This window comes from Furipterus horrens, unplaced genomic scaffold (genome assembly GCF_987537825.1).
Source record: "Furipterus horrens unplaced genomic scaffold, mFurHor1.1.pri manual_scaffold_10, whole genome shotgun sequence".
Taxonomy (NCBI): Eukaryota; Metazoa; Chordata; class Mammalia; order Chiroptera; family Furipteridae; genus Furipterus; species Furipterus horrens.
In genome coordinates this window covers 78,918,734-78,988,708 of record NW_028327180.1, presented here as the reverse complement: position 1 = coordinate 78,988,708, position 69,975 = coordinate 78,918,734, and the positions used below count along the sequence as shown (strand labels likewise).

General features: G+C 48.5%; 2 protein-coding genes and 1 long non-coding RNA gene across 5 annotated transcripts; 1 reads left to right on the top strand and 2 right to left on the bottom strand.

Annotated features, from left to right (window-relative positions):
• Positions 1-3,050: 3,050 nt before the first annotated feature.
• LOC150000800 (uncharacterized) lies at positions 3,051-4,464 on the bottom strand. Its single transcript, XR_016513548.1, has 3 exons — positions 4,429-4,464; positions 3,270-3,401; positions 3,051-3,181 (listed from the first exon to the last, which is right to left on the bottom strand). It is a non-coding gene; the product is annotated as an uncharacterized LOC150000800 (long non-coding RNA).
• A 6,272-nt stretch (positions 4,465-10,736) lies between these two features.
• On the top strand, positions 10,737-39,775 carry TCF7 (transcription factor 7). 3 transcript variants are annotated; one of them, XM_090288326.1, is made up of 11 exons: positions 10,737-11,116; positions 11,268-11,334; positions 11,846-11,970; positions 30,670-30,781; positions 31,549-31,636; positions 33,014-33,106; positions 34,336-34,455; positions 34,943-35,105; positions 35,215-35,322; positions 35,826-35,874; positions 38,180-39,775. In XM_090288326.1, the coding sequence occupies exons 1-11, from the start codon at positions 10,865-10,867 to the stop codon at positions 38,257-38,259; spliced, it is 1,257 nt and encodes a 418-aa protein (XP_090144452.1). In that variant the 5' UTR covers positions 10,737-10,864; the 3' UTR covers positions 38,260-39,775. The 3 variants fall into 3 exon arrangements, with proteins under 3 accessions (XP_090144452.1, XP_090144453.1, XP_090144454.1); XM_090288327.1 differs by having other exon boundaries at positions 38,157-38,247; XM_090288328.1 differs by lacking the exon at positions 33,014-33,106.
• Positions 39,776-45,984: 6,209 nt separating this feature from the next.
• SKP1 (S-phase kinase associated protein 1) lies at positions 45,985-62,072 on the bottom strand. The gene is made up of 6 exons (XM_090288325.1): positions 61,932-62,072; positions 58,956-59,052; positions 52,189-52,262; positions 48,552-48,695; positions 46,956-47,096; positions 45,985-46,276 (listed from the first exon to the last, which is right to left on the bottom strand). Exons 2-6 carry the CDS (start codon positions 59,050-59,052, stop codon positions 46,241-46,243), a joined length of 492 nt encoding a protein of 163 aa, XP_090144451.1. The 5' UTR covers positions 61,932-62,072; the 3' UTR covers positions 45,985-46,240.
• Between the last annotated feature and the right edge of the window lie 7,903 nt (positions 62,073-69,975).

The window sequence follows — 69,975 nt, the reverse complement described above, 5'->3', positions numbered from 1 at the left end:
CCTGATTCACCTCCCACCCGCTTCATCTGTAGCCAATGTTAGTTCTTTCAGAACAACTCTTAAACAAAAAATAAAGGTTAACTTCCACCGGCTGCAAATCTTTTTAAAAGAAAGGGTTTATTAAGTCATGGCTAGCGAAAAAGGAAGACTAGTCTTAAGGCACAGAGTCTAAACCACCAGCAGCATGTCTAGGTAGGAAAAGCAACATGTCCATCATCCTGGAGTTTTTTATTCACCGAGAAAGGGGAGAAAGATGTAAGCTCTTCTAAAAGGATTTACATTAGCTGTAGACAGGGGGGACTGGAGAAGGTGAAACAGGGCTGGTCCTGGGACAGGTGCAGAGAGGGTTCGACAGGAAGAGGTGTGTTGTCCCCTGTGAATTAGCTGTGTCCCCTGTGGATTAGCTGTGGGCCTGCAGTTTGGGAAGTTCATGTGCAAATAAGAAGCAGAGGCTCCTGGGGCTCAATGGCACCCGGCTATTCTCTCCTTTGAATAATCTCGGAAATAGCCACCTGGAAGTTAATCCTAAATTCCAACAGATACACAGGAATGTGAGCAGTCTTTTGTCAGAGCTGGTCCACGGCAATTAACAGGCTAACTCTTCTGTCTCTTTCTCTCACTCGCTGGCATCCGTATTTTTAACCTAAAATACCTCCGAATATTTTCCTTGCAAAACTTACATCTTTCTTCCTCCTATTTGATATATGAAAGAGCCCTTCCATGCCAGGACGGTGGCCACATTGACTTTTCCATCCATCCCTGCTGCTGAAGGTTTAGACTTCATGTTCTGGGCTTGGTCTTTTTTCTTGCTACTGGTTGCACCTGATAAACCCTTTCTTTTAAAGAGGCATTCAGCCCTGGCCAGGCAGCTCAGTTGGTTAGAGCATCGTCCTGATACACCAAGGTTGCAAGATCTATCCCCAGTCAGGACACATGTAAGAATCAATGAATAAATGCATAAATAAGTAGAACAACAAATCAATGTTTCCCCTCTTTCTCCCTCTCTCTCTCTTTCTCTTTCTCAGATTAATAAAAAAAAAATTTTTTTTTTCATTGTTTTAAAGACTTTGAGCCATGGAAGTTCCGTTCTCTGTTAAACACCGCCCTCTGAGAGCCTGCACAACCTCACGTCTGCCATCCTGGGCACGTAATTACATGAGGTCCTTGTCCATATGGTGTAAGTCTTTAATTTCCCCCACGCTCACACAGTTGCTGGGCTCTGATGCCAGCAATGAGCAAGGCAGGCCCAGCCCTCCCTGCTCAGGCATCACAGCTCAGTTCCCCGACTAGCCTGAGAACTGGTGCTGGGGCGCCTTTGGGACTTTCTGTGAGTGCAAAGGAAAGGCCAAGATAACATTTCCCACGCTGTGGTGCAGTCTGCTGTGGGTCTGTCTCATGTACAAGTTTCAGCAAGAAAAGGGGTTTTAAGTGCTTTCCCCTGCAGATCAGACTCTCATCCTCTAACACAGAATGTTAGAGCTCAGCCTGACAAACATGAGTAGTTCAGCATCAGCCAGGTCCCACCCTTACTATTTTATGGGGGGCAGGAGCTTGGGGCTTGTGTCCCTCCCCAGTTTGGGGTCCTGGGTGTAGGGCTGGGCTGGAGACAGGGAGCACCTCCCAGGCAGAAGTAAGAATTTAAGTTAACCTCGGAGACCTGGTGGTTCTCAGCTCTACAGACCTGTCCTTTCAGAAACCAGTCATCAAGCACTAGCACCCCAGCCAAGATGGAAGGACCAGGACCGGCCCAGCACTGTCCCACAGCCAGGAATCCATTACAGTAGCCAGTCGCTGTGGCCCAGCCTGCTGCAACCAAGAAACCCCCACCCAGATCAGAGGGGCTGTGAATTTCAGAAAGGAAATTTTTGGCCACAGACCTAGTCCCACAATGAATCAGGATGAGCAGAGGCCCCATCCTCCAGCTTCTCAGTCTCTGCCATGTTTCCCAGGGCACTGCAGGCCCCCCAAACTGAGATGATTTGCTTGGCACAAAGGGAGCTTGATGTGCAGGGCTAGAGGCACCAAAGCTCCCATTTAGAGAAGCTGCCAGTTCAAAGGTGTTCACTACCGCCCCTAGCCACGCCACCTGCAGAGCTAGGTCCACCCTGGGGGTCCCTAGGACCTGTTGAGGGCAGGGCCAGGGGCAATGAGAGAGGTAGGGGGAAGTCACCTTTGAACCTGCCCCCAACCCACCTCCTGTTTCAGCATCTTCCAAAACCATGGGCTGAGAGGAGAAAGAAGAGATGAGAGGGAGAGGACAGAAGTTCTAAACTTATACAAACAAAAGACAAAGCTTGACCAGAAGGGGAAACCCCTTAAGGTATCAGTAATAACAGAGCTGTTAATAAAAAGTAAAAAGAGCAAAGCTGACAAGGAAAACTGCAGTCATCAGTGAGGCCACCAGTGACCCAAAGGTGCAGAGAAGCACTTTCACCCCTGCAGGATGCAGGCTGGCTCCCAGTCCTGGGGCAGCTGGGGGCCTGAGAAGGGGGTAACCCCAACCAGCCCCTCGTACTCAGTCTCCAGGAACCAGAGTGCTGTTCCCCCTAAAGAGGCGGAGCTCCCATGCCCCATCTTTGGGACAGTGACTTGCCCCCCACCCCCTCCCCGCACAGATCTCCTGAGGGTGTGGACCTGTCTGTCTATCCTGGCTCCCAAGAGGCTAGAGAGAACTTGCTTCCTCAATAAATGACCCTCAGCATTCCTGAGCACCCCTCCCCCCATTAGAAGCCTTGGTGGATATGACTCTGTCCCCTGACCATTTCTGAGGAGCACTTCTGGGCTGAAGGAGGCCATGGGAAGCCTCTGACAACTAGGGGTTCCTTCTGTCCCCCGACTGTCCTCACACAAGGAAGGGGGAGATATCTCCAGGGGATGCAGAGCTAGAGTTAATTTGGTGCCCAGACTTTGAGACCAGACTTTGAGCTATGTGACCTTGGGCCAGTCACTTACTCTCTCTGAGCAGTTTTCTCATCTGTAAGATGGGGTTAAAAGACCTACCTCTCAGGGCTGGTGGGAGGATCAGATGAGATAACAGATGGGAAGGAATTTTGTAAACAGTAAAGCACAGTGCAAGTGTCTGGAGACATTCTTGGGTCCAACACGTATTTATTTAACATCCACTTTCTGCCAGGCCCTGGCTCAGTCCAGGGGACACAGTCAAGAGGAAGACAGAAGGCTCCTGCTGGGACAGAAGAGGACATGAAAGTGAGGAGGACACCCTAGGCCCACAGCTCCCCCCCCCCCCCAACACACACATACACACCCACCCAGAGAGATTGTGTCCCTTGTCTCTGGAGGCTGTCTGGGGTGGTCCAGTTCCTCAGTAGTGTCACCATCAAGCAAACACAGCAGCCCAGGACTGGGGTTGCTTCCAGGGCCCCACAATGAAGATCACTCATCTGGAGGAAGCAGGACTGCAATTTGTAATCGAAATCACCTACCGACATTTCCACAAATTAGTCAGAGGAATTTCTCCCAGGGAGTCAAGGAGAGGGGGCTTCCAGCTTGAGAAAGTGGGGGTGGGGAGAGAGAATGGGGCTTCTCTGAGTCCCCCTTGCCCGCTGATCTGCTGTAGCCCTGCTCCTGTGGGCACTTGACCTCCCAGAGCTGCCGCAAACTCCTGAGGTGGCAGCACTGAGTGGTCAAGAGAGAGCCCAGGTCTAGGAGCCAGACCAGCCAGGGTTTAACCCTTAGCTCTGCCTCTAGCCCGCTGTGTGACCTTGGGCAAGGAACTTGACTTTCTCGGATTCATTTCCCTAATACTAGTATCTTCAACTTCATTAGGCTTTTGTGAAGACTAAACAAGGTGATTGATGTAAAGCCCCTTGCGCATTACTAGACTAGGCATAGATGAGCTCCTCAATTAATTTTTGTCTACTTAATATTTACATGGCACTTACTGTGGGCCACAAACTATTCCAAGTACTTTACAAACACAAACTCGTTTAAGCCTTACAAAAACCCATTGATAGGTATTATTATCATTCCATCTTACAGATGAGAGAACTGAGGCCCAGAGAGAGTAAGTGACTTGCCCAAAGTCACAGAGCTACCTAGTGGCAGAGCCAAAATGGAAACCCAGGCTCTTTCCTCTCCTGCTTTTTCCCATCGTTCTCTTTCCAGCCCCTGGTTATAGAACCTGAACCAAGTGAGAGAAGGCTGATTTAAGAACGAGCCCCCTCCCACAGCCAAGCTCTGTCTGCCCCAACCCCAGCAGGCCTGAGCAGGTGCCTGGGCATAGAATGGGCTAGGGCCCCAAGCTGCTGGCCTTTGCACTAAGCTTCTTCCCCAAAAGGTGATCTTGTTAGTGAACCACCCCCCACCCCCACCCCGGCTGCCAGATCGGCCTGTTACATCAACCCTCCCCTTGAGCTTCCAGCTTCAATTTGGAGCCAGAGACATCCAAGCCTTTGCCTTCAAACTCACCTCACAGCCTGTCCTTGCTCAGACGCCTGCAGACGCCTGGACCAAGTGAGGGGCAGAGCCACACAGGAAGTACAAGTGACTGCCCACAGCCTTGGAGAAACATTGAGACAGAAACCCCGTCAGTGGCTTCCTTCCCTTGGGAGCCCCAGGCCTCTGCTGTCGCACCTCTGGTGAGGGAGAGCGGCCTGGGCGGGCCACGGGTGGCCAGCTCTGACTGGCAGACGTGCTTCCTCAAGCTGAGCTCTCTCCGTGGTGTCATTTCCTCCCATTAGTCCTGTCTCTGCCCTCAGGCCCCGCAGGCCAGCCGGCTCCCTCAGGCTGGCAGACATCTGGAGGTGGCCATCACTTAGCAGGAGTCCCCGCTTAGCCTGAATGCTTGGTGGCCTCAGCCAAGTCTCAGAAGGCAGGATTCCTGGAGCCTTCCCCCTCCACGCCCCCCATGCCTGCTCTCCACCTCACGACTAGCAGGGCTGCAGGATTGTAGGCACAGCCTCTGCCAAGCACTTCTAAGGGCCTGGTCCCAAGCACAGCCATGCTGACTGGGGACAGTAATAATTGACACCGGTCACCACTTAGCAAGCGCCTACTCTGCACTAGACACCACGCTAAGTACGTTACCAGCAGGGACTCATCCTGTCTTCCCGGCTCTTTGAGACAAATATTCTTTTTGCCTTCACTTAACAGATGAGGAACTGAAGGCTCCAAGAAGGAGGCGTCTCGCCTAAGGTCCCACCCATAATGAGTACATGGAGAAGCCCCAGTTCACACGAAGACTGTGAGGTTCCAGGCCAGCTCTTGACCATCAGACGACAAAGATAGCAGTCAAAGGACAGGAGACTCACAGGAAACAGAGACTGAATTGCTCATGATGTTGAGTGGTTCCAATTCTAAAGGCCATGAGAGTCTGGAAGAAGAGAGATCTCGGCAGATGGGAGAAGGTGGAAAGGCTTCCTGGGTGAGGCAGAGACCACAGATGAGCCTTGATGAAGCAAGGCATCTCAGACACTGCAGTATTCCCAGCCAACACACCCATGGGAGTAGCCCCCCAGGAAAGTTGAGGAACAGAGTTGGGTTGAACCATTACCTCAGCGCTCCATCCCATGGGCAGCAGGCATTTATTAAGCACCATAGTATGAATGGTCCATGTTAGTACTCAGCAAGGGCACAGATAAAGTTTCTATCGTCCCAAGAAGCTGGGAGTCCAGCAACGCAGGAATGAAGCCTCACAAGAGCTGTGATGACCAGTTTGGAAAGTAACTCTTGCTACGTTTCTCCATACTGAGGACACAAACCAATATATTCTGGGATAAAGAGCACCCTTTCCTACCTCCCGAAACCAGGGGCACTAGTGTTCCCCCAAGGACTTGCAGAGGAGCCATGCTCTTTGGAAAGTAACATGCAGAAAAATAGTTTTATGGTCAAATGAGTTTGGGAGACACTTGACTGAAGGAAGCTAGATGGGATTTCTCTAGGGCAGGACTTCTCAGAGTCTTTGCTGGCTGTGAACATGCGGACAGACAGTGACTACAGCATCTGGCTCAGGTCCTCTTGGGAACCAGGACACAGGCCTCCCACTACCAAGTTCCCGCGGGACCAGTGTGCACTGGTGGCACAGTGCTTGGCATATACCAGCCATCCCTGGCTTGCCTTTGCTGCTGATACCTTGGTGCCTTTGACTCCAGACCCTTTCCTGTGGAAACCTAGGGCTGTTTATTTCTCTAGGTGAGTAAATCCCAGCCCCATTTATTGCACTATGGGAAATTGTCATAACAAGCCCTCTGAAGCTGGGGGCCAGCTTTTTGTAATCTCACTACTGCCACCCCTCAAGCCAATTTGGCCAAACTTCCTTGGGGTTTCATCAGGAATAGCTAACATCTAGCTGTATCACTAAATTTTTATTTTAAGAGCAATTCTTGGCTATTACACAAAATTGGGGGTGGGGTAGTATGTAGGGTGGGTGTAGGGGAGAGAACTCACTAAAGATTATAAAGAGGACCCCAAACCCTTCTTGCTTCATTTTAAGGCAGCTGCCAAGTCTAAACCCAGAGCAGTGGCATCGTAGCAATTGTGTCTTTGTCATTCTCAGGTCAAAACCACCCACATTCACACATACAGGGACACACACACACAGACATGCAGTGAAACTACACAGAGTCTCCAGAGAGCAAACTGTGTTTCTAGTAACAGACCACAGCTTGCCTCCAGGACGTGTGACCAGGCTTTGCCCTGAGAGGGAAGGCTTCACCACGGGAAGTGTTCCTGCCCCAGCCGGCAGCCCGGCCTCCAGGCAGCACTTGGCAAGCACCAGCAGGATGCCAGGCTGGCTGGTGGGCAGGACAAGACGCCACTCTGAACCTCTCCCTGCTGTAATTTACCAAATCCATCTGGGGCTCCTTTGAGCCATTTTCTGGAAAGGCTACATTTCAAGGGTCTCCCTGTTAGAAAAGGTCAGAGTTCATGCGGGCCTTTCATGTTAAAGGAACTTGAAAGAAAAGAAAGGAAATGTATATTTTCAGCTTTAGCTGTGATTAAGTGGGCTCAGGCCATGAGAACACTTAGATGATTTACATGACGTTACATGAAGAGCCAATTAGCCTAACAACTTCCGAAAAATTTCTAGCTCAAGAGCACCCATTTATTAGAGCACTTGGAATGTGCCAGGCATTGTGCTAAGTTATTTCCTAGGATACATGATTCATCTCAAGCTCGCTCCCACAGTGAGAGGCAGCTTCAGGCGTGACACCCATCTTACCCATAAGGAAGCAGAGCCTCAGAGAGGGACAGTGATTTGTCTGGAGGCCCTCCGCTAGTAAATGTTAGGGCAGGGGGGCAATCTCAGGTCTGCCTAAGTCCAAAGCCAAAACTCTTGTTCCAACCCTCAGCGCTGCAGAGCCCTTTGTCCTACATCCGGCATCTGAGGTCAGCACAGGTCACCTGGTTTATTTGCATGAAGATGAAGCCTTATTAAACCTCCAGATCTGACCTGGCCTTAACAAGTCCATGAGACTCTGGGGCCTCCCTGCAGCTGGCCCTGGCCCCAAAACTCCCCTGGTCACATCCAGTGGGCAGCCATAGCAGATCTTACTCACCTCCCCATGGAAGAACCCCAGAGCCTATTGTCTCATGGAATCTGAGTCAGTGCCCAGAGCAGGCAGCCTAGGGTGGGCCCAGGGGACAGATGGTACAGATTGACGTGACTCTGACTCAAGGGAGATGCTCTGGACCCTCTTACCTAGCAAAGGGCTTGAGCCACCCTATCCAGACTAGCCAGGAAGATTCCCCAGTCCTCCTGGTGGCCCCTTCACACAGCATGAGTCACCCAGAAAGTAGGAACTCTATTAGGGACAGCTCACTCATCAGTATTTGTCTGCCAAGACCACAAAGTAGATAAGGACCCTGCTGAAATTGTAGAGGTCATAATGGAACACTAGTTAGGGTTCAAAAGTCAGGGTGTTGGCTCAGGAGTCAGACTGCCTTGGTTTTGAATTCCGGAAACCTCTCCTCCAAGCTGTGAGACCTCGGGTGACTTATTCAACCTCTCTGAGCTTTAGTTTCCTCATTCATAAATGGGCAGAGTAGTCCCGATGTCATAGGATTGGTATGGTGGTTAAGATAATGTGTATGAAGCTCTTGACGTGATGCCTGGTACATAGCAATCACTCAGTAATACGAAGTCAGTATGTGGATGAGGACAGCAGGATCAGTGCTAATCAGACAAGGGGCTGAACCAGGACCCCCACCTGCCTCGTGGGGACAAGGCCAGCCTCGTTTTCCTATCTCTCCAAGCCCTACATAACCTTCCAGGTCCAGATGAAGTCTGCCTCCTCCAGGAAGCCAGCCTGATCACTCCAACTCCATTGATTTCACTGTATCTGAGCTCCTTCTGCCCATGGTTCATATAAACTAATCCAGAAACAAACTTGGCTCTAATACTTTCTCAGCTTTTCCAGCAGCCAATGCCTCCTCCTACAGTGGCCTCCTCTGACCCTCTCCTCCCCACAGCCTAAGCTCTGGGTTAGGTACTCAGGCTTTCAGGCTGATTTCAGTGTGGCTGTGGATGTCTGGAACTCAGCCTGTCTCTCCCTCCCTTACTCTTCCTCACACACCTATTCTTTCTACCCACCTGCTCCCTCCTTGGTTCCACCCAGCAGGGCAAGGGGTTGGAGCCATGATGCCATAAGAACAGTGGTTCCCAGACTTTGGGACTTCAGAGTCTTATAAAATGTCCAAAGAAATTTAGGGGTGGAAGAGTGAACAGAGAGCTGTCAAGTTTTTCTTTTGCTAAATAAGGACATTAAAAAACAAATCAATTCTCACTGATCATTACAATAAAGAAAGGCTGTTTTCACACCAATAAAGCAGAAAGGTCATAATCTCTGATTAAAGGCTAATACTTTAAGCTGAAAAAAATTATCCCTCTTGAGAAAAACAAACTCACTGTTGCCCTGACTTCTCTTGTTTCTCCATGGACTGGAGAAAACTTCAGATTCCACTGGCCTGTGTCCCCCGGGACCTCAGGGGTCTGGGGAACTTTGTACTGGAAGAGGCTCCTGCTAAGCTGGGGTCACCTGAAAAACGCAGGAAGACCCCCAAAGCCTTTGGGTTAGGCAGATCCGTATTCCCCTCAGCTACAGCAGAGGAGGCTCATCCCAAAGTCAGACCATACAACTTCAGGGGTTGAGGTGGGGGGAGGCCATGGGCCCCTCCTCCAGCACACTCCCCTGGGACTGTACCACGTCTGGCTAGAGCCTCTTCCCCGACTCTAGAGGGGATGAGGTGAGACTTGGCAGCTAGCTCACACCAAGAAAGTTGACTGGGGGTACTTAATGGGCAAGGTCTTCCCCCCATCTCCATCACCATAGTGAGCACTAGTGCCCACCCCCCATGCCCACCCCTCCTCCGGCCCCCCGGAAGCGAGGGAAAGAGGGCACTCCAGCCCTGAGGTGGGGGTGGGGGCAGGACAGAGGCGTCCCGCTGGGCGGGCGCAGATAGGATCTGAACTCGGAGAAGACGGCCGGGCCTCTTTGATCCCCAGCCAGGCAGGCTGGGCCAGGACCCGGAGGGGCGGCGCGGCTCTCTTCCGGCCCGACTTTGCACCGCAGCCAGGGGTCCTGTGAGACTAGTGTCCGAGAAGCGTCCAAGACACCCTCCCTTTCCCAAATACGTTCTGCCCCAGTTGCTCCCGGGAGAAATGGGAACGTCTACACTGAATTCAGAACAGGAACATGCCGGGGGCTGCGGTTCACTGCACCGTGATCCAAAGGGGCCTGGACGCAGTGCTGACCTGATGCCAAGCGTGCGGTAGAGACCTGCGTGGACTTGACCCTGGGTGCCTTGTAGATGCGATGGGAACTGGTGGTTCCTGCGCTCCTCCCGGCCTATTATAGACTCTGCAGCCTGGATCCTGCGAAGGCCCGCGTGTGCCAGGCTCGGAGTCAATGAGCTCCACCGGAATGCGACTTCCCGAGTTAAGTTGCTTCGTACGACCCAACCCTCATTGGAATCTCGTGGCCCACGTGGTTGCCCAAAGCGTGGCACCACCGGGACTCAGGCTCTAGGCGTGGAAATGAGTTGGGACAGTCGTGGGAGGGAAAGAGTGTGACTGGAGATCCCTATGGTGGGGGGGAGGGCGGGGTCCTTCCTTCTCCTCTCTAGGCTGGGTTCGTGCCTCGGAGCCACCACAGGGTTGAGAGGCCGTGACAATTGTGATGTATGAACCCCACGTGCAACAGGCGCTCAATAAATGTGGGGCGGATATATGCATACGTTAGCGTTGTCAGTCAGTGAGCGACCTGATTGGCCTAAGTTTGGAGAATGAGGCTTTGAGGAGGCCTAATCCTGCCGGCCCAGGGTTGGTCTCCGAGCAGCCCCAAGCTCGAGGAAATCCCCAGTTTCAAGCCCAGAACGTCCTGCGCGGGGGGTACAGACGCAGTTCACACCTTGGATCCTGTTCCAAGACACCCAAAGAATCTAGGGTACATCTAGGCGCGGGGCGGGAATCGCTAGATGAGGAAGCAGGGTCGGAGTCCTTTAAAGTCCCAGCATTTTAGGAGATGGGTGGTGATTTTCAGGGTCTTCCAACGCCTGACTCGAGTTACAACAGAGAGCGAGCCCTTTAAGACTATATCCACTGGGCGCGTCCCCACCGCTCCCCGGAGAGGGGGGCGGGGCGGAGCGACTTGGCTCCGCCCACCATCCCGGCCCGCCCCCGGCGTCCCCGCCCCGCCCCCCGCACTCCGCCGGCGGCGCCTTTGATGTTCGGACCCGCCAGCTCCCGTAGCCGCTGAGCCCGGAGCCCGCGCCCAGCGCCCAGCTCCCGCATCCCGCCCAGGCCGAGTCCGCCCGCCGCACTCCGGGCTCGGAGGTCCGGACTCCGGGCTCGCCGCCTCCGTGCCCCTCACTCCTGCGCCCCGAGTCCCACCGGGCAGAGCGCACCATGCCGCAGCTGGACTCGGGCGGGGGCGGCGCGGGCGGCGGCGACGACCTCGGCGCGCCCGACGAGCTGCTGGCCTTCCAAGACGAGGGCGAGGAGCAGGACGACAAGAGCCGCGACAGCGCCGCGGGCCCTGAGCGCGACCTGGCTGAGCTGAAGTCGTCGCTGGTCAATGAGTCCGAGGGCGCGGCGGGCGGCGCGGGGGTCCCGGGGGCTGGCGCCGGGGCCCGTGGCGAGGCCGAGGTCGGGGCCGAGGTGAGCGTCGACCAGTGCCCCGCTCCTTCCCGAGGGCCGCGGCCCCTCCCTTCCGCGGCTCTCGGGGTCCCCATCCCTTAGAGCCCCGGCTGTCCCTGGCCCCGAGTCCCCAGCTTTTCTTGCGCCCCTTACGGCCCCTCTGTCCCCTCAGGCGCTCGGGCGGGAACACACTTCGCAGAGACTTTTTCCCGACAAACTTCCAGAATCTCTGGAGAACGGTGAGTTTCTGCATTGCCTGGCTCTCCTCCACCCGTTAAGGCCCAGGCCTTCATGGGAGGGAGGGAGCCGAAGGGGTGCCTCCCCCCAGCTGCAGCTCCAGGAGGCGGTAAAACCCAGGGGGGTGGGGGGAGTGGGGGCGGGTTTCCCGGGCGCCTCCGGGCTCGAGTCACTTCCGGTGCCCTGACCTTTATAGGAGTAAACAGACCCCCGCCATCTCCGCCTCCCCTCCTGCCCAGGTGACTGACAAATCCCCTGTGTTGGGGAGAAAGCGTTGGCCAAGTTGCCTCGGTCTGCTAACGGGGTGGGAGTCAGGTAGGGGTCGCCTAGAGGAGGCCCGGACTTGGGGTTCTTCATCAAAACTTGGCATTGCGGGCACCCTCATTCCATTCTTTTTCAAGTCACGATCTGGAAGGGGACCCCTTGGCAAGTCTTATTTTTCTCTAGAGAGCAGACAGCCTTCAGCCAGAGCCGCCCGGGCTGTCGAGTCTGACCCCGCTGTGGTTTTTCCAGGCCTGAAGGCCCCGGAGTGCGCCAGCGGCATGTACAAAGACACCGTCTACTCCGCCTTCAATCTGCTCATGCACTACCCGCCCCCCTCGGGAGCAGGACAGCACCCCCAGCCGCAACCCCCACTGGTAAGTGGCTTGAACAGCCCAGCCCGGTGCCAGCTATCTTCTTGACCAGGTAGGTGAGGCAGGGCAAGAAGTAACTTTTGCTTACAACAGATAGATACGTGAGAACTCTGTTCTGGTCTGTTTTCCCATTCATGCCCAGTAGGATCTGAACCAGCAGAGAACCTTGCTGAAGTAAGGAGGGACAGCCCTGGGCACCCCACTTCCCACTAGCTGTTGGCTTTTGTCTTCCCAGCTTGCTCTCAGCAGGTGTAGGCCCTGTTATCCTGGCGCTAGGTGATGCTGGGGTGGAGTGTACTAGGGAGAACTTTTGAGCTGAGACCCACTCCCTGGCTCCCAAGGGTGGTGTACATAGTGTGGTCTGAGCTGTGACCTTTGTAGTTAGCCTTCTCCCTAAAGCCTGAAGCCCCAACCAGGCCTTGGTGCTTAGAGGAACCCGCAGAAACGCTGCTTGGCTTCACATCTCCTGGTTGTGGATGTTCTACTTGCTCTGTCTTTATTGGCATGAGCACACCCTTGCCAGGGAAAGACCCTGAACACCATGTGTGGAAAGTGGGTTTTTAATGAAGCTGGCTTGGTCTCAAACGCACCACAAAGGGTTTGCCGAGGTGTTCAGTAGTGTTGGTAAGGGGCCTGTTTAATGAATTTGTAAACTCAGTATGTTTAAGGAAGAACCCAGTGCTTTGAAAAGATTTAATGATCATTACAAACCATGCTTTTCTGCCCATTGGAGCAGATGACCTCACATGTGAAGAGCCTGTTCTGAGGGCTTTGGAGCAGTTAAGCTGTACTTTAAAAAAAATTCAGATTAGTGTTTCAGTTGTCCGGTAGCCCAGGCTGGGGTGAGGTTAGCACTCCTAGAGTACATGAAAGGTTTGGGGGTCTCTGGTGGATGCCCGTTGGGTGCAAATGTAGGCCCAGTGTAGGTGGGGCCCGTGAGTGGGAGGCTCCCATGGCTAGTGGCAGAGGTCACCTGAGGGAGGAGGGTGACTGCCTGGCTGTTTCTGATCTGGAATAGGAGGGTTGGTTCAGAGAGCTGTTTCATGCTGAAGGTAGTGGGAGGTGAGAAGACTGGTTGAGGCCTCTCCAGAAACTCAGGGTGGAAAACCTTGTAGACAGCTGACTCAGGACATGAGTTCCTTGCCCTTTGGACCCCCATTTTCTCACCTCTAGGAGGAGCATGTGGGATGAGTGTTCTGTCGGTCTTTGTGTTCTGGGGTGGCTCTACCTAGATGTTTGCTTCCTTTCAAGTCTAGCAGGGTGCGGGCCTGCACACTGGCCTTGCCACCCGATTTAGCAGCTCTCCTGAGAGATCTCCACCTCCCAACAGCAGATGCTTAACAAAGACACTTTTGGGGCCCCCTTCGATTTGGGCCAAGTTGACATAACCTAGCACTACCAAACCACTGGCAGGTGAGTTGCTTGCTTCTTTGGTCAGGAACTGGAGTCACTGTGGTAACAATGACTAGACCAAAGGCCTATGCCAAGCATGGGCCTATCAAGGCAGGCTCCCCTCCTGCTTCTGGTGATTGCACAGTGGTTTAAAAGCGGTGTTTCTGATTTCCTTTCATGGCCTGGGCAAGTCGTGGCTGGGTGTGTGGAGAGGGAGGGCCTCATTCTCTCTAGGGGCGTGGTGATGACCATTTGGTGTCCTTTAGTTCACTTTGGTCAAAGAGTAGGTGGATGCATGACCAGCTCCGGCACTAAGGATGAGGGGCCTGCAGTGCAGAGGGTCAGGCATAATACCACTCCCTTGGCCTGGATCATTCCTTTCTTTCAACTTAAGGGTCTTTCTCAAGGCACAGCAGATGCATCTCTCTGTGTCACACCCTCTCGTAGAAGGGCAGGTCCCCTGGTTCTCCTCCCCACTTAGCTACAGCCTTCTGTTGCCAGGCTTCTGGGAACACAGAAGGAGGGCACGCTCTGGCGCTGAATTTCGGTGCCCTGGTGCCAGCTGTTCCAGAGGGTGGGGACAAGGACAGAGGCAAGGGCCTTAGTAGGGGTGACATCGGGTGAGAAAGATATATGTGAATGTAGTGGAGTTTCTTTTAAGAAAGCTTGATTAGTAATAAGCAAATAGCAAATAAGAGTAGTTGCTTGCATTACTAGAGTTATATAGACATTTAAAATATGGTTGGGTTTTAAAAAGCAAATTTAATTGATCCTGTGTTTTAGGAGCACATTTATCATTGTGACTCAAGGTTCATGTGTCTAGAATCAAAAAGATTCTCTTAAAGTGGGAAAAACCGCCTTGGGAGGTTTTCTTCAAAGCGGAGCTTTCTTGAGCTCCCTCCACCACACAGGTGAAGGCTGCCTGGCCCCTGCCCATGGGCGTTAGACCGAGCCCCCCAGCCCTCTCTGAGAGAATCCAAGTGGTTAGCCTTGTGCTGAGAAGCTCAAGACCAGTCCCTTGAGTGCCTAGACAGTGGGGAAACCCCTGCCAGGCACCTCCACTGCCCATGCATGGGTGGATTGTCCATGTAGCTGCCACACTGCATAACCTTGAAACAGGCAGGTTCAAGCCTCACCAGGAGCAACTGCCACAGGGCAAAGAGAAATTTTTTTCCAAAAAAGTTCTGTTTTATTTTGGTATTTGGCTTCTTGTAAACTCTGTTAGGGGAAGGGGAATTAGGGCAAAGTTGACTTCATGGCTGATGTTTGTCAGGCATCTCCTGTGGGCCTGCAGACAGTTACTGGCCTAGAGCAGTAGCCACTCCTCATTTTGGTTTTGTTTTCCCTGCTCTGAGAGCTGAGGGTGGGGGTAGAGGGGCGTGAGTTGGTCCTGGACTGGACTTTGAGGGGCTTCTGGGATGATAAGTAAGGCATCATTCCTTAGGGAAACTCAGACTCTTGAATGGTGGGACTGATTGATGGTCTGGTGCAAATCTTCATCTCAAAAAGAGCAGGAGGCCACACTGCTCTCCTGGCCCCTTCCATGGGGTCCACTTGGAACCTGTGGCCTGGAAGGCTGCTGGGCCTTTTGTCATTTTTTTTTTAATCTTTAATTTTTTTTTAGTTAAATTTTTTTTTTTTTTTTCACCCAAGAATATGTTTCTATTGACTTTTTAGAGCAAGAGGAAGAGGAGAGAGAGAGAAACATTGATTGCTTGCCTCCTGTATGCACTGGGACCAGAGATGGAACCCACAACCTAGGTATGTGCCCTGGCCGGGAATCGAACCCACAACCTTTTAGTTACAGGACGATGCTCTAACCAACTGAGCCACCTGGCCAGGGCGAGCCTTTCACCGTTTACATGAAATGTCCAGAATAGGCAAATCCATAGAGACAGACAGTAAATGAGGGGTTGTCGGGGCCTGGGAGAAGAGGGAGTGACTAATGGGGTTTCTTTTTGTGGTGATGCATATGTTCTGGAGTTAGTGGAGAAGGTTGTACAACCTTTGACTATACTAAAAGCCACTGAATTGTATACATGATAATGAAGAATTTTATGATATGTGAATTATATCTCAATACAGGGGAAAAAATGAGGCTTTTGGCTCTTGTTGGGACTTGGAGCACTTTGCCTGTGTCTGAGATCCACAGCCTTGCTGGGACCCGGGCGTTCCCCGAGCAGGGGTGGGTGGGGCGGGGGGCAGCAGGCATCAGCTCCAGGGCGGAGGAGCCCAGTTGAGGCAGTGGGCTCCTGCTAGGGCTCCCGGCCATCCGGTTCACATTCCCTGACTCCAGGGTCTGGGGTTCAGGTGAGGGCTGTGCAGACAAGCCCTGGGGGAGCAGGAGGTGAGGGCGTGAACAAGACTAAGCAGAGGAAGGAAGTGCTGCTGACACATGGCCAGCCTCTTCAGCGGAGCTGTGCAGAGATGCACCCACCCAGCCCTCCGCACCCCTCAGGAGAGCTCGGGCCTTGTTAGGGAGGGTTGGTGACGGTTGGTAACCAGCTCTGGATGGAGTGAAGCCTGTTAGAAGGGAGGCTGGATCCGGGCTGAGCACTAGATGGACCAGAACCAGTGCCTGCCTCTAGGAGCGCCTGGCCGAGGACTCCCTCCTGGCATTCTGGCAGAGGCATGCTGTCACAAAGGCCCAGCGGGGGGCATCCTGGGCAGAGCTGGCTTAGGAGGAGGGTCTGCTGAGCAGCCTCCCAAAAAGGCAGTTGTCTGACTGGTGGAGAAAGGGGCCTGGTAGGCATCTGGTCTCCCCTCCAGACACCCCAGACTTTCCAATTCTCCACTTCAGTGTCCACCCTCAAGCCCAAGCATCACCATCCTGCATAAAGGGGTGGCAGCAACAGCCTCCTCCAGGGTCCCTCTGTCCCTACCCCCACCCTAACACCTACTCTAACCCCTATTCCAGGCTCCACACCGTGCCTATAGGGTCCTTTAGAAACACAATCAGATGCCATCTCTCACCTGATTAAACCCTGCAGCGGCTTCCCATTGCTCCTGGGGTGAAGTCCACACCACTCATGCAACCTGTGTGCCCAGCACCTACTGACCACCCCCCCTTGTTGGCACTGGACCCTTCTCTCCCCAAACAACAGCCCCCTCAGCGTCTTGTTTTACAACCAACAAGACTTTCCCACCTCAGGACCATTGCACTTGTCCCCTCAGCTTGGAATTCTTTCCCTGCTCTTAACATAGCCGCCACCTTCTCATTCCTCATTCAGGGCGTAATTCAAATGTCACCTCAGAGAGACCTCCTCTGACCATCAGCTGGTACCCTCCGTCATGGCCCTGGGCCGTGGCCACCTTGCCCACCCTCATGGCTCCTCAGGCCAAGGCGGCTGGCCCTGCCTTATGAGGCACTTGCCATGCTTGGATCAAAAATAGCCCAGGTGTCAGAAGTGTCCCACTTAGTGTCATTGGCACAGTGGCAGTGGTGAGCCCCCCTGCCAGCACTTGGAGTGAAGACAGGAGGCAGAAGTGCCAGGGAGGTGCCCAGGAAAGTGCCCAGGAAAGTGCTGGGCTTGGGACGGTGGCGTTTGCCCATGACTGATGCTTTCTCCCCTTCTGTCCTGGCTCCTCTAGGACCATCGGGACTCAGTGCTGGGCCCCCTGGTCAGCCCATGTGGACTCCCATCTGGAGGGCTGTGTCTCCACCGTGGCCGCAAGGGCTTGGGGATCTGAACCCTAGGGGCCAGCCCTAAGGTGGGGACACCAGTTCTCAGACCCCTTCTCACTGCCCTGCCTTCCCCAGGGGTTCTTGGATGTGCTATTCCTGGGGCCACTCAGTTTATCCTGAGAATCCTCTCCCACCACCCCAAAGGTTTATCTGACATAGGCCCCCCCTTCCCCAGCCAGATAGAACCCTTGTACACAGGATGAAAGGGGCTTACGCTGTTTGTAAGGAAAAAAGAAAGGGAGAAGATCCACATGGTCCTTAGACTCTGAGCCATCCTCAGATCTTTCCTCACCTGGCTGGCCTTGCACGCAACTACCATGTCTCACCCTAACACTTCCCTTGGTGTGGGGTGCATGCTTGCAGACCCCCAGAAAGTGCCTGTTGCTGCTTCCTGGTTTATCTCTCACGTTGAGTCTCACACGGCCTCCAGGGTGCTCACAGGCTGCCTTCTCTAGTAATTTGTCGCTCTGCACAAATTAGTCCTTAATTGCCATTTTGTTTATTTACCTGGAGCACAGTGTTCAAGGAAAATCAGGGATCAAGAGGGAGGAAGAATCAGCATTTGCTTCCTTGTCATCCCAGTTCACTTCGGGGGTCCTGCAGGGCCTGAGCATGAATGGCTAACGTGGACTCTTCCCTCTTGTCACTCATTGAGTAGGTTTGTGGTGGGCAATGGGATTTAGAAGCTATTTTGACTTGCATTCTTTCCTGTGGTATTGGCTGTGGTATTTGGAAAGTCTGCAGCCTCCCCCCAGCTGCTCCCAAGGTCAGACTTCACTCAGAGTGCCCCCTTGATGCCTTTCAGGGCGAGGAAGACCCATCCTGCAGACCCTTGCCCTGCCCCGTCTTCAGGGCCTGCAGTTTTAGGGCTGCCCTCTAGCTCAGCAAGGGGAAGGGCTGACAGAGAGCCCTGGGTTCATTGCCAGGACCCAGGCATTCTTCCTGTAGCCCTGCTGTGGTTGCCCCAAGCCAGTTTTCACAACCAGCAAATGGGGGCATCCATACCTGCTCTGCCCATCTCCCCAGCTGCCCAGAGACTCAGGTGTGAGTGGGCTTAAAGGGAGGTCTCGATGGCTACCTCTCAGAGGCTGCAGGTAGCCATGCCCTCCTGGGTCTCCTGAGATCCCCACCCCGTTTCCTTGCAAGAGAAGGTTTAGCAGAGCTGTAAGGATGGGCTCTAGGGGCACTGGCTTTGAGTCAGAACTGCTGAGGCGAGGCTGGATCAGGGCAGGCACAACCACATGGAGGAGCAAGGGGAGCTTCCTTAGGAAGCTGCGGTCTCGAAGACATACAGTCACACTCCCTCATACCTTGTGACTGGCTGCTTCCTGCCACTGTGTACAAACAAGACTCCGTTGGAGGAAACAGGTGCTTTATCAGGTCATAGGGGCCCCCCTCCCCCAACAGTACAGTGTCCGGATTCTCCAGTAACAACCCTCGTTCTGCAGGTGGGGACAATGAGACCAGGTTAGGGAAGGGACTAGCCCGAGGAGTGGAAGGGGAAGGCATGGAGTCTGGAAGATCTCCCCCCTCAAATACATCTGCCACCTCTTGGCTGAGTGACCCTGGGTAAGTTACTTAACCCCTCTTGATCTTAGTTTCCTCATCTACAATCGAGGATAATGAGGGTTTTACCTCCATGGGTTACTGTGGAATGGATTGAGAGTGTGTGTGTGTGGGGGGGGGTCCCTAGCACATAGTAGGTGCTTCATGAGTGGAAACCAGTGTGTTAATGTCCCTGAAGCTGAGATTGGACTGGAGCGGTGATGCTCTCCCTCAGCTCGGCTCCCCTGGGGCAGTACAAGGAGGACAGCTATTCTGCCCGCCGGGTCCCCGGGCCCTCAGCTGGTCGATGATATGGTGCCCACTGGATCTGGAATCCTAGCCCAGACCCTTGTTGGCATTTACTGAGCATCTCCCACTTGTATACTTGGCCTCAGCTCAGCGTTGAGAAGGCAGCTGCCTTTGCACTCCCAGAGCTCCGTCCTGGCAAAGCTGCCTGGGGGCTCAGATTCAGTTCTGAGGTTCTACCTGAGTTGGATAAAGGGCACTGACGAGGGATAGAGGCCAGTGGGGGCAGCCAGGACAGGTTCCAGCTGGCCAGGAACCTGCACAGTAGAGTGTGAGAGAGTGCTACTCTAGGTGGGGGAACAGCTTGAGCAGAGGGGCAAGGCAGAAACCAGTACGTTCTTGGTCATTGGAAGGGCGACCCAAAGCCCAGATCCGAGAGGGCCACATGGTGAAGCTGGAGAAGAAGGTCCAACCCAGATGGCCGAGCATGTGGCCTTGACACCCAGGCAGTGCTGGTTCCAGAGCTCATGATCTGAGTCGCATGTGGAGGGTGAGGTAGGCAGAGCTTGCATCTGGCACAGGATGGCCACTGGTGGGTGCACGGGTGTGAACGCAGTGTGAGCAGGGCCTGGGGAGAGGGTGGGCTTCGGGGCAACCCGAGCTGGTTGGCACATGCACAGCAAGAGTACCCCAGAAGTGAAAGTTTCCATTTTTTGTGTCATTGTGTCTGACTCAGTTTCTCTAGGATCATGAGTCCAGGATTTTGGCCCCCTGCTTACCAAGGAGAACTGAACCACAGAGGCCAGATCCTACTTACTGGTGATTTAGCCTGCGTGTTGAGAGCGCCTCTCTGCAGCATTGTCTCTAGCAGGCTCTGAGGTCCCAGGAGTCTGGGAAGGGTGGGGGTCTCTGAGAACCCAGGACATTGTTGCTCCTTCCTTTGGACCTGGGTGCCACCTCTGTTCCTTAAAAGCTGTGGCCAACATCGGCCTTTGCGTGCATGAAATCTCAGCTGCAGCGGATGGGTTTGTCCTGGTCAGAGGATTTGGCCCCTTCTGGTCCTGCTTTGGAACGTGGGTCTCTCCTTGTGGGTCCCCTAGTGGGGGAAGAGACTATCCCTTGCTGGTTAGGGGCCCTGGCCTGGGGTGGGGCTGAGACGGGTGTGAGTGTGGCCCTCTGGGGAGGCTGCCTCTGTAGCCTGTCCGACCCCTGGAGACTGCCTGCCTGGGCCCAGAGGACACTGGTGACACAGCCGGCACACCATGGCCCATGTGCACAGCCACAGCTCCCCAGACATCAGAGGAAGTAGATGCGCCGCCAAATAAGCTCCCCCTGACCCCTCACTTTCCCATCAAAACAACCAACTCCTGTCTCCAAGGACGAGAGAGCTGTCTGGGCCCCACTATCTGCTTCCAGATGACTGCAGGCGTGGACAGGAAGGCTGTGGCTCCAGGGGGCAGTGGGCTTTGGGGTTTGCATAGTTAGGGCTGCAGGGGTGGGCTCACATAGCCTGGGGTGGCAGTAGAAAGCCCCATTGCTGGTGAGCCAGCGACCTGTGATGGGGAAGGAAGGAAGCCGAGGGACCAAGGCCACCTCCTCCTGGCTGTATGACCTCGAGCAAATCTGTTAACCTCTATAGGCCTGTTCCCTCCTCTAAAATGGGGTTGGGGTCCCTGACCCTGGAGGATTTCTGAGGTTCAGAGAAGTATTGGCTGGAGGGGCCCGCTGCTTGGTCAGGCCTCAGGTGGGGCTTGCTAGGCATTGCAAGGACTGCTCCAGGGCCAGCCTCCCACCAGACAAGAAGGGATCGTGGGGAGATGGACAGGTGACGGGAGCCTAGGCTAAGGGTATTCTGACTAACTCTGACCTGGCTCTGGTGGCAGGAGGCCCAGCCTCCTGGTCTGCTGTGCCGCCATCTGAAACGCATTACCGATGCTTTGTAAACTCCACATCATTTGGCCACATGAAAGCCTGGGATCTAAAAATAGCCACTCCCAGAAGACACCCCGCATTGGGGAGGCTCAGCTGACCTCTGCACGAACACCCACCACCAGGCCACCTCCTGTGCCAGGGAGCCCCAATGGGTGGGACCACACCCACCCGTGCTCCCAGTGTGGGCAGCCACTGCCTGGGACCACTTGATCTGGGCACCGATCTCCAGCTGGTCAAAGCCTCAGGCCCCAAGGCCTCACCCAGGGCAGCATGTCTGGAGGAGCCAGGAGAAAGCAGGGGAGGGTGTGTTGGTGGCCTCGAGACCCTTCCCCAGCGCCGTACATGTCTGGAATGTCTGTGGGGAAGCTCATGGGGAAGCCATTGGAACCATCCTACAGGTGAGGATGGGGTCCTGTGGAGGCGAGCACAGAAAGGGGGCCTTAACTGTCAGATGGCAGACAGGAGGGCCCCTGGCTGAGGTGCTCTGTGAGGAGGGTGGGGGCCTGCCCAGCACCCCAGGGTGTCAGTGGAAAGCCTGCTCCAGCAGGAGGGAGGGCGGCTGTGGGTCTCTGGGCTGCTAGGCTTGACTCTTTGCCCTGCTTTCTGTGGGTTCCCTTTCCCTATGGTCCCCATGACCAACTGCAAACCACTCTTTTCCCTAAAAATAAACATGCTTATGGGATTGGGGAAAGCTTTGTAGCTATCAAAGGAAATAATAGGGTGTTTTAAGAAAATTACATTGCGTTTTAAATAACCAGCATGAAAGTCATTAAGTTTGAAGTTTCATTCAAATCAGATGGTTCTGTGGCTGGCCCAGCGGCCAGGCGGGCAGAGGGTGGGTGGGCCCTCCGGGATGCTGGGAGGCAGCCTGTGAGAGCTCTGCAGCAGCAGCAGTGAGCTCTCTCTGGTGGGTATAGCCGGGGGTCCAGGCAGCGTGGCCACTGAGTGTGTGCCAGGCTGTGGCCACCACCCCAGAGCTTGCTGGCAGGATTTGAATCAGCATGCAGCCCGGGAGCCACCCAGCTGTGGTGGGCAACCCCATGGGTGGAGCTGGGGGTGACCACAGTCCACAGGGTGTGGGGACAGATGAAGCTGAGATTGCTGAGGCCACAAGGATTGATGGCCATGTCGAGTTGGAGGTTTCAGGGATAGTGGTTTGGATCAAAAAAGGGCCAGAGAGGACCTACAGGGCGAGGGCCACATTTGTCCTCATCACTGATGGAACCTCAGTGCCCTGCACAAGGCAGGACACACAGTAGGTGCTCAGTAAACAGTTGTTGAAAGAATAACAGCAGCAATACAGTAATGCCAGGCCTGTGCCAGGAGCTTTTAATCCCCACATCAGGACCTTTACAAGAAGCCAAGAAAGTAAATACTACCATTGCTCTCATTTTGCAGACAGGGAAACTGAGGCTCAGAGAAGTTGAGAACGTGCTCGTACCCAGCAGTCAGGACTCGGGCTCACATCTGTGTTATCTCAGAGCCTGTGCTCCACACTGCCCTGCCCTTTTGCTCTTGACTATATGGAGATGGGGGCATTGCAGGCTGAGAAGCCGAGCGTTTCCCCTGCTCCTGTTGGGTTCGTGAGCTGGGTCCGGCTGGATTCCTCTGGCCCCAAGGAAGGATTTGGCCTTCACTGCCCCTGCTGCGTGTGACCTCCTCACTCCGGGCCTGGGTCCGGGCTGGAGCCTTCCCTTGCTGGATGCCTGGCAAGGTCAGGGCTCCTGGGGCCAAAAGGGCTGTGTGTCTTAGTTGGAGGCAGGAGCCCAGGGATTCCAAACTAAATGTCCCCTGGAAAAGTGTTTATAGATGACACTGAAGATTGAATCAGGTCTGTTGCATGATGCAAGGACAGGTCATGGTCCTGGCTTAGCTTGGAGCTCACTGCTGGACATCTCTGGGCCCAGGTGCCCTCCTCTGTGTGGTCCAGGGTGGGGCTAGAGGGTTTCCTAGACTGAGACACAGAGAATTGTTGGGCTGAGGAAGCTGAGGGTGTCCCTGAGTGCACCCCCACCCCCAGAGGGAAAGCTGTTTGGGAACCAGGGCCAACTACCAGCCCTGCTGCGGCATTTAGAGAGCAGTTTCTTTTTTATTGCTGCCGCCTCTGCCTCCCGCCCCCTGCTCTGGTCACTGAAGGCCAGTCAGGAGCTCAGCAGTCTGGCTCAATAGCAATCAGGCCACAGTCCAAAGGAAATTGAAGGCCAGCAGCCCTGGCCTGGCACTAAGGATGGCTTTCCTGAAAAGCCTCGCTCCAGGGACACACTTGCCTTTGTCATTATGATCACAATCCTGACATCAGTCCAACGGGGTATGGACATGCTACCTGAGACCTGGAGGGACTTGTACCTTGTAAGTGCTGGAAGAGGGATTTGTACCCAGGAATCTGCCTCTGTATTCACTGCCCTTAACCACCATGCTTCCTTGCCTCTTACACAATGTATCTCTCCATTCATTTTGAAAAAATGGGTTTTATAGGTACAGCTGGGTCCCCCTGGTACCCTGTTTCATTCCTCCCCACTCCTCACTCCCAGGAATTTGGCATTTCACCCTGTCCCCTGTATTTTTATACTGTAAACCTAGGTGTATATCTGCAAGCTGTTGGGTGTGGTTTCGGGACCCCTAACTCAGCCTCGTTAGGGAGCTCCACTGCGAGAGGGCCCCATGGCAGCCTTGCCCCCTTCCCCACTTACACTGGGCATGAGGGGCCTGGGAGGAAGCACTCTAGGGCCTGAAGCCTCTGGCAGATCCTCCCACACCTTGCTTTCTTTCCCTTTGGATAAACTAAACTCAATCCAGGCAGAGCCGCATGGGTCTTAACTGGCAATAGCTGCAAGTGTCAGACCTGAGTGAGCATCCTGATTGTGGCCCCAGGGCAGAGTTGTCCTCCTGGGGCTGGTACAGGCCTGGCAGCTCTGACACCCCCGTCTTGTCTTTGCTCCTCAGAAGCTGGCTGGAGTGAATCCGGGGCTGGGGATGAGATCTCCAAGTCTCTTTCCCCACCCTTGAGCCATTGCAGACCGTCAGCTCTCACTCCTAGGCAGCAGTTCCCTCTGGACGAGTCCTGCAGAAAGCCACCCCAGGTGCTGGTGGCTATCCCACTCCTCGCGTGTAGAGGGGACAGCACAGGCTACACCCTGTGGGAGGGAACCTCTCGTTTCCTTTAGTCATTTATGACAGAACCAAAAACATCTCAAGGACATGGTGAAGGCCCCCTTCACATAGGTGGGGGTCAGAGCCATGCTGCCAGACTTTGTTCCAAGAAAGGGCCTTGGCAAGGTGTTGCTGGCAAGATTGGTGGTCCCAGCCCCCTTGTGGGCTGGAGACTCATCGTGGGGGCAGGGGGACTCTGGGAGCCACTGGCTCCTTGGTCCCCATGGTGGCACACCACCAGCCAGCCTGGGAGGTCTGTTGCCGGGTGATAAAGATCTTTGGCCAGGAACCCCAAAGGGCTGGGTTCAAATCTGCATCTGTCACTGCTCGCTGGGACCTTGGGCAAGCCGTTTATCTCTCCAGACTTCTCCATGCTCATCTGCAAAGTGGTGGGGAAGACTGGTGGGATTCTGGTGGGGGGGCGGAACTCTGCAGGGTGCTCGGCACAAGGTGGGCTCTCAGTAGTGGGGGCCGCCATCTCTAAGTCTGCACCCCTGCTGGTTTCCTCCTGCCTTTTCCACAAAGCCTTATGGCTTTGCTCCAGGGGAACAAAACCTCTGAACTCCTCAAATGCCTCCTTCCCCGAGCCTCGCTTGCCCTACTGCCAAAGCCAGGCCAAGCTCTGAGGTCGTGGCCTGCCTCAGCCCGCGAGGGGCTCTGGCACAGCTGGGCACTGGGTGAGCGACTGCCTGGGGGTGAGGGGGCGGTTGCCTAGCCATGGGGCTGCTGCAGTCCCCAGACTGTGTGTCGGTAGCATCAACCAGCAGCTCTGCTGCAGCAGCTCCCGGAAGCTTGTATTTTCCTCTAAAAACATCCTGTCCTGAGGGGCGTTCACCTCAAAGAGGAGGAAGGAAAACAAACGAATGCATAGAAACCACGGGAGGCCGTGGGGCAGGCCACTCAGTGCAGTGAGGTTCAGCTTGCTCAGGGGTGCCTCGGGCTGGGCTGGGTCTAGAGCAGAGCAGGCCTGTGGTTTGCCAGGGCTGCATGCAGGGACTCCGGTCCTCATCTCTGGTGTGGCAGGGCCCGTTATCTGATGTCGAGGCCAGGCAGCTGGTCGACTGGCCACACGCACCTGGCAGGGCTCTGCAGCCATGGCAACAGTCCTATGCTGGAAGGCAGGACCAAAGCCTCCTGGTCCACCAGGGTGTGGCCCTGCCAACCCCCAGCCCTCCAGCTCAGCCACGGCTTCGAGTTCTGGGTGGGCGTCTGGCACAAGGTGTCCAGCACGCTGTGGGCGGGGAGCTTTTGGGTCCATCCTCTGGAGAGCGCCGTGTCCTGGGCAGCAGGGCTCAGCGTGGTGGTTGGGAATAAAAGGGCATGAGCCCAGCTCTGGGTATGTCTGCAGGGGTAGGGTCTGCAGGAGCCCACAAATTGAGGCCCACTTGATATGCAAGCGAGTCTCCTCTGGAAGATTTGGGGGGGTCTGCTTCCTTCTGAGAAGTTCACTCTTACTGTCCCAGGCCTGCGGGAGCCTCCCACTCAGCAGCTGGCCAGCCTCCTTAGCACCTAAGCACCAGTGGTGCTGAATGATGGGCCCCAGCTCCAGACACTGAGGTCCGAGGGAGCTGTGGGGCTGGGGGGTCCTGGGGCTGGAGAGGATCCTGGAGGAACTGACTGAGGCCAAAGTAGATGCTCAGGGCCAGGGTGTGGATGGAGCCTGGCTCCTGGCAATGTGGGGAAGAGAAGTGAGAACGGGAGGGGGCCTTCTGAGCAGGATCGCCATGTGGGGTGACAGGGGTTCTGGGCCAAGGAACTGAAACCCAGCCAGCACTGTGCTCCCCTCCAAGCCACGTGTCCTGGCATGGGCCAGGGTGCCTGTCCAGAGGAAGGGGTACTTCTAACAAGCACAGAGGTACCATTTGAACTAGTGGCAGCCTGGCTTTGTCTGGTCATTCTGACTCCAGGAGGTACTGCAGGCAGGCAGGAGACAGGTTAGGAGGCGGCACAGTGTCTTAGGTGCTGGGCAGGATGTCCCTGGCTCTGAGCAGTGGCCTGAGCAACTTGCTGCTGTGACCTTGTGCACAGCCCCAGCCAGGGTGCCCTGTCCAGTGCTGCCACATTCTCACTGAACACTGGCTCAGACTGGGCAGGCCCAACCCACCCACATTGCCAGAGACCCAGCTTTCATGTATGTAACAAACACTGCAGGGCACAATCTCAGACCTCGGGGAAGGCATGAAGACATGGGAACACACATCCACGCCGGGCTGGGGCTACGGCTGGCGGGCCTTCGCAGGGGACTTCTGCTCCTACGGGGAGGGTAGCAAAGGCTTCTAGGAAGAAGTCTCGTTTATGATGTGGCCTGAAAGGTGGAAGGGAACTGGCTGAGCCAAGTGGGGGAGTTCTCCAGCAGAGGGGACAGCATGGCCCTTGGCCAACAGCCCTCAGTGGCTGGTGCACAGTGAGAGGAGGGGTGGGGTGGGAGTGACTGTCTGGCTTCCCTGAGAGCCCACAAAGGGTCCCCTTGCACTGATCTGATGGGGAGCTACTGGCTGTAGGCAACTTGCTCAACCACATGTGACATTTCTAATACTGTTTCACTGCTGTGCCTTGGTGGAGAGAACAGTAATTATCAATAGCCCATCTCTGTCTGGTCAGGCCCTGCCCCAGAAGGAACAGAGGCTCAAGGTGTGGATCTGCTTCTCCTTCTGGGGGCTCGCCCCCTAGCTGCAGAACAGGCACTGGGAACCCCCAGGAGCCCACAGCTGAGAGACTGAAGTCAGCCACAGGCAGACGAGCGGGTGAGGCATGCAGCGGCTCTCTGGCACCGGGGATGCTGGAGGCCTTCGTTCAACAGGCCTTAGTGACTGTGCTCAGAACCTGGACGGGCAGAGATGACCAGCAAGTTGATTCTGCTCTCCAGGACCTCCAGGCTGACCCCTGCACCAGGTGGGCATCCCTGCCTGCTAGGCTAATGGAACCCAGCCCAGGTCACGGTCCTTAGACGGAGGTCAGCATGAGGAGGCAGCCTGGCAAAGAGCAGGAGGCAATGTGAAAAGCTGGGAGAGGAGGGAGGAAGGGGTTGGGAAGGCACTGAGAGAGGAGAGCTGGGCCCCTGGCAGGAGAACAGGCCTGAGTGGCTGGACATGGCTAGGGTGTGGCTGTGTGTAGTGAGCAGGACAGAGGTGGGCTGGGGCCCTGGGGCCATGCCCTGAAATCGCCAGGAGGCAGGCAGGCAGGTGCGGTGTGGCCAGAACACCAGTAACGGGGGTCCCAGAACCTGCTGGAACATTTTTACTGTCAGGGAAGTGCTGGCTCTGGTAGCTCGGACCAGCCAGCCTGGAGAAGGGAGAAAAGTGGCTTTAGGACTGGGACTCCCTCCCCTGCTCCCCCTTGTCTTGTCATAACTACAGAGCCTTTGTAGTACAGTGGGTGGAAGCCCAGCTCTGCCACTGACTGGCTGTGTCTCCTTTAGCAAGGTATAGATCCTCTCTGTGTCTGACTTTCCTCATCTATCAAATGGGAATAATAATTGCACCTATATCATAGATTTGCTTTAGGAGTATGAGTTAGACTCTGTAAGGTGCCCAGAGCTATGCCTAGCAACAGTGGTAAACACTGAGCTCTCATTAACAGTTGCTGTTCCCCCTGCCTGGCACATAGTAGGAGCACAGTAAATACATACTGATTGAATGTGTCTGCTGATAACGACCAAATGAGAGTCCTTGTGTGTGTATTGGGGGGAGGTGGGGCAGGGGATGGTGGCTGGGTGGGTGCTTCTCTGGGCACAGTCCCCTGCCACAGGGAGGCCTTCTTGGGAGGGCCTGGTCAGGCCCCACATGCTCCCCCAACCCCAGTCTTGAGACCAGAGGAAGCAGCAACTTTCTTCTCTGGGAAAGTGTTATGGGGCTCAGGCGTTTGGGGGTTTTCAGAGTCAACTGTCAGAGGCGAGGGAGTTTCTCCGCTGGCGGTGGCAAGGGCTCTGGGCGCTGTGAGCAGGCCGCTGCGGTCTGCCGGGAAAATGCCGACTGTTTATTTTTCACCTGAGCCTGCAGGAAGTTGGGGGGTGTCTAAGGAGGGGAAGGGGGGCAGCCCAGCCAGGCCCAAGCTCAACTTCAGAGCAGACCTACCTCCGGAGTCCCTCACTTCCACCTCCTCCTGCCCAACCCCGCCCTCAGGCCCCTGCCTGGCTGCAGCCTGTTCAAGCAGAGGAGGCATGCCAGGGCACCACGGCAGGAGTTTCCAGCCGTGGCTAACGGAGATATCCTGAAGGCATGAGGACCACCTCTGGGACAGCAGACTCTTGAGTTCGGCCTGGGGAAGAGCAGTAAAAGCAGTGCAGCAGCAGGACGAGTCTGAGTCCTGGACCCACCGTGGATCGAAGGGGGTGGGAGAGAGGTTCTGGGGGGTGCTGCAGGCAAAGGCAAAGATCAGGGGTCCATGGACTGTTGTTGAGTCTTCCATCCATTTATACATCCCACCGTGCTGTAAGCACTTAACAAGTGTCCCGCTGTGCTCAACTCCCTGCCCTCAGAGGTAAAAAAGGTGAGGTTCTGCCCTGGCTGGTGTGGCTCAGTGGGTTGAGAGCCAGCCTGCAAATGCAGGCGTCGCCAGTTCGATCCGCAGTCCAGGGACATGCCTGGGTTGTGGGCCAGGTCCCCAGTTGGGGGTGTGTGAGAGGCAACTGGTCGATGTTTCTCTCCCTCTTTCTCCCTCCCTTCCCATCTCTAAAAAGAAAGGTGAGGTTGTGCTATGGTGATGCTCAGGGACTAGGGGGGATAAATCCACCTAGCTCCTTCCCTTGGAGGCGGGGCACTCACCACCAGGGGTTAGGAGCGGGGAGCTCCCATCACTGGGCTCCTCATGCACACACCAAGCCTCAGACAACCCACCCTGTCGTCCGGTCCAGGCAACCTGGCCTTGGGACAGCCTTGTGCTGAGGCCGTGGAGCGGGACGTTCCACTGCCGGAGGGGGTGTGTGCACTGGGCCTGTGCCAGACAGATCCCCTGGCTACCACCACCTGGCATGGAGAGGGGCTGGAGAGGGAGGCCGAAGGGCAGCCGTATGCATGTGGGAAAGCCTGGCCAGGCCCTCAGTGCCCTGCCCTGCACCCCTGGCCACCTCAGGGCCTCCAGCTGCCAGCAGGCTCTCTGCTCCACCCCTGCCCACCTGGCACCTCTCCTGTGCTTTGACTGCAGACTCCTGTTTAATGAGGCTTTTCCCCAGTTCCCAGGGAAGGCTGGTAGGCAGGGTGAACCCTCTGTCCACCAGGCAACGCCTTCCACCCCACCCTGCTGGCCGTCACACACATACGTACTTGGCCAAGCTGAATTCTGCGGTTTCCTAGGCCTGGCGTGAGCTGGTGGCTTCACCAGCCTGGCCCAGGGCAAGCCCTCCCTCAGGGCCTCCTGGCCAAAGCTAGCCCTCCTCAGGGAGGGTGGTTTGCTGAGAAACCTGCTGTGGGGCCAACATCTGTCCCTGCCCGACCTTGCTCCGAGTAGAGTGGGACTCTGGGACTGTCTTCCTGCAGCTGGCACCTTGGGCCCCAGGCTCTGCTGCTAAGACTTCCCAGGGACAGAGGTACCCACCCAGCATCCAGATTTACAGCTCTGAGGGCCAAAGCACCAGAGCCAGGGTTGGATGCCACAGTCTTCTCTGAAGCAAGAGCTCAGACTCAGAAGTCCCCTGTGGTCTGGATGGGCCTGTGGAGGGTGTTCATTCCACTGGGTGGGCCAGGGCTCCAGGCATTTGGCCCTCAGGCAGTGAAGGGTCCCAGGTTCCTGAGGAAGTGGACCCTGAGGCTCAGTCATCCTGGCTGCCATGAAGCCTGCCCAGGGCTGGTGCTGTCTGGCTACCGCTGTCCTAGGAACCAATCAATAAAAAGTCCCCAGAGGTTTCTGGGAAGCTTCCTACCTTCATGGCCCTCAGCTCCTGCTCCCAAAAATTCTGGGAGATAAAGCAGGACTTTTGAATCTGTGACCAGTGAGATAGGCAGGGTGATATGCTCATCCTCATTTTACAAGGGGCAGACTGGCCCAGGATCCCATAGTGAAGAGGTCAATGAAAAGGTCAGCAAGCCTAGATGGCACAAACTACCACTGGAGAAACTGCAGAAGAAGGCTGCAGGCTGCAGCACCCATGGGAAGTCCTGGGTGTAGTGAGTGGGAGAGGACGAGGGAGTGGAAGCTGAGCCTCAGTCGCAGTTTCCAGGGCCCTGGCCGACACCGAGGTGCCCTGAGGATATGCAAAGCTGGGCCTTGGCCCTGAGCAGCAGCTCTCTGTGCCCGGGTCGCATGGGGAGCCCCCTTTGCAGCCTGAGTCACCTCATGACAGACCCGTGTGACTAGTGTGAAAAGTAGGAGTCCTGTGGTGCTGAGGAAACAGGAAGTGTGGGGCTGGGCAGGTTCGCCCTGTCTGGCCCCTCCCCCCGAGTCAGAGGGCCAAGGAGGGGGTCTTCCCTGTGTCAACAAATTTTGTTAAGCTGGAGGTGGGACAGGGGGTCAGATTCAGGACCCCTAGTTTGGGGGCTGGAGGAGGAAAGAAAGCCCCAGAGGCTGAGATTCTGGGAGGTGGGACTGCTTGAGCCAAGCCTGGGGGTGGGGGGCAGGAGGGCTGGACCACTGGACACAGCTTGGTTTGAGTGGTGCCCCCTCCTGTGAGGCCTGTGGTTTTGACCACCCCCATTTTCTTTTGACAGTTGGGCTGCCCACACCCACGGCTCTTGGGGCTGTGCCTGTATGTAGCCCAAGCCCTGTGCTTTCCTCCCTCAGGTCTCTCCCTACATTCACCCCTCCTCCTCCTTTTTCAGCACAACAAGACCAGTCAGCCTGCCCATGGTGTTCCCCAACTCTCTCCTCTCTATGAACATTTCAGCAGCCCACACCCCACACCTGCACCGGCTGACATCAACCAGAAGCAAGGTACAGACCTGGGATGGGGAGGGGCCCAGTGAGACAGGTGGCTGGGTCCTTGTTACTCCTGGAGAACCTGGGGCTGTGCAAAATCAGGATCCCACCCCCACCCCCCACCCCCGCCAAATTCCAGAAAGATGGATCCGGGGACCTGGGGGTACCAGAGGGCTGGGGGACGTGGTGCCAGGAGAAAATCAGAAGACTTCGGGTTGAGGTACGAACCTCCTAATGCCAGTGTGAGAGCAGGCATCGGTGTGAAGCTGATAACTATAAAACTTGCAGCCTTTCCCTCCCCCAGTGAGAAAATGGAAAGTGGTGGTTGTGATGGCTGATTCACCTCAGCCCCAGGCAAAGTCATTCTGAAATCAGCCACTGTCGACTGTGGGAAACCTGCTGACTCAAAGGGGGGTGAGGGGTGGTTTGGAACCCTGGCTCCACAGGCCAGGTTCCCCCAGACTAGGGGGGCCCCAGCAGAGAGGCCCCAGTTGCAGACTAGTGGTGGTGAGGCTAAGTGTCCCATTCTGAAATGACTCCAACTCTGCCTCTGACCAGCCAGTGTCCTTGGGCAAATCATCCAACTCCTCTGCCCTTGGTTCCCTGGCCTGTAAGTAACGCATTGTTGTCACAGTGGGATAGTCCTGAACAAAGCCGGATGTCTGGTACTGTAGCAAGGAGGGAGGGATTTCAGAGGTCTCCCACAGGAGGCTCTAGGATGCAGTAACTAGCTAAAGAGGCTTCCGAGTCAGGCTAGCTCATTCGGCCCTTCTCCACTGTAGTTCACAGGCCTCTGCAGACCTCTGACCTCTCTGGCTTCTACTCTTTGACCTCAGGCAGCATGGGACAGCTCCCCCACACTGTGAGCTGGTGAGTGGGGGCCCAATGGGAAAGGGGCACCTTCCGCTGATTGGACGCATACCTGCCCTTCTGTGTTCCTTCTCCGTCCTGTGCTGAACACAGTTGCCATCTCTATGTAGGCACCAGGGCTGGCCAGCAGCTCTCTCCAGTCCCCAGGTAGCCTGACATACTCTCTTTGGGAAGACAGGAGACTAGGCTGCAGTCTCAGCCCTGTTGCTCTTGAACTCTGCTTCAGTGTCTGAGACTTGAATGAGAGAAGCTTGGGCTGCTCAGGGCTGTATGAGTATATGAAGAAGAAAAGGTAGGTCTGAGCAGGGAGGTAACTAAGAATGGCCACAAGAGAGGCTGTTGCTTCTTAGCCACCTGGTGGGCAGGATACTTCCCACTTTCTTCAATGCCTGCTGCTGGCTGGTCCCTTCCTTGGCTGAGCTGCTTAAGGGGTGGGGTCCCTTCCTGGCCCCTATGGTGCCTGCTTGAGCCCAAGCCCCTAGCCAGGAAAAGCCAGCCTGGATGGACCCCAAATCAGTGGGCCCAACAGTGGGCCAGAGGGCCTGTCTTCAGCTGGTTAACTGGCCCTTGCTCAGCAACCGCAGTGTGACTTAAGCAAGTCTTCAGCCTCTCTGGCCTTGAGCAGTCACTTAACAGCAAGAAAGCTTGGCTTCCCAGGAAGGCAGGACAGGCTAGAGGACCAACCTAGGAACCTGCCTGTCCCTTTCCACATGCCCTTTATCCATGTTTAGCTTATCCCTCTATTTCTAGATTCTCCTTGGACAAAGTTCCACTCTGCATACAAACCAGAACTACTCCCACAAGTACCCCCAGGTTTTAAGTGTGCCAGGCAAGGATCTGGGCATCAGAGCACTGCTGAAGCTGGCTGATCCTCAGGTCCCCATCCCCGCAGAACTCAAGTCTGCCTAGTGCACCACCCAGACAAGAGGCCAGCCAATGGCAAGGCACTGTTAGCAGTGCTTTTAGACTAGGGACTGTAGGAATCCAGAGGGGCACCTCATCTGGCTTGGGATCTCCAGGGCTTTTCAGAGAAAGGGTCATTTAGGATGACCAGGAGCAGGCAGAGTAGGGCAGTAGTACTGGGTGCAAAGGCCCTAGGGCAGGTAAGGCTGGAGGGGATCTGGGAGCCTGCTGAGCTGGCTCCCAGGAGAATGCTGCCATTTCTATGCCTTAAGCAACAGTACAAGTCTGCAGAGGGAAATAGGTGCAGCAGTGGTTGCCCTCTGGTGGCCGATGCTTAAAACACACACTGGAGTGGTCCAAGTAGAAGCCAATTTGCCTCACAATCTATATGGGTCAGGCTGGAGCATGGAGGGAATTCCTTTTCCACATATGGCCAGTAGCAAGACTGCTAACAGCTGTCTCTCCCAACCACAGGCCCAGCCCTCCTCTCTACCCCCTGTCCCCTTCCTGCGGATATAGACAGCACTTCCCTGCCCCCACTGCAGCCCCTGGCGCCCCCTACCCCAGGTGAGTCCCCTACCCTGCAGCCAGGCTCCTGCTTCCTGTTGCCCAGGCTTCAGTGCCCACACAAGGCCATGCCTAGGCCTTTGCTTGTCCTGTACTAGTCATTTGTCCATCTGTCTGTCTGTCATTCTGCAGCCTCTTGCTGCCCTGTGCCTGAGAATGAAGCCAGTGGGGCTGCAAGAGGCCTAAGCCCAGGCCAAACTACAACTAAGCACCACAGAGCAGCCAGGGCCAGTGCATGCACATGTGTGCTCCTGCTCCTGCCTCTATGCATGTGTCAGTCCATGTGCAGGTGTGTTATGCACTCACCTCTGTTCTGTATCCCTGCTGAGGGAAGGGCCAAACAGGACTCCCCTGGGCATTCCCTGAGCTCCCCCCAAGCTGAGGCACCATCTTTACATGTGTCTCCAACTTCTGGCTAGCTTAGGGACTCCACACCTGTGTAAGCAGCAAGGGGCAGAGGGGTATCCATAGAACAGAAAAGAAAGTGGGAGGTGTATCTGTCTGTCCCTTTACTCCCTCCCTCAGTGAAAGATACATGCTAAGTATGGAACAAGGACTTCAGCAGACATTTCCTGCCCTATGGAGCTCACAGTCCAGGATAGGAGCCCCAGTAGTAGAATGAGCTATGCTATATGGGTGATTGGGAAGCCCCAAGGAGACCCCAGCTAGATCTGCTGTGTCACAGAGCTCCATGAATAGGGTTAACATCTCCTTAGTGAGGGGCACAAAGGGAACAGCGGTAGCTGGGGATGGCTGGGGGTGGGAAGTGATGGAAAACGGGGGAAAAGATGGGGCTAAAATGTCGGCAGAGATGGTCATGCAGGGCTGTGGGCAGTGGGAGAATTTCAGCAAGAGTGGCCAGGAGCACTCAGGTGCTTTTAAAAGGTTGTGTGGAGAGAGTCCTAGGGGAGTCAATCAGGAGAGTGAGGAAGCCACAAGGCAGTCACAGGCTCATAAGACTGAGATGGTGAGGGCAGGAGGTAACAAGGGGAGAGATTCAAAAACTATTGGGCCTTAACTTAGTAATCACCTAAATGGCATACAAGATTTTTGCAGCGTGCAGCATTGTCTGTGTTGGGAGCAGGTATTTGTATCAGTGTGTATGTATGCAGGCCAATGGGGGTGGGGTATCTGTTCACTTGTCCTCGTTTACTGTGCAGGGCCTCTGTGTCTCCCAAGGTCTGACCTGCACACACCTGGCTCAGTATTAACTCTCCTCCTGCTTCTAGGTTCACCCACCCGTCCCTGATGCTAGGTTCCGGGGTACCTGGTCACCCAGCAGCCATTCCCCACCCAGCTATTGTGCCCGCCTCAGGGAAGCAGGAACTGCAGCCCTATGATCGCAGCCTGTGAGTGAAAAGGCACACAGCGGGGAGGCGGGAGGGGATCTGGTGAGCAGACCTCAGGCTCCCATCTGTTTTGTCAGCCAGGATACACATTTCTTCCACCAAACTGAAGGCCTGCTGTCTGGAAGTTCCAAGGACTACTGGAGAAGGCCTCTGGTCAAACTGTCTTGTGGCTTTTGCCACTGATCAGTTTTTTTGAGCCTCAGAAGCAGGAGGGAGTGGGTGGAGTGGGAAACAAAGATTTAGTTTAAGATAGAAGGGGCTGAAAAGTCCTTATACAGTACATGCTTTTCTTAATTAGCTGCAATTTGCCTGTAAGGAATAGTTACTTAACTCGCCTCACCAATTTTAGAGCAGCTTAAAAAAGATTCCATTTACAAAAGTCAAAGTATCCATGCACTTACACATGCACTGGACACACTAGAGGAGCGTGGTAGCATTAGGTGGGCATCGTGGGGGCTCCCAAGTGATCTGGATATGTGCCCCTCAGGAAGACACAGGCAGAATCCAAGGCAGAGAAGGAAACCAAGAAGCCGACCATCAAGAAGCCACTCAATGCCTTTATGCTGTACATGAAGGAGATGAGAGCCAAGGTCATTGCAGAGTGCACACTCAAGGAGAGTGCTGCCATCAACCAGATCCTGGGCCGCAGGGTGAGGCCACGGGCAGGGGGGATTGTGGGGCAGCCCCTGACCACCTTCACCCTGGCACAGCCTGCCGACTCCCTGATGCACCCCCTCTGCCCCTCCTTCTCCTTTGCAGTGGCATGCACTGTCACGAGAAGAGCAGGCCAAGTATTATGAGTTGGCCCGCAAGGAAAGGCAGTTGCACATGCAGCTATACCCAGGCTGGTCGGCGCGTGACAACTATGTGAGTGGTCAACAACACAGTAGGGATGGGTAGGGGAACCTCTAAGATTCCATGCCCCAGGGCACAGTCTCAGCAAGGAAAGCAGGACTACTGTCCCGAAGGCACAGATGAGGGGCGGTGCTGGACTGGAGGGTCCAAGGCCTCCCATGGCTAGCTCAGAAAATGGTCACGTAAGGGGAGCTGCCCCTTAAGGCAGGCCCACATCCTTTTTTCCACCCAGGATCTACTCCCACTCCACACGGGGCTATTGCCCTGTATTTGACTTGGGCTCATGAGCAGAAGGGAGGAAGGAGCCTGGAAGTTACCTCTTCCATTCAAAATAGAGACCAGTGTGGGAAAGGGAGGAAGAGCCCTTAATTGCCTCATGGTTTACCTAGCAAGAGCTGCAATCAAGAAATGCTAGAGTGCCAGGTAGGAAGAGACTGTTTGTAGGTGTGCCACACTCTCACTGGGGTTAGTGTCCACCTTCTAGATCTAAGGATTCTCTCCCTTGTTTCCTGCAGGGGAAGAAGAAGAGGCGGTCCAGGGAAAAGCATCAAGAGTCCAACACAGGTGAGACCATCCCTCAGCAGTAGTGGAGGCTCCTCTCCAGGTCCCCATTTGACAAGCATAACTGCTCTGGCCCAGAGGGAGAGGCAGAGTACACTGAGCCATGAACCTTCCGTACTTGCGCCAGATCCCCACTTGAGGAAGTTACACTAAGTCCCAGGGAAGACTAGCAGAAGCCAATTCACACAGCCCATCACCTTTGCTAGCCCTGCCTTGCTCACAGCTAGCCTCTGTCGGGGAAAGTTAGTGAGGAACTGACTGTATGATCCCTGCAAAACTCAACACTGCACCCTGGTTGGTTCTGAGGTGGACAGTACCTGCCTAGGCCCAGTAGTCACACAGCCTGCTGGCTGGTGCCTGGCAATTTCTTAACACCTCCTCCCTCGCCCACCCTGTTTTTCATGGCAGTACTCTGTGTAGAAGACCCAGGGAGCCCACACTGTGTTGCAAGTGTCCTTCATGTGGGTAGATTCCTGACCCAACTCTGATCCACGCTTCAACTGGGGCAGGAGAAGCCTCAGCCCTTTTTCTAAGTTGAAGAATGGGTTCTTCTTTTCATCTGGAAGTGTGTATAGTAGGTTTAAGCTACAGCAAAGGGGGTATGGGTTAGGCAGATAGGGTGCTGGCACAAATGAAAAAAAAATGGATAAAATGGCAGGGAATTTAGGGGTGGAGACAGCCCTAAAGCAGAAGAGGCTAGATCTGGATCACCAAGAGCTGCCCTGGGCTCTTCTCCCACAGCTCTCATGCTGCAAGGGGCCCCACAAGCCAAAGGAGCTAGCCTGATAGGGTCCTCTCTCTCCTTCACCATTCTTCCCACTGCCTCTTCTGCCCCACTGGGTGCCAAACCCACCTTTCCTAATACTTTGGCTCTGGGCCCTAGGGCTTCCACTGGGGCTGGCTGTGCCATGGAGAGGCCTCTGTCTGCAGGGGCTATGGGGTACCTGTGACTGGCTAACACTGATGTTAACTCTTCTTTCTGGGCCCTGCTCTGCCCTGCTGCCTGCCTGCTCGCCCTCTGCCCTGCTCTGCCCCTCTGGCATGGCTGTGAGCAGACCCTGGCTCGCCTAAGAAATGCCGTGCTCGCTTTGGCCTCAACCAGCAGACGGATTGGTGTGGTCCGTGCAGGTGGGTTTGTCCCCACCACCACCCTCCCTGTGCTTCAAGCTGCTTCCCTGACTTTGCACATGTTCTGCTGGGCCTGTAGCCTACCTTTGCTGCACCCCTCCCCCAGCCCCCTAAGATACCTGCAGATTGTGGAGCCCATGCCTCCTAAGAATGGGAATGAACACTGAACCGTTTGTAGACAAAATCACTTGGGTCTAACTGGAAGGAGGGGAAGACATAATGTTCTAGAAGGGAAGGAAAGGCAGACTCAAGAAGGTAGCTCTGGTGCCTAGGGTCCTCAGGTAATGATGGTTTGATGTTAACTAGGCCTAGCTGGTCAGTCCTCACTAGTAGCCAAATCACACCAGAGGGTTAGAGGAAGGCAAAGAGCAGGCTCAGCACTAAATCTGTGTTTCACCGTACAACAGAAAAATGCTCGTGTGTGTGAGAATAATACCTACCAAGTGGCTAAAAGGTGTCTAGTTCAGGTTCACAAGGGGCCTGGTAGGGCCAAGGCTGAGGTTACTCCAGACAGTTCACTGACTCAGCTGGGCTTCCCTCCATGCTCTCTGTCCATGGGCAAAAAGGAATCTGGGGGAGTATACATGATGGGAAGCAACTCGATCCTCAGAGGAGGTCCTAATTCTACCCATGCTCTCTGTCCATGGGCAAAAAGGAATCTGGGGGAGTATGTATATGTGTACGTATACATGATGGGAAGCAACTCGATCCTCAGAGGAGGTCCTAATTCTACCCAGAGAACTCCAAAGAAGAGTCACGCCTATTTCTTCTTCCCCTTCTTTGCACTGGGATTGCTCAGCTCAAGAAGCCGCAAGCATTGCAGCCCCTTATCTTAATGCAGATATGAACCCCACAAACACAAACACACATGAAACAGAGACTCAAAGACCCAGTCTAGGAGATGGCTACCCTGGAAAACAAGGCAGCCCACAGGCCCAGCTGCAAAAGGTCCCTGTGCCACTGTGTGGCTGTGCTGGGAACTGCATCTGTCCCAGGTCTCACCAGGCCCAGCAGAGCGGCAGTGCTGATTTCAGGTCTGAAGGCATAAACACATCACCCAAGTCCTGGGGAGAGGGGCAAGAGGTCAGCTGGGCCTGTGCAAGGGCAGCATTTTTTGGTTGTGGTGTATGACTATGAATTCACCCTCTTGTTTACAGATAACTCTCTTCACTATTCCTAGGAGGAAAAAGAAATGCATTCGGTACTTACCCGGAGAAGGCCGCTGCCCCAGCCCCGTTCCTTCCGATGACAGTACTCTAGGCTGCTCCAGGTCCCCAGCCCCCAAGGACTCACCCTCATACCTCCTGCTGCCCCACTTCCCCACAGAACTACTTGCTAGCCCTGCGGAGCCAGCGCCTACGTCACCAGGTCTCTCAGCGGCTCTCAGCCTCCCAGCCCTGTGGGCCCCCACAGGCTCCCACCAGTGCCCTGCAGAGTACACAGGTACAGCAACAGGAATTTCAGAGACAGGCAGCCTAGCATGCACAGGACACCTGACCTCCAGGGACCCACTCTTTGAGAAGCAGCGACAAAGCCACAGAGCATGTGGAAACCAGCCACGGGCCCTGTTAACTCCTTCTGACGGTCCAGGTGCTGGCGATTTCAGAGGCTGCACAACTTCTGCCTGAGCCTGGGGCCATCAATTCAAACTGCTCTGAGCGGGGCACCAGATCTGTGTTGTCTTCTGATGAAGGGCATCTCCTGTACTTTGTGGCAGCTTGCATCTATTCTTTTTACCATCTGTCTTGCTAGCCAGATGCCGCTGCCTCCTTTCCTTTTCTGCTATAGGTCATAGGTGCGTTCAGCTGCTTTCCCTACCCTGCCTTCCCACCCCAAAAACTGCCACAAGCTCCCCATACCAGGCACTTCATGGACCAAGAACAAGCTGGTTTATCAAACACAACACATGAGCTTGGTCACAACCACAAAGCTTAAGATAACCATGCTTTTCTCTTAAGGTCCTAGAAAAGCCATTTTTTACAGAAAACCAGCTGCCATTTATATGCTGGACCACAGAAATCCTGCCACATTCTCAGGAGCTTGTGAGTGAAGGGGAATGGACTAGGTTAAGTTTAGGCCTATCACCCTAGGCAACAGAAAAACCTGACACTACCTTTATCGGGCAAGTGTGGGTGGTGGGGGTTTTCTGGCTCTAGCTCAGATTACTTGGAAATGATTCCTGAGACACTCAACTGCCTAAGAAGTCCTGATAACAAAGCCCCAGACCTGTCACTAATGGCTGTAGTCAACAGTTCAAAGAAGTCATGGCCTAAAATCTGGTTTGCATCCTTCTCCATTCTGAGAATCCTTTTCACAGACCCATGTCCAGCTTATCCACCTCAGTCTAGCCTGCTCTTGGGCAGTGGTGAGAGAGCAAACAAAACCAGGGCGGCTTCAGTTTCCCTACGGGGCTTTGGGAAGGAGGACCATTACAACCAAAGCAAGGAGCCCAGAAAACCTCCAGTGGTAGCCTGGGCTTTTGCCACAGCCTAATTAACCCAGTTCTGAGCCAAGCTTCAACCCTGAGCCTTAAAAAAAATTTTTTTTAATGTAACATGTTTTTTTGCCTCCTCACTGTACATAGCCTGAATCCAAAGAAAAAGGGCTGTCCCTGTACCCACACACACCCATCAACAAAAGCCTTTAGTTCCTACTTTAGCCACTGGCTTCTCTGATTCCAAAGATCATATATTCTAGTGTAGTGCTACAGGAAGTCTCAAGAAAAAAGGACCATTGTAGTATTAAAAATATTTTTGTATTGTTAATGCGTCATCAGAAAAACTTTTTAAACATGAGAATAAAGATACTTTTTACTGTTTTCTTTTCCCCCCAAAGCTTGACCCTGAGAAATAAGCTGTTTCAAGAAGAGTATGATACTCTATTTTCTTCACAGTGATGAAACTTGATACTCTTATTATGGTATACATGTTAAGACTTTCAACCTACAGAAGCCCAGGATTATTCTAATCTCCCATTACAGGGCTTGGGCCCTTCTGGGCTCATGCTGGGTATAAGCTTCCATTTCAGCCTTGATCTTACCCCACCAATTGGAACCACTGATGCAGGCACAGGCCACACTGCCTACTGTCCCCACTCCATTAGAGTGGATTGGAAACTGCTACCCACAGACCCTAAAACATACCAGCTAGAAGAAGGTGCACATGACTACTAGGCTCCATTTTCTCTGAGGGTTGAGGTTAAGTGAACCACTCCGTAAGTACATATCCTATTATGAGAAAAATAAGCAAATAAGTCTTTATATACTGGTATAAAATCCAAAAAGGTACTTAATAGGAAGTCCGATAAATCTGCAACCTACTTCTTACACAGCAGTTTCTATCACATTCAAGTTCACTGTTAACTTTGAGACCCATCATGAATGTAAAAGGTGTCATAAAGCCACCTCAATAGGTCGATTAACTATTAAGTACACGCAAGAACTGTATACAAACAAGCAGCCACTGGGCCACCATGATGCATTGTTAATTTTCACTGAGTTATATTTTTTGATTTTGTTTTAAAATATTTATAAATAAAGTCATCTTCCAGAGTAGTGTCTATTTAAAGTAGGCCATTGAAAGTTGTAATCCTAGACTTGCTTTTTTCTGGAAGTGTACTAGACCAGCCATTCTCTTGACATCTGTCCCATTTAAAGAATTCCGCTCTGGCTACTGGCCTAGATGTTTCAAAAAACTACATTCTAACCAAGGCTTATGCAAGACTGCTGCTGCATCTGATTAGGTGTCTTATTTAGAGTACACTGGGTACATGAACAATGCCCTCTTTGTCCATGTGGGGGGGGGGGGGCTTTGGCTACATTGTTAAAATCCAGCCTTAAAAAAAAAATATATTCATCAAAGAAACTCCAAACCTCCCAGGTCACACCAGCACATTCCTATGAGTTCTCAGGGTAGCTTGAGTGCAGCCAGCCCCCAATTCAACTTCCAATACCACACCAGTCCCACCTCACTGCCAGCCAAGAATCAGCCCTGTTTTCTGAGACAAGATAACCTCCCTACACATTCCCACACAACTGGTAGATTTGCTTGAAATACAGATCTTGAGCACTCCCCTACTGCAGCTGTTCCCACTGTGTTCAGGATATGATGGCTCAGCCTGGCAAACTAGCAGGGACTTACCAAGTCTTCCAATTTGAAGGTGTTACTGCATGCATTTCTAGAAAAATATCACAGAACTTGCCAGGCTTATACATCAAAGTAGAACATTTGTATGGAGTAATACACCACGAGTCCTTGAAATTGAACTGCCCATGCAAGCAGACTCTGGTTCCTAGGTTGGGTCTATGCTCCCAATTCCAAATATTCCAATCACTTTGAGATGTCAAATCACCATGGGACTCGTAATTCAGGCTTCTGGACTCTCCACTGGTCCGGAGTAGCTAATAAAGACTTTCACTGGTCTTGTACACAATTGGCATGGTGGTCTGAGAAGAGCCCTAATTTCATGTACTCAAACTGCAGGGAGTTTCAAAACAACAGACAGGGATGTTCCCATAGTTCCCTAGAATAAAAACCCAGCTCAGGTCAGGAGAGATTTTGAAGTATGGGATTGGGCACAGAGTTAACCGGAAAGGGCAAATTATGTCCTGAAAGTAATTACCCTAACCCTAGCTGTACTCATGAGTTAGGTCACTAGCAATACAAGGTAAGGGATATTTCAACAGCCATGAATTGTATGGGACATAGTTAATTAATAGTTCAGGGTGACACTTATTCAGAGTTCATCAGAGGTTCACCATGAACCAGGGTTTACTTTTTCATTCAGGTGTTTTCTCATTCCTTTATCTGAAGTCTTTATTTCCTTCAGACATGTGCAGTCAATGTCAAGGGAGGGAGAAAGAAATACGGAGAAGGACGAATTTTGTTTCACTAGCCACCCCCACCCCAAAAGCCACTCTGGAAACTCCTCTTGAACAGATTTCTGAGACTGTAGGTCTATTCCCACCCATCCTGTAAGCCTCCTGAGACAGAAATAACTGCAAACCATCTGAAGCAAAAGAAGGGAGGCTGAGGTGGTGAAATGGCACACTCAGCACAAAAAGGACACATACATTTGCACTACACAGGTGGGAAGTATTGAGAGCACTTTTATGGAATAGGCTGATCCTTAGAGTGAAAGAAGAGGCTGGCATATAGCGGGTTGGGTGCTCGGTAGACTTACTGAAAATGGCAAGTTCAGTGGTATCAGGTCATGAGAACTAGAGAAGTGGAAGCAGATACTGTTGTGAGCAACTATTTCTCCCACAAAATGCCTCTCTCTATTGGCAAACAAGCCAGCTGTATCCAGCAGTGCAAAATTCTGCAAGATAGCAGTCAGCCATGAGTTAATCTCTTGAACAAAGTCCCACATTGGAAATCTATCAAATGAGGGCACCTTCAACACCTTTATATGCCACCAATAATGCTCATAACTACTGACAACAGGACAACTCAACAGGAAGGACCAAGTGTCCAGATCCTGCTTAGGTGTCCCAATGGCTCAGATTTGGGTCAAGGGACACGTTCTAAACTACTTCTTATATCATTCTTTGTCTTAATATGCACATCGAGTCCTTACTCAGCTTTTTTTTTAAAGAGTGATTTTTAAACAAGGACTAGTTATAAAACTCCCAATATTCAGAATACTTTAGTAATTTTTTATAAAGTTTCCGTTCTAACACTTAAAAATAGCAATGCCTAACATGAATCTGATAAGTACTCTTCCTAGAGTGTCATAAAAATTGTCACCAATCTGGTCTACTATCACTTTCCAGCCTATATTTGCTGGCAGACCTGCCAACACCCAACCTGCTGCCAGTTCTAGGCTGAGCACTGCTTTCCCCTTCATCCTGGCATCCCTCCATTCCCAACCAAATCCAGCTTCACTTTTCAAACTAGTTTTTCCTCATGAAACCTTCCTAGATCCTTCTAGCCCTTTAGCCCCCAATTTGCTCATTAATCTTGTTCTGTCCAGGAAAATTCTTATTAAAGTTATTCATCCTCTCCCAGCACTATTTATGCTTTGCCTCAACTATTCCAAGAGCTCCCAAGAAGGCAACTGTGCCTTACACTTCCTACAACGTATAAGCCAGGAACTACACTTTAGGTATTCAACCATTTCATATGCTTTCCCTTTACTTGCACATTATTCTCTCTATTCCCTTCTTTCCTAGCTGGAAATCAGTTTTCACACAGATCCAAATAATTGAAGATTATCATCTTTTTATAAAAGCTCAAGCAACTTTGTAGGGAAAACCTTGGGTTCCTCCCACTTGAATATATACTGATAATTCCAGCAGCTAGTGTGCTCGAACAGTTGTAGAATAAACACACATAGTTATGTCACTCAGACATCTAATAACTTAAAGGGATGCCTTTGTGAATCTTAGGGAAAATATAAAAACTGTAAAGCAATACCTACACCTTGTGTGTTGTTAAAGGTAGATTTATAAAGGCAAGCTAATAAAACATTGACATACTTCAGGGTATTGCGGGTTCAGCAAGTGTTGCAACAAGGCAAGCCATAATCTTTTTGTTGGTTGAGGTTCTTGCCTTCAATTTGTAAAACACGTGTTTATTAGGTGCCATAAAGCAAAATGCAAGAAAACAAGGTCTGCCTGGCTCGAAAGAGGTAACTTGCGTTTACAATTTAAAAATTATTAGAATCCACTCGAGGGGCCTCACCCTTAGTCCATGGCAATGTCAGGGAGAACGTATTAAGAAGTTTGGTGTACTTCTCCATCACAAGTGACATAAGTCAATGAAAAGCTGAAAAGCCAATGGACTACCACAGAGGAGTCTTCATCACCAACAGGTAGCTACTATTTCCAAGTCATCCAGGCTATGTAGGCACTAAGAGGCAGAGGCAGAACTCCAGTCTCCTAGTATGACTTCATGCCACATTACTAGTTTAGAAAAGTTGGGAAGTGAGAGGATAGGCAGGAGTGGGAGTATCTCTGAAGGCAGGTTTAGCTATTATGAGAAAGGGCCACTCACTTTGCCTGAGTAAGATGAGAATGTGGAAACTCTTGGTAGACCTATTAAACAAATAGCATATAGTGAGGAAGAGGGGAAGAGGGTAGAAGAGTGCTGCAGACAGCCTGAAGGGTCTCAATACCATGTCTATGATTTATTTGGGTACACAATATCCACAAATGGCCTATTTACTCTTGAATGAGCTGTCAGATCTATATTAAACATGAAGAGTTTAAGATTATCAGGACCTTTTTGTTTGTATAAAGACTAGGGCCATAATCTACAAAAAATCAGAAAGGGAACAAAAATCTAAACTACTACTATATTGTCCGTCCATTCAATCTTAGCTACCCAGAAAGATCCCAGTATCCTTTACATATGGGCAGTGAGGTTATTTAGTCCTGTAATTCTAACAATTTTGGGGGATTATATGGATCAAGAGCTAATAGTAATAGGCTCTTGTTTCCTAGAAGCTATTATTTCATTTCCAAATTAAACATAGCCTTTGCTAAGAAACTTAGGCTTTCAGTAAAGATTTGTTTGTCATATTGCTAGGGATATACTTGGGGTGGTTAAGCTTCTTCTAAGAGTTGACCATTATACCAGAAATTATCAGATGAGACACTCCAGCCAGGATGGAACTCTGCTACATTCCCCACTAAAACCAGGATAAATGGAAAACAAGCTTACTCCCTTAGAGTAAAGGAAATCAGGGATTCAGAAGTAGTCACAGGAGTTGGCAAACCTGTTGTGTAAAAGGTCAGAGAGTAAATATTTTAGGCTTTTGGTCAAGTACAGTCTCTATGTATATAAATTTTAACAATCTTTTAAAAATGTAAAAATAATTTTTAACTCACAGACTGCAAAAAACAGGCTGTGAGCGGAAATTCAGCCACATAGGCTACAGTTTGCTATCTCTGGTACAGTCAACAAATGGGAATTCATATGATACAGCATATGGAACTTTATTAAATAAAGTAGATTTGGGGCAAATAAAAGGTGAAGTAGAGGCAAACTGCTGTCAATAATCTGAGCCAGAACAACTCAGTATAAACACAAAGAAAATACAACAAGCCTACCTGTGAATACAGATGATGCTAATTGGGAAAGGAAGAAAAAAGGAAACAGATGAAAGAAAAAAATTAAAAATTTGTGAGCCATCTCAAGCCATCAAGGAAACTTCCTTCTACTGTAAGGGAGGGGAGAGGCTGGAAACAATGGCAGTGCAGTTCTGTGCACATGAGCACACCACTTAAGAACTGAAACACTGGCTCCAGCCAACCCTCCAATGACAAAGAAGAGATAAAAGTCTATCAGAACCCTACTGTTATGTCAGCAGCCTCCAGTGAACTAGAATGCCTCCAAGTCTTTTCTAGCTAAACTGTATATACATTTAACTCATTTAATATTAAGTGAAGAGACACGTTTAAGTACACAAAAGCAAACTGTTTACTACCTACTATGTAACTTAACTTTTTATTTAAAGTATCTTGCATTCATGATGGATGCTTTCTGGGTTGTCACAGGCTTTAATGTTAAAGGTTAAAATTTCTTTACATGCACATAATGTGAATAATTTTCCCCATATAGGATCGCTGATTATAAAAAGATGACATACCACTAGGGTTGTCTTTTTTAACTGGAAAGTTAACTAATTATATTTCCCCCAAAACCACAATATGAGTAGTAACTGAGTCTCTGGCCAACATATTCAAAGCTGAGAGGATCAAAAATGCAAAAACAAACCCTCAGATCCAATTAAGGGAGCCCTGCTACATATGGGCTAATCTGTATCAGTGGTATTCCTTGATTTCAGGGAGCTGGAAGACATCCTGATAACTCAAATCAGAACATTAACCTCAAGTAGCCCTTTTCTATTTCAGAAAACTTTTGCAAGCTGTTTTATTTACAACGGCCAACTTTTAAAAGGTCGCTAAACTAAAGTTAACTGGACAATAAACTAGGCAGAAATCGCTTTACAAAAAGAGGGGAAGCCCAAAATGCCACTCACTATAGAGAACCCACAATTTAGTTTTATTCAGAGCAAAGAGAAAAGAAACTTTTTGATCATACTGGAAGAAACTCAGCAGCCATAGTTTTGGAATCTGTACCCAAACGACACATGCAATGAGGACAATACTTTGCTAATACAGTTAATTTGCTGCTGCATTTGTCTACTGTTTGTCTAATATTAACAATTATAAACAGAGCAGTGCAACTAGTATTTGGAACAATCCTTACAGTGTTACAGTGTCAGGCACAACATTTCACTTCTCTTCGCACCACTGGTTCTCTTTGCGTACCTAGAAGAAAAGATGGATATAAGTACCTTAACTTTAGTCTTTCCTAAGACTACTACCTAACAATTCATCAATAATCTGTTAGGAAAGTCAAAAAGAAACAGATGAAAAACTGGAGAAACATCAGGTTAATAGTAAACTTCCTAGTCACCCTTCTTTGCCTCCCTAGGTTTTTCATTCTGCCCTGCTGAAATTATCAAAAAAGCAAAGGTAGTGAATAATTACAGCTTTGGTTACCAGAGCTAACAGAGCAAATCCAAACAGTTCATTCACATTATTTCAGTTTGTAGCTGTGTCAACAAAATCATTCTATCTATTCATTCATTTCTTCCCCATTCACTAAGTTGCTCTAAAGTATCCTAGCATCCAACCATCCCTAGGGTCTGCTTTTCTGAAGTCACTTATGGCTTATATGTAAGATCCCAGGTGCCAAAACTATAACTGCTAAGGAATAAGTATCAAAGAACACCTTTGGCTGAAATGTAACATCGTGTGCAAAGCAGTATCATTCAGGTATTTAGACTCATTCAAGTGTTTAGACTCATTTTAGAACATAGATGGTACCTATTATATATCTCAAATAATGTTAAGACTCCTTGATACCGGCACTTTTCCTGGAATGTTAAGGGTTTTCTTCTCTTTTAAAAAGCATGTGATCAAGAACAAGCTGTGGGTTACCTACCTGGGCTTCCTCTTCTTCAGTAAAGTCGTTTTTGATGTTGAAGGTCTTGCGAATCTCTTCAGGAGTTTTCCCCTTGATCATATTGGCAACAGTCTTGCATGTAACATCAAGCAAACCTTTGATGTCTAAATAGTTTGCAGCCTGTAAAGAGATTATTTTCATTAAAGTGTATTTGAAGTTTTAAACTAAATCCAGAGTTAGTGGCTGGCAATCCATATCTAATCAAGCTTAAAATGCTAGTTAATTTTAAGAAATTAAATGAAGAGTAAATCAGACCAGTTATGTGAAAGATATTTGTACGTCCCCTTCATTGTTTACCTCTAATACTGAGTCCTGGTGCTGCCTTAAGTAATCTACATACTACATCAAATGTTCAAGAATGGCCACTATGTGTGCATGCTTGCGCACATGTCAAACTTTGACAAAACATTTAAAGAATTCAAACATAAGCAGTAATAGCATTATAGTTTATTGATTTTCTGGAAGAATCAGCTTTTGGCTTCTTTGATGTTCTCTGTTTTCCCATTTTCTATTGATTTATTACTCTTATCTTTAACAATTCCTTTTTCTTTGGATTAATTTCATCTTTTGCTAGTTTCTTAAGGTAAAAGCTTAGATCACTGATTTGAGACTTTTCTTCTTTTCCAACATAGGTGTCTAGTGCTATCAATTCTCTCATACTATTATAGCTGCATCTTACAGATTTTCATGTGTTGTATTCAAAATACTTCTTAGTTTTTCTTTTCATTTCTTGACTAATGGGTTACTGAGAAATACTTAGTTTTCAAATATTTGAAAGTTTCCAGATACTTTGTTACTGATTTCTAATTTCATTCCATTGTGACCAGAAAAAACACACTTCGTATGGGCCATAAAACAAGTCTTTCAAACTGGAGACTTGTTTTATGGCCCAGAACATGTCTACTTTGATAGTATAAACTTCAACATACACAGAATATATATTCTGGTGTCACTGAATGTAATATTCTATAAATGTCAAGACAAGTTGATCAACAGTGTTACTCAAGCTTTCTATATCCTTACTGATTTCTATACTTGTTTTATAAATTATTTAGAGACAGGTGTGGAAATATCTGAGTGTAGATTTGTCTATTATCCTTTCAGTTCTATTGGTTTTTGTTTAACTTTTTGTAAGTTCTGCATTTTGGCAGGTAAATGTTTAGAATTGTTATGCCCTCTTAATAATGAATTGATTCCATTATCATTATGCAATGACCCTCTTTAATACTGGTAATATTCTTTGCCCTGAAAGCTACTTTAATACAGTCAACTCCAGTTATCTTTTAATTAATGTTAGTATAACATCTTTCCCGTCCTTTAAATTTAACGTGTCTTTATATTTAAAGTGAGTTTTTTGTAGATAGCATAGCTGAGTCTTGCTTCTTTTTAGTCCAATGTAACAATCTCTACCTTTGAATTGTGGTGTACAGACCATTTACATTTAATGTGATTACTGATATGTGGATTCATCTGAGTACAGACAGTGTTATAATTCAGTATCAATTAATTTAACTCTGTAGGAAGTGCTAAAGACTCTGAACTAGAGATATTTTATAGTAGTCATTAAAAACATACCAGAATAAGTTCAAAAAGTGTTCCTTGGTCAACTTTCAGGAATTCTTGGTCCCATACAGGGATATCATCTGTTCGTTTTTCTTTGTTCTCATCATCCTCAGGAGGAGGGGGGTCATCCTTGTGGTGGGTGCACCACTGAATGACCTATAACAAAAACAAAAGTTCGTTCCTTCGTGGTATTTTGTCACAAGGTATTCATTCCACTTCTGGGGTAAGGTTATTCCTATACAGTATTCTCTCACTTATCGCAGGTATTACGTTCTAGACACACACACCCCCCCGCAATAGGTGAAAATCCGCAAAGTAGGACCCTTACAGTATTTATATATATTTTAAGGCTTTATAAACCCTTCCCATACACTTAGAAACCGTTCCCAGTCCCTTAACTTTTCTCACTCCCTTATTAACCTTTCCCACACTTCTATAAACACTACTTACGTTCTTAAACATATTCTACACTCTTAAACCTACGTAACTTTAACATACGTATACAGTACTGCAAAATCCTGTGATATAGCGAAAAATCCGCGATAAATAATTAAATATAATATTTTTTAAAATCCCACGATACAGTGAGGCCGCGGTAAGTGAATTGCGATATAGAGAGGGACTACTGTACTGGGCTAAGAACTAGCTACAAGTTGACTTGAATAATAAAGTTAGCAGCAAAGCTTGAAAGGCAAAGATGAAGCTTAAGGAATCTTCATAACTTTTAAGAGGGTGGAAATTCTTAGATAAGATCAAATCCTCCAGACGGATTACTATACTTAGCCACATTTAAAAGCTTCTATGCGAAAAGATACACAGGACAAGAACTGGAAGTACCTACAACATGTATACCAGGAATGGATTATCCTACAGAATATAAGATCTTAAAGATCACTACAAAGAAATAAGCTAAAGATATGAACAGATAATTTACGAAAGAAATCTGAACAAAAGAGGAAATGCTCAGCCTCATGAGATGCAAAATTAACACTACAGATAGATGCAACTAGTTTAGATTGCCAAAAAAAAAAAAAAAAAAAAGATAAAGATTTTGATACTAACATTGGCAACAGTGTAAGGGTAACAAACTTTTCTACTGGAGAGTATAAACTGGAATAACTCCTTTGAAAAGGAATCTAGTCCTATATCTAGTAAAACTGAGGGTGCGCATACATTACCACCAAGCAATTCTAAATACCCAGACACATACACAAGACTATTCAATGTAATAACAAAGCAGGAAAAGCCCAAATGTTCCCTCACTAGGGGCATGAACATATATAATTAAATTTTCAGGAAGCTGATCAGCTACACTTATGTGCACCCTCTTAAAGACCAAAATCAAAACTAAAAAGTATTAAGCTGTAGAATCTAAGTGGAAGGCAAACGGGTGTTTGCAAGTATTTAATGCAACTTCTCTGTATGATTAAAATTTTTCCATAGTTTAATATTGGAGGGAAAACCAGTGCTGAGAAAAAATGTTGGAGCCAAGAAATTATACTGCCAGGATGCAAAAATGGGAAAGAACTCTTTCTAGAAGGAAAAGCCAAGCATAATGGGTTTAATAAAACAAACAATAGGTTTTTAAGTATTCCAGTTGTGAGAGAAAAACAATATTTGCTTATATAGGCATTAAAAAACTTAAAAGGATATGTAATTAATTTTGATTATTACTTTTATTACTTATAGAGGTTTCTGGTCAGATGAAAGACAAAAGAGTTTTATCATATATAACAATATTTATATTGACTATTCAATATACTTAAGGTTTAAACATTCATAAGTAATAACGCAAATAGGTTAAAAAAAGTATTGTCAGAGGCAGCTCTGTATCACCCAGCCCATCAGCTCTGGCCTCCTCTACTATACTGTCTCTTTGCTTGTTTATTATGCTCTAGCCACCTCAAAAAATAGGACATGCTCTTGTCTCAGAGTCAATGCACTTGCTTCCCTTGTCCAGAATTCTCTTCCCTCACACAGTCAGTCTTTGTTTGAAGACCATCTTCTTAGTAAGGCATTTCCTGACCATTTTTATTTTTAAAATAACTATCCATCTACCAACCCACTTATAATCCATAGCTTTTCCATCTCACATATTTCTTATGTCGTAAGTTTCCCCCAATACTTAAAATTTGTCTGGTATTTGAATGAATGCAAGTAAAATTCCTTTTAGAAGCACTTTACATTAGCATAAAGTAAAATGTCAATTACAAGAAAATACCCAGAAGCCAGAAAGGAGATCTAACTAAATAAAATATAAAGCTTCTATTCTAATCCATAAATACTATGAATTGACATAAGATAAGCCGACTGGCAGAAACAGTATATAAAGAACTCCTATAAAAAGCCCATTAGACTACAAAATAGATGAACCTTGAAAACATTATGCTAAGTGATATAATCCAGACACAAAAGAACAAATATTGTGTGATCCCATTTATATGAAGTATGCAGAACAGTCATATTCACAGAGACGGAAAATAGAATAGTGGTTACGAGGGGCTGGAGGGAGTGGGTAATGGGGAATTATTGTTTAATGGGTCCAGAGTTTCATTTTGGGATGATGAAAAGATCTTCAGAACAATCAGTTCTGGAGATGGTTAATGGCTTGATGACTGCACAACAATATAAATGTAAATGTACTTTATGCCACTGAATTGTTCACTTAGAAAAAATGGTAAAACTTCATGTTATGCATCTTACATTTTTTTCAAAAAGACCATTAGAAGGATGGGCAAAGGAAAGTAGACAATGCAGAAAATATAAATGGCCGATAACATGTAAAAAATGCTCAGGCTTTAAGAGATGAATTACTTCTTACCCAGTCTAGGGCCCATCGAGTAAGAGTATGGAAACATAAGCAATGCAGCTATATCAGATATACCACAGTAAAGAGAAAGCAAAAGATGAAACTTCACAAGATCAGTGACCTTTGAAAATTCCCTTAGAAAGGGGCCAACTGGAGTAAACCATTCCCTTCTCTAAGCCTAGCCAGTTTTTCCCCCAATGTGGAAACTGGTTGCTGTTTTTTCAAATAAGAATTGAATTTAAATAGCTTGTTCTGTTAAGGAACTATGTGCCCTGAAACACTAAAATCCTATTCAATGTGGAGAGCCATTTCTGCTTAGATACAAGGTAAGGTGATGAACTGAGAAAGAAAAAGCACATTTCTTGTTCTCAAGCTCCTTCTGAGGCATACCCATTCAGTGGACAAACAATACAAAAAATTTCCTTTTTGCTAATCACATTATTATAGTTAAGTAATTTAAATGTGTTAATGAAAAGACTAGACAACTTGGCCCTGGCCAGGTAGCTTAGTTGGCTAGAGCATTGTCCTGATACACCAAAGTATTGGGTTCAATCCTCAGTCAGGGCACATACAAGAAACAATCAATGAATGCATAAATAAGTGGAACGACAAAATCGATGTCTGTCTCTAAAAAATCAATAAGAAGAAAAAGAAGAGGAAAAAAGACTAGACAACTCAAATATTCACAGGGTTTGGTTAAACTACGACAAATATTTAGAGTCAATCATACTACATAGGGCTTTGTTTTTTTTAAAGGGAAGCTATCTCATCAATATAGAAAGGATACTGTGGAATGAAAAAAGAAAAATACATGTATACGTATATGATTTGCTAGCTTACCTTTTTTAATATTGCTGCATTAACATTTGGTAGAGGAACTGGATCATCATCACCTTCATCATCCATTCCCAAATCTGACAAAACAAGAACAGAATTGCAATTATTTCTTAACTCTATTATAACATTTATACCAAACCGGGCTATTTCTCAAACAAGTATCTTGCATGACATGTCTGAAAGGCTATAAAAAGTACTTTACTAAGAATAGTTCTTTTGACAGCATTTAAAATTGGTGGTTCCTAACAAGAAGTCCATGATCCACCCAAAACTAAATAATAAGTGAATATAGGAATACAGTATCAAAAGAGTTCTTAATAGGATGAAAATGATTTAATAAGTGTGGATTGAGATGACAGGGTAGCCATTTAGAAAAATTTTTAAAAAGCCAAACCATTATCCTTACTCTTTATACTAAACTCTAGACGGACTGCATTTAGAAAAATAAGTGACAAGTAACATAACTGTAACAATCTCACACAGCACATACAACGGATCATGCAGCTACTGACAAAAACAAGGCAGGCAGCTCCATACATATTGGTATAATTTGAAGATTAAAGTTTTTAAAAGCCAGGTAAAAAAAGATACATGTTACCTGAATAAAAAATGGGAATATACTTACATATCTATATTTAAAATATCTCTCCAAAGGATACATAAGGAATTGTTAAAAATATAATGTCTAGGTAAGTGAATAAGAATGTTTCAGGGTATACCTTTAGTGTTATTTCTCACATACATACAAACTTCTGAACCTGTAAGTTTCCCTGGTAAAAAAGGCCTAACTTCCAGATTCTCAAAGTGGTTGGTAAACTCCAAAGACAAAACTTAATTTTCAAACCAAATGGGTCTATCCTTCAGTTTTTACAAGACTAAAAAAGTTGCCAAAGTTACGGGGTTGTCCAAAAAGTACATTCGGTTTTCCAGAAGATGGCTCTAGTAGCACTTAGCTGCCTTAAAATTCATTTGAAACAATTTTGTTAAAAGACTGTATCATAATAGCTGTGCATTATTCACCACATCAAATTGGTGAATTTTTGTGTAGCCATTTTAATATTGAAGGGGAAAGAAAATATGCAACATTTTCAACATATTATGCTTTATTATTTCAACAAAGGTAAAAACGCAACTGACATACAAAAAATTTGTGCAGTGTATGGAGAAAATGCTGTGACTGATCAAACGTGTCAAACAAAAGTTTTGTGCTAGAGATTTCTCGCTGGACGATGCTCCACTATCAGGTAGACCAGTTGGAGTTGAGAGCAATCAAATCAAGAAATTAATTGAGATCAACATTATACCACGTGGGAGATAAGATGACATATTCAAAATATCCAAATCTATATGTTATTGGTGAAAATAAGAAAACGTGTCTTTTATTTTACCGAAATAACTAAACAGACTTTTTGGCTAACCCAATACTTACTAGTTAGTATGTACCAAGATTAGAAGCCAAAACTTAACTACTCTACTATATTGGTGTAGCAGAGTAACGGTTATGTTGACACGGTCAGTGTTGAATCAAACATCTGAGTCCCTGATATATTCAGGTGCTGTACTAGGCAGGTGAGAGTGAGCAATGAATACAGGATGGAAGGAATTGTTGCACTTTTAGAGATCAAGGATGCCTCACTGAAACGACATTTTAGTATGATTTTAAAGGAGAGAACACTTAAGCAGAGGGAATGGCAAATGCAAAGGCTTTCTAACAGGAGTGTCTGACGTTCTAAAATCACTAAGGAATCTGCATTGCTAGAACAGGATTGGCAAGGGTGAAATAACAGGGGGTTTATTAGTTGCAGGGCCTTCTGTATTTTGGCTACTGTATTGGGAAGAGATGATCAAGAGCAGAGGGTAAAGCGGGAAACCAATGATCAGGCTAGCAATAATCCAGGCACAAGATGGTGGTTTCCACAAGGTTTACAGCTATGGAAGAAGAAAGAAATAATCTAATTCTATATGTATTTTGAAGGCAGAGGCAATAGGACTTGCCAACAGATGGGAAGTAGAATGTGAAAAAGAATCAGAGAAGACTAAGGTTTAAGACACGATGGAATATGGAAGCAGCCCAACTGTCCATCAGTAGATAAGTGGATAAAACTATGGGCCCTGGCTTGTGTGGCTCAGTGGATTGAGCACCAGCCTGCAAACCAAAGGGTCGCCAGTTCGATTCCCAGTCAGGGCACATGCCTGGATTGCTGCCAGGTCCCCAGTTGGGGGCACACAAGAGGCAACAACACATTGATGTTTCTCTCCCTCTCTTTTTCTAAAAATAAATAAAATCTTAAAAACAAAACAAAACAAAAACCAACTATGGGACATTTACACAATGGAATACTACTCGGCCATAAAAGTTTTACCCTCTGTGATAGTACGGATGGCCCTGGAGAACATTAAGCTAAGTGAAATAAGCCAGCCAGAGAAAGACAAACACCATATGATTTCATATGTAGAATCTAATGAACAAACTGAACTAACAAGCAAAGGAGAAAGACTCATAGATGGAGAGCAGGCTGATTAGCTAGTAGGGGGTGGGGAGGTGAGGGGTGGAGGGATTTAGCAAAAAGGAAAAAGGACTCAGGGAAATGGACAACCATGTGGTGATTGCTGTGGGAGGGAGGTATAAGGGGACCAAATGGTAGTGGAAAATAATAAAGATTAAATAAATAAAAAAAAGACATGATGAACTAGATGGATGGAGTTGCCATTAACTGATATGGGAAACACTGTCAGAAAACTGATTTTGGAGGGCAGAGAATCAAGAACTCTACTTTCTTAAGTTTGATATATCAATTAGGTATATAAGGGTTAAATATGCAAGTCTAAATATCAAAAGAAGATATGGGAACTGTAGGTAAGTTTGGAAACAGGTATATAGATAGTTTATAACACTGAGACTAGATGAGATGACCATGGCAATGAATCAGTACAGATATAGTGAAGAGGTCCAGTGATTAAATACACCCTGGGCTAGGAAGACAGAAAGCTGTGAATACTAATAAGTAAAGTATCCTGGAAGCCAAATGTAGAAGAGAATGATCAACTGTCAAATGCTGTCAACAGGTCTAGATCAGAAATGAAACAGATGATACACTTGACAACATGGAAGTAACTGAGCTTAACAAGAAGTCCCAGTGGAGTGTAGGCTCAAAAAGTATCTTATTTTCCTATATGGGTTAGGGTTACTTATCTCCCCTCTCCTCCTTTCCCCTAATGCCTTTTCCTGATCCCATCTCTGCCCAGAGTAAAACTATAAAATGTTAATATCACAGTCTGGATCAAGCCACTTACCTTTTCCTGAGCTAATATAAAATATTTTTAATCAGAAGGGAGATAAAAAAGTTTTACTATGTAAAATACTTGTGTTCGGGGAATTAAGATTTAGAGAAAACATAATTCAAAAGACCATGTTATTTAGATCCAAATGTTATTTGGAAGAAGACTTAAGTCACATTAAAAATATGGACCTTATGACCTGACTGCTGTGGCTCACATCGGCCTGCGAATCAAGTGTCGCTGGTTCGATTCCCAGTCAGGGCACATTACTAGGTTGCACATCAGGTCCCCAGTTGGGGGCGCGAGTGAGAGGCAACCACACAGTGATGTTTCTCTTTCTCCTTTCCCCTCTCTCTAAAAATAAAAATAAATAAACAAATTAATTTAAAAATATATATATATATGGACCTTATGGCCCTGGCTGGGTGGCTCAGTTGTTTGGAGCATCATCCCATGCACCAAAAGGTTGCGGGTTCAATTCCCAGTCAGGGCATATACCTAGGTTTTGGGTTCAATCCCTGGTCAGGGTGCATACAGGAGGCAACTGATCAATGTTTCTCCTCTCTTCCCACCACTTCATCTCTCTCTAAAATCAATTTAAAAAAAAAATCCTCAGGTGAGCATTAAAAAAAAAAAAATAATGCCCTGACTGGTATGGGTCAGTGAGTTGGGCACCGTATTACAAACTGAAAGGTTGTCAGTTCAATTCCCAGTCAGGGCACATGACTGGGTTGTGGGTCAGGTCCGTGGCTAGGGGTGTGCGAGAGGCAAGTGATCAATGTTTCTCTTGCACATCAATGTTTTTCTCTCTTCCCCCATCTCTCAAATAGTCTTTAAAAAAATAAAATAATAAATAATAATAATAATGGCCTATGGCTGTAAAGGATTACTTCTCTTGCATTTAAATTAAGAATTTATAATGTTTTTTGCTTTTAGATTGAATGCATAAGTAACAAGTTATTCCTTTAAGCTATTTTGTTTCAAGGACTTCTGAAAGACACCTGTATCCTGATACCACACCCTGTACCTGAACAAATCAGTCAATTCACATGTACACAAGTCAAGATTTTCAGATTGTCATGTGATTAGGTTTTATTCTTGTTTTCTAAGTCACTGAGACAAAAAAACAAAAACAAAACCCCCACAATTAGACATACTACAGATGCAAAACAAGGAAAGCAGCGAGTTGTCGGAATCAATCGACTCTAGTCATCAGGAGCCTAGAATTCTATATAAACCACTGGTACTTAAGACAAAGCCAAATGCTATGGAAGAAAAGAATCTTAATTGTTGCTATCATTCCACTTGATTCAGTGATCAAAATCGATGTGGAAAACCTTCAAGGAGCCCTATGTTCTTACATTGGCAAATGCTTCTTTGAAGCAGCACAAGACAGACTGGTGTGCCAAGCACCAACTAAGATGAAATAAAGAACATTTTCATTGCCAAAGCAAGTATTCAGGCAGCAATTGTGGGATCAGTTTCTACATCTTCTAGATAAGGCCTTACCTGCCTTCAGGGACACTTGGATAGCTTTTATACTCTTTTATTAGTGACCATACCACAGTTCTTCAATCAACAGGTACTTGATGGACAGTGAATTTGGGATGTACCAAGGGGTTTACAACTTAATAGAAACAATCTACGTAAGTAAGTTATCAGGGTACAGGAATCTAAGTGCTTATATGTTCAGCTTTCATTCGCAAACAGAAGTCATGTACTAAAAAAAGAAAAAGACACACCCTCTACAATTCAGCTTCTATCTCTACCACACCTAGTATCTACTATCAGAAGTCCTCTTAACTTACTAATTGTGAGATGCTAATTTACCAGTCTGCAGTATATGAATTTGATAACCCCTCTGGTTCCCTCAAAATGCCTCCCTCTTACCTTGGCTTCCACAAATCCTTCTTCATTGATTCTCCACTTCTGAATTCTCCACTCCTGCCCCAATATGGCCACCTGCCAACTCATTTACTGCCACAGATATATACTCTCCTAACCCACCATACAAAGTAAGTTTATTTTAATCTCAGGAGCCTACAACTCAGGGACCAAGAACCACATACTCAACTGCCTATAGATTGTTACGAAGATCTATTGAAGAAATCTCAAATATATATAACATGTTCAAGCACAAGCCATTTTCTTTCCATTCCTCTCGAACCCGTTCTTCAGGTTTACCAACTGTAGTATCACAATGTCATTCATCCTAAAACCCCAACTAAAAACCTCGATTTTACTTTTCTCTAACATATCTTCTCTACCTCAGAACAATCTCCCAAAGCATCCTAATTCTACTAGATTTGAAATATCACCTCACTAAGACTACACACTGCAGTTTCTCCACAAGTCTGAAGAACAGCATCAGCCAAGACATTTACACAGCACCACTTGGCACACAACTTTACTAATGCACTAATTATATCACGTGAAGTTTGACTTGTTTGGTATGTCTCCCTTCCGGGTTTAAAAATCCTTCAAGAGCAAAGACCATTTCCCACTTACTTTCTTTTTCACCAGAATATAGCTAATGTTTGGCACGTAACTTCTCTTCACTTAAGTATCACTAAGATCTTCCCTGTATTAAAAACATCTGATATCTGAGTAATAAAGAACATTCTTATTACTACAAAGTTGTTTTTTTTTTTTTATTACCAATTCTTGAAACTGATTTGTATGTCTCCAATATACCATTAATGTCCACCAGCCTACTGATAATACTAAGAGATCCACTTTAACTAGCAGAAATTTCAAAATGTTTCAGAACCTGTTTTTCTGTCTTACTTTTTTGTTGTGCTGCACATATACTTTGCAGCCGTTTCAGAGGAATGACAAACTAGACAAAAGGGAAAACTTGGTTAAAAAAAAAGAAAGGCATCTACTCGGTTTACAATCTACTCAATTTACTCCCTCTGTTGAAACAAGGCGCTCTATTTAGCTACCTTATACAAGGGATCTCTTTTCCAAAGGCTTTAATTTTTTGTCATTAGAAATTGTGAATCTAAATTTACTTGAAACAAAAATTGAACATTTCAATATCAGCTTATGGTCTTATCTATTTAATAAGGAATAAAACTTCATTAATTCAGACAATGCAGAAAGGATGACCTGTATTAGAAAAATGCAGTTAATACTTAAAAAAAAAAAAAAAGAAAATGTAAGCCTTTGCCAGTGGCTCAACTGGTTAGAGCGTTGTCCTGATACACCAAGGTTGCAGGTTTGATCTCTGGTCAGGGCACATAAAAGAAGCAACCAGTGAATGCATAAGTAAGTGGAACAACAAATTGACGTCTCTCTCTCTCTCTCTCTCTCCCCTCTTCCCCTCTAACTCTAAAATCAAGGAAAAAAAATTTTTTTTAATGTGAACTGTACCCCTTCATACTCTTTGGGCACTCTTGTCAGATTTGTTACTTGTATAATTCAATGTTCACAGGTTATCTCAAACTATTTTTTCCCCTTTCCCCTGACCCAGGTTTTAAAATACTTACCTTCTAACATGGTCTTGATAGTCACCGACTGTTTGGCGATTTCAACATCAACTTCAAATATCTCTCCATCAGAACTCTGCAACTTAATTGAAGGCATCTAAAAACAAGGCATTATATTAAATTTGAATTGAAGAAATATTAATTCTATAAGACATTTAATCAACTACAGTCTGTTAGAAGCACTTCATAACTTAATAACTATAAAATCCTAAGGACCTATAATATAAAGCCCTGTAAAACACTGAGTGGTTATTCACAGGCTAACATACAAATGCTTCTATAAAATTTTTTCGAAGTACATTTCCTAGGAACTGAAGCTTTTAAGGCCTGCCCTACCGAACTCATTGCTGGTATAAATCTGAAAGTTACATTCTATACTTTTGATGCAAAATATATCTAAATGGACTTTTTTCTTTTTGCCTGCCTTTCTGCTTAGTGAATACTGACTACTCTATTTGCATAGTTAACTGCCACAATAACCATCTGCAAACCTGAGGGAGGTCAGTCCAAAACAAAGCTACCAAATAAGAGTAATTTCCCCCTAGTGAGACTTAAAATGAGTTCAGATCCAAAGAGATGATCAGGACATATTTATGTTTGGATCAATGCAAGATCATGTAACAGGAAAGATCTAAGGATAAGCAGATGTCGATCAAATTCCCTAAGCCAAGTAAGAAACTTAAATTGCACAGAGTCCTTTTTATCTTTCATTACTGACTGTCCAGGTAACCAGGTTTGAGACCTGCCAAAATCCTCATAGTAATAAACTATTCCTTGCTTCAAATATGTATTTATTAACTGATTAATTATGAGTCATTAGGAAAAAGACACCTCTTACATACAACTTAAGCAATTAATTTCAAAGGACTTGAATTCTGGAGGAAAAAAATAACTTCAAAAGTTCTAAGCCAGCAATTTCATACCATCTTCACAGTCTTAGGGGGAGTGTGTGGGGGGGAGGGAAGGGCAGCAATACCTGACTATAAAAATTCAAGACCTATTCAAATTTAAGTACAGATTTCAAAGGCCCATGCTTCTGAGATATTCCTAATTCTGTGATGTCACTATTAACTTGAAAGTGGAGAATTTGGCACTTAAAACATTCAATGGAGGCCCTGGCAGGATGCTCAGTTGGTTTAGAGCACTGTCCTGATAAGCCAAGGGTTGCAGGTTAGCTCCCAGTCAGAGCACATACAAGAATCAACCAGTGAATGCATAAACAAGTGGAACAACAAATGGATGCTTCTCTTTCTCTCTAAAAATCAATTTAAAAAAAAAATTAAAACATTCATTGCACTTACTTTAAATTTAAAGACTTGAGACCCACTACATCAGTTAAAATATTCATTCAGCTTTTCCCAATTATCTTTATCCCCCAAACAGACAAGCTTTAGGGAAAGGAAGCATGAAGGTTAAATGTTTTTAAATCAGGCACTGAAATATCCTGCTCTCACAGACCCATGGTTGTAAAGAATCAAATTTCACTTTTCAATTCACAGTTATGCCTGCTTCTCCATGTTGCTTAGTGTTTGCCAATAATGCAGAGGACCTTCCCATGACAAGGCAATAACAAAAAGCATCTCCAAAAGAAATATTTTAACGTGAGCCCAATTTTTAACTACAAAACATTCTGTGTTCTTTTTTATGTTACATATACTGGAATAAACATTACAGAATTACAATTCTGGCAATGCAGTTGATAAAATTACTTTTAAGACGACCATTTCATATTTCTTTCAAATAGCTCAATAAATAACAAGATCCTTAGTCATAGTCAAATTCGTGTATTAGGTTACTCTTAAGGGAGTTGAGGTCTTATTAAATAGCAGAGAGTCAGCTGGCTAATCTGTAATTCAATGCACTTTGTAATCCTAAACTTAATATTCAAAGAGTACCTTTTTTAGGGTTCTACAACTGGAATTGTGCAAAATTTTCAGATAATAATGGACGAAATTTTGATTTGACATGCTTCCAAGGCCATTCCTTCAATTCTTTGGGCTCCTGTACTTGGAAATTAAATCACTCTCCATGACGGTCATGATGTGGGTTCCACCAACATCATAAAGAAAAATATCGTGTTTTAAGTGGCTCGAAATTTGACACCTCTATTCGGAGGGCAGAGTCAAGTCTACATTGCTCTACAACACAGGTCCATTCTATTGTGACGCTGACCAAAAAAATAAATAAATAAAAATCATGACCCAAAAACCCAAACCTGAGGTCTTCGTTAAAAAGTGAACCAAAGCAGGTGAAAGTCGTATCCCTTTTTAACAGCCAGATATCTGCAGTTTTACAGAGTTAGGGTTCCTAAAAGTTACACCCTGTGACTACTATTACAACGGTTGTTTCACCAACTGCAGGCTGTAGCAAAAATAAAAATTTCAAAAGGAGCAGATGGCTACCTGCAAAGATTCGGCCCCAGCACAGCTGGCGAGAGAACCGGTGACTAATGACGCCAGAGGCGGGAGAGAAAGGATGAGAACCAGTCAAGAGCTCCCGGCCTATCACCGCCACGCTTCCTCCGACACCAAAACAACACGGACACAGCCCCACGCTCACGACATCCAGGGGCCAACCTCCATTACAAACTCCGCCACCACGCCCGCCCTGGGTTGCCAAGGCCGGCAGGCTCAACACCAAGGGAGGCCCCGGGCCGCAGCCTGGGCCTTGCAACCAAGCTCTGGGCCGGCTGACGCTCGCCCAGAGAAGAGAAGGCCCAATCCCGGGGTCGGCTCGCACCTTCTCCCACCTGCCCCGGCGCCCATGGGGCGTCTTGACTACGCGAAGCCAGAGTAGGCCTCGTCGAGTGATGGGGCAAAGTGGGAGAACGGGGTCTGAAACGGGCTGCACCAGGCCTGAGGACAAGCCAGGCCCAGGTGCCTCCCGCCTCGGGCAGGCCAGAGCCGCAGTGGTGAGGCCACCTGCCCGCAATTCGCAGCGCCACCGCCCCGTCCAGCCCTGTCGGCTGCTACTCACGGTGCTCAGTCTCAAGGAGAGAGCGGGCCGAGGCTGACGAGAGAGGGATAGCGTCAGCAGCCACAAGGAAAGGCAGAGAACAACGTCCTTTCAACAGCGCGGTGCGGCGTCGACTTTTATAGGAGCGGTGCAGGCGTCGAGGACCCAAGGGCTGGTGCGTCACAGAGCCGGAGGGGCTGGCCGTCGAGTTCGCCTGACGGCAGGTGGAGAACGGCAGAGCGGCCTCAGGTCACCGGAGGGGCGGGGCCGCACGTAGAGACAGCAGGCGCGGCGGAAGCGACAGGGCGGGGCTTGATTCTTATCCCAACCCTCGAAAGCGGGGCTCGCAGTTCTCCGAGAGAAAGGGAAACTGAATGGTTGGACTCTGCGACCTGCAAGGGTCTTTCAGGCAGGGGCTGCCCTAAGCCTAATTGAAGACCCCAGTCTTGAAAAGCCTAAAAACTGCTAGTGTGGGTGGAGCGCGGCTGGAGGTGTTTGCGAGGTGTTTCGGCTCTCCTTTCAAGAAAGGAAAACTGGGGCTCGGAGAAAGAAGGCAAATGGGCTTTACAGTCACCGCTCTGATTCTGCCCCGGCCCCCGGGCCCTCCACTGACCCTAACATGACTTAGCTCACTGTCCACAGTAACCCATGAGGTGAAATAGCAATGCTCTTTTTCTCCTTTCAATGTGAAGGAACAGGTTCCGAACGGCTCAGTGGCAGAGCCAGTATGTGATCTTTACTCCACGGTTTGGTGCTCTTAACCCTTATTTCCTACCATCGATTTCTGCCGAGGCCTCCAGGTCCAAAATAACCACTGTTGCAAGGAAACCCCAAGCCTAGAGAAGAGGCCTCTCTCCGGCAGTGGATAGCCATCCTTTCAGGGGACGAGTGTTGAGCTCCTGCGTGTGTCCGGGCACAGGGCTGAGGATACGGAGTGAACCAGTCGGTCAGCCAGGGTCCAGAACTCTTAAAAGGGTGCTTGCTCCCTGAAGGCTGTGATAGGGTCCCTAGGATGAAACCAACCCTAAAGGAAAAGGGTTGGTCTGAAATCCCCACCCCCACCCACCCAGTCCGGGACTTTACCTGGCTCTACCCTGCTCTGCTTAGGGAACAATGTCACCCCCCTCCCTAGGAGACTGAGGCGCCAGGCTCACTTAACCAACAGGCACATGATGTAGTCCTGACGCCAGGGAGACAAAAGACACTTCCACACAAGGCCGTCTAAAGAAATCAGAAGTCTACAGTTCTGGGATGGGAATGGGCAGGGAGGCCAAGCAGCTTCTTGAGTTACCAGGTCTTTGTCTCTGAGCAGGGGTATCCAGTATCTGCCAGGTGCCACAGCTGATGAAGGAAGATGAAAGGACCTGCGGCTCTCATGCTCTTTTTCCGTAACACAGCCCTGCCCTCGCAGCTGAGCTCCAGGTCCCCCAGGCAAGGCCCACTGGAGCCCCTTGGCCCCGCCTGCACATGGCATACAAAGGGGCACCTTGTCAACATTTGTTGAGCATCCTAAGCAGGACCGGGCAGTGCCAGGTCACACGTCTAGCCCAAATAGCCAGACCAGGGTCTGGCATAAAGTAACTGTATGTTTTTACAACAGCTGTCGGGGGTGGGTGTCGGGGGCAATATTAGAGATGCTTGTTTTTAGGTTTATTTAAAAAATGACTTCTCTCTTTTAAATGTTGCCTTAATGTAGTGTTATAAATACTGAAAACACTGAATTTCAACAATGATCGTTTATATAGTATTTTCTCTCTCACACATAAGTATGTAAATATTAAGTTAACTTAATCCCCACGAATTCCACTGAAATAAGTGAAATAATAAATAATATAGTGATGTGGGATTGTCATAGCAAATGTGTTTTGCATGCAATTTTTTGAAAAAGATTTTATTTTTAGAGAGGGGAAGGGAGGAAGAAAGAGAGGGAGAGAAACATCTATCGGTTGCTTCTCACACGTGCCTCAACCAGGCATGTGCCCTGACTGCAATCCAACTAGCGACCTTTCGCTTTGCAGGGCAATGCTCAAACAACTGAGCCACACTGCTCAGGGCCATTGCATGCTGTTATTAACTGCTTTATTTTTATGAATAAAGAAATGTTTTCAAAGCAAAAAGAAAAGATGCTTGTTTTTAACATACAGATCTCATTTACTCATACATACTATTATATGCATAGGTTATTTCAGGAAAAGTACACAAGAAATTGTTTGCCCCAGGAGAGGCTAACTAAGTGACTGGGGAACAGGAATTGGGTGATTTTTCACTTTATAGCCTTTCTGCCTTTAGGATTTTAATCCGTATGAATGTATTACATATGTCAAAATTTTTTTCCTTAAAAAATTTTTCCAAGAAAAATTCAGATTCCTGAGTCAACTCTTGATCTAATGACTCAGCTCCCCCAGGGACAGGTTTTTCTGCCTTTTAAACCAATCTCCAAGTGATTTTTTAAAAAAATATTTTATTGATTGTGCTGTTACAGTTGTCCCAATTTTTTCCCCTTTGCCCCCTCCACACAGCAGCCCCCACTACTTCAGGCAATCCCCCCACCATTGTTCATGTCCATGGATCATGAATATAAGTTCTTTGGCTACTCCATTTCCTACACTGTACTTTACATCCCCATGGCTATTCTGTAATTACCTATTTGTACTTCTCAATCCCCTCACCTCTTCACCCATTTCCCCACAACCCCCTCTCACCAGGCAACCATCAAAACACTCCTGTATCCATGATTCTGTCTCTGTTCTTCGTGTTTGCCTGGTTCGTTTTTTAGATTAAATTGTTGATAGGTGTGTGTTTATTGCCATTTTATTATCTATAGTTTTGATCTTTTTCTTAAATAAGTCCCTTTAACATTTTATGTAATAATGGTTTGGTGATGATGAACTCCTCTAGTTTTTTCTTGTCTGGGAAGCTCTTTATCTGCCCTTTGAGTCTAAATGATATCTTTGCTGGGTAGAGCAGTCTTGGCTTTAAGTCCCTGCTTTTCATGACTTTGCATATTTCTTGCCAGTCCCTTCTAGCCTGCAAAGTTTCATTTGAGAAATCAGCTGACAGTCTTATGGGACTTCTTTCTCTTGCTGCTTCTAAGATTCTCTCATGGTCTTTAACTTTTGGCATTTTAGTTATGATGTGTCTTGGAGTGGGCGTGTTTGCATCCATCTTGTTTGGGACTCTGTGCCTCCTGGACCTGCACATCTATTTCCTTCACCAAATCAGGGAATTTTGCTCTCATTATTTTTTCAAATAGATTTCCAATTCCTTGCTCTTTCTCTTCTCCTTCTGGCACCCCTATGATGCAAATGTTGGTTTGCTTGAAGTTGTCCCAGAGGCTTCTTTCACTATCCTCATTTTTTTAATTTTTTTCTTCTTGATGTTCTGATTGTTTTTTTTTTTTTTTTTTTTTGCTTCCTTATGTTCCATATCATTGATTTTATTCTCAGCTTCATCCACTCTATTGTTGATTCCCTGTGAATTATTCATTTCCATTCCTGTATCCTTCATTTCTGCCTGGCTCTTTTTCATGCTATTGAAATACTCACTGAGTTCCTTAAGCATCCTTGTAACCAGTGTTTTGAACTCTGCATCTGATAGATTGCTCATTTCAATTCTGTTTAGTTCTTATCTGGAGTTTTGACCTGTTCTTTCATTTGGGCCATGTTTCTTTGTCTCCTCATTATGGCAGCCTCTCTGTGTTTGTTTCTGTGTATTAGGCTGAGCTGCTATGACTCCCTGTCTTGGTGGCATGGCCTATAGGCTCCAGCGGACAGCCTTCCCTATCACCCATGCTGGGTACTCAAGGTGTGCCCTCTGTGTGAGCTGAGTACACCCTCCTCTTGTAGTTGAGACTTGATTGCTGTTGGCAGGTCTATGGGAGGGATTTATCCAGGCCAGTCAGTGGCAAGGACTGGCTGTGACCACTGACCACCCAACTCTGCCTTCCATGGAGGATCAGCTGTGCAGGGACAGGGTGGTGGTGCTCTGACATGGTCTATAGCTGTCCACCGGGTGCGCAGGTCTGGGGTTTCCCAGGTGGTGCAGGTCAGAGTCAGATACCACCTGTGTTCTGCTTGGGGTCACCCAGCATGAGCTACTTGTGCTGGGCTTGGAGGTTCCCAGGTGTAGCCAAACTATGATCCAAAGCTGGCTACTGCTAGTGCCAGGCCTGAAGCCGCTTAGTCAGAGGTATAGGGCTAGGGGTGGGCCTGTAAGTTGGGTGGGGTGGAGCCTCAGGTAACCACCAGGGTGGGGCAAACTATAAGAATCAGATGGGCTCCCCACTGCCAGTTCTGTGGCTCTGTTGAGGGAAGGCTCAGAGAAGGCACAATGGCCTCTGCATGCCTTTCTGTCTGGGAGAGAACTGTCCCTCAGCTCTGACTCTGATGCCAAACCCTTCAATTCCTCCCAGTATGCCACTGGTGCCTTTCAAGCTGCTGCCCCGGTGGTGCAGGCATTCAGAGGGGGTGTGTCTGGGTATCTTCAGAGTGGGCCCTTTAAGAGGAATTGCCAGGAACTCCAGTCGTTTTTTTTCACTAACTCCAACCCTACTGGTTTTTACAGCCAGAAGTCATGGGGGCTTATCTTTCTAGCACCGGTAACCTGGGCTGGGACCCCTTGCTCCTGAGATATCTCTCCTGAATCTTTATCCACTACACGTGGGTGTGGGACCTGCTCATTCTGTGTCTCTCCATCTCCAGGCCTCCTACCCTTCTGGTCTGATGTGGTTTCTTTAATTCTGTAGTTGTCAGACTTCCATTCAACTCAATTTCTGATCATTTTGAGTGACTGTTGTTCTGTAGTTTAGTTGTAATTTTGATGTGGTTGTGTGAGGAAGCAAGCTGTGTTTACCTAAGCCTCCACCTTGACCTCCAAGTGATAGTTAAGTCCAGGGCTAGTTGTAAAACCTCTGTGGTAGGGACTCAGTGATGAAGCACTGATAAAAGGGGCCAGCAATATCGGTCAAAGGTGACTCATTTAGCTCCCTACTTTCTGAATCAACCTTATCCTTTTCAAACCCTGCACCCAGGAGTGAGGGACAAGGCCGTTGCTGGATCATAGGGTACAGGATATGGATTACTCACCCCCACTCATTAACTATAATCACTAGCCTAGGTCTGAAAGGACTGACCTCCCTACTGTCCCTTGGGTGTATGTTGGAGAAAGGGGTGTTTCTCTGGTTCCAGAGCTGGCCCTGAGACAGCTGCAGTGTCACTCTTACTTCAGTCACTCCACACACCACATGAAGAAATCTCCATATTCTATAGAGGGAGGAAATGAAACCAAAGGGAAGAGACTCTTCCCATGTCTCACAGCCTTGGCAGAGTAGGGCTGAGGCTCAGGCCCCAGCTATGCCTCTGCCACCACAGCCCACATGTTGAATTATAACCGTTTCCAGCATACTACCTCCAGGGAAGCTAAAGGACTTGGATTCAAACAGAGCAGGTGGGAAAAACCTGGTTTTTATGGTGAATTCATTTCCAGAGATGATCTCTCTTTATAGAGTTTCGTTAGCTGTAAAGGGCTTACAGGAGAATTCCTACAAGGACCAGCTCTCTCAGTGCATCTAAAATGGGACTCTGTTGCCCAGAATTCAGTTCACACCTCCTTTCTCAGGCACCTAACACCCATGGGACAGACTTTGGATTTCAGACTCTGCATGTGTGTTCCAGCCCATAGGGCAACATGTATGCTAAGTAGTAATACAGTTCACATGGCCAGAGATCCGGCTGCACTCTGCTGCTGTGTCAACTTTCTTGTCTTGCTCTCTTGACAGAATGGTAAGCATAGCCACTCTGCTATGTGATCTTGGGTGAGTTATTTCTCCTCTGTGAGCCTCACCTTCCCCTGCTGAGCACCCCCTTCCTCCTTTTTGCCAAATTCTTAGCCTCCCACCTAAAATCAGAGCATCTTATTCCAAGGAAAGAGTGCTGAATGCAAAAACAAGAGTCAAATTTTTGAATCCTGATTTGCAAAATGGATTCTTGAAACCCAAAGCTTTTTAGAGCAAGAAAGTTTTTTAGAACACTGAAAGCAGAGGCTGAAGGAGCCTTGGCCGGTGTGGCTCAGTTGGATTGGGCATCATCGCACAAACAAAAGGTTGCCTGTTTAATTTCCCAGTCAGGGCACATGCCTGGGTTGTGGGCCTGGTCCCCAATTGGGTCGTGTGTGAGAGGCAACCAATCGAAGTTTCACATCAATGTTTCTCTCCCCCCTCTCTTTCTCCCTCCCTTTCCTTCTCTCTAAAAACAAATTAAAAAAAAAAAAAAGAGGCTGAAGGACTCAAACCTTAAATTTTATACCAGCAACAGCAGAGTTGGGAAGGAGATCTGACAATGTGAGAGCCAGATTTTCAAAAGGCTGGAGATGGGGGGGAAATGAGGCAGAGAAGAAAGCATTGCAGTTAGCTACTAGTGTGGGTCTCTGAGAAGGGACTGAGAGTTGAGAGAATCTGTGAATAAGGTGTAAGTCTATAATCTTTCATCATGAGAAGGTACGATAGTAGACCTGGCAGCTGGGCGCACCTAGGCAAGTGGGCCTGAAAGTATCTCAGGTCATGCCTAATGTGCGAGTATTCCAAGGAGCATTAAAATATCTCCTGAGGCCCTAAAACAGCATGAAAGTTGCTCAAAGAAGAGGTAGGTGACCAGGAAGGGGCTTCTGGGGATGTAGTAAAAGGAGCATGAAAGCAGATGAACCTAGACAGTCCAAGTCAGAGACCATGGCACAACGGCAGACACCTGTGTCCACAATAGGAACTGAAGATGACAGCTCAGAGCCTGGTCGTGGTGATGTCTGCCTGGCTCCGTGAGCAGGAGAGGAAGACAGAAGATGACCAGGGACCAGATAGCCAGCCCCTCACCTCCTGCTCCATACTGTGACCACATAAGCTCTGCAGAATGTAGCTGTGATCTTGGATAGCAGAAGAGGGACAGAACCCTCAACTTGATTGAGGGTGCCCCTGAAATGACTGAGTGATCATACACTGACCTGACTGAATTCACCAGGAAGTGACCAGATTGTGTTTCTGCTATCAAATGGAAATAGGTGCCATAGAACGTAATTAAGAAAATATGACAGTTATCATTTTGGCACACCTGAGTTTTTTGAGTTTATTTTATTATTATTTTTTTTACAAGCAACAGTCTATTTAGAAAGGCACAGAGATAGAAGAAGTGAGCCATGGAAGAAGTGAGCCAGCAGGGCTGTGTGGACCCAGGAAGCAAGTTACAGAGGCTAAAGAAGGGCCCTTGGAGCTCAGGAGAAAGAAAGCAAAGGTGCATGCCTTGAGGGAAGAAAGGGGAGGAAAGGCACAGGTGAGCTCAAGAGATTGAGTGCACCTGAGTTTTCTGACTTTAAAATTTCACACAGCCACAGATGGACAAAGAATCATGCAGACCTGCTACTGCCCACTTGCTGCCACATCCTGTGTGATCTAGGTGACTTCCTCTCCCTAGCCTCAGTCTTTGTCTGTAGAATGGGGCATATAGCAGTACCTACCTCACAGGATTTTTGTGAAAATTAACATTTTAGTCATCAGAATGGCTAAACTTAAGAGAGTAACAATACCAGGTGTTGCCAAGGAGGTGGAACCACTGAAGCTCTCACATGTTACTGGTGGAATGTAAATTGATATACTTCAAAAAACTGACAGTACTGCCCTGACCGGTTTGGTCAGTTGGTTGGAGCATTGTCCAGTAACCAGAAGGTTGTACTTTTGATTCCCCTTTAGGGCACATACCTAGGTTGTGGGTTTGTTTGGGAGACAACCAATTGATGTTTTTCTCTCTACCTCTCTTTCTTCCTCTCTCTCTCTCTCTAAAAGCAATGAAAAAAATGTCCTCCAGTGAGGACTTAAAAAAAATTTTTTTAAATTTATTTATAGAGAGAGGAGAAGGGAGGGAGAAAGAGGGAGAGAAACATCAATGTGTGGTTGCCTCTCACATGCCCCCAACTGGGGACCTGGCCCGCAACCCAGGCATGTGCCGTGACCAGGAATCAAACCAGCGACCCTTTGGTTCACAAGCCGGCACTCAATCCACTGAGCCACACCAGCCAGGGCTCC

What these genes read in the sequence shown, in the direction of transcription:
- TCF7 (XM_090288326.1), top strand. Translation starts at nt 10,865, where the DNA reads ATGCCGCAGCTGGACTCGGGCGGGGGCGGCGCGGGCGGCGGCGACGAC. An exon ending in TCCAGAATCTCTGGAGAACG is followed by an intron (nt 11,335 to 11,845) that starts GTGAGTTTCTGC and finishes TGGTTTTTCCAG; the next exon opens with GCCTGAAGGCCCCGGAGTGC. An exon ending in CAGCCCTATGATCGCAGCCT is followed by an intron (nt 34,456 to 34,942) that starts GTGAGTGAAAAG and finishes TGTGCCCCTCAG; the next exon opens with GAAGACACAGGCAGAATCCA.
- SKP1 (XM_090288325.1), bottom strand. Translation starts at nt 59,052, where the DNA reads ATGCCTTCAATTAAGTTGCAGAGTTCTGATGGAGAGATATTTGAAGTT. An exon ending in TATCAAGACCATGTTAGAAG is followed by an intron (nt 52,263 to 58,955) that starts GTAAGTATTTTA and finishes TTGTTTTGTCAG; the next exon opens with ATTTGGGAATGGATGATGAA. An exon ending in CACTTTTTGAACTTATTCTG is followed by an intron (nt 47,097 to 48,551) that starts GTATGTTTTTAA and finishes ATCTCTTTACAG; the next exon opens with GCTGCAAACTATTTAGACAT.